The sequence below is a fragment of the Oryza glaberrima genome, chromosome 5 (genome assembly GCF_000147395.1).
Source record: "Oryza glaberrima chromosome 5, OglaRS2, whole genome shotgun sequence".
Taxonomy (NCBI): domain Eukaryota; kingdom Viridiplantae; phylum Streptophyta; class Magnoliopsida; order Poales; family Poaceae; genus Oryza; species Oryza glaberrima.
The window spans coordinates 8,090,483-8,160,875 of NC_068330.1; the positions used below are offsets into that span (position 1 = coordinate 8,090,483).

The 70,393-nt window shown below is 39.6% G+C and overlaps 3 protein-coding genes across 5 annotated transcripts; 1 reads left to right on the top strand and 2 right to left on the bottom strand.

The window, feature by feature from the left end:
• Positions 1-1,971: 1,971 nt before the first annotated feature.
• LOC127773000 (uncharacterized) lies at positions 1,972-6,444 on the bottom strand. Of its 3 annotated transcripts, none has more exons than XM_052299009.1 (3): positions 5,059-6,444; positions 4,112-4,193; positions 1,972-3,730 (listed from the first exon to the last, which is right to left on the bottom strand). In XM_052299009.1, the coding sequence occupies exons 1-2, from the start codon at positions 6,380-6,382 to the stop codon at positions 4,129-4,131; spliced, it is 1,389 nt and encodes a 462-aa protein (XP_052154969.1). In that variant the 5' UTR covers positions 6,383-6,444; the 3' UTR covers positions 1,972-3,730; positions 4,112-4,128. The 3 variants fall into 3 exon arrangements, with proteins under 3 accessions (XP_052154969.1, XP_052154968.1, XP_052154967.1); XM_052299008.1 differs by having other exon boundaries at positions 4,089-4,193; XM_052299007.1 differs by lacking the exon at positions 1,972-3,730 and having other exon boundaries at positions 3,737-4,193.
• A 402-nt stretch (positions 6,445-6,846) lies between these two features.
• On the bottom strand, positions 6,847-11,384 carry LOC127773638 (uncharacterized). The gene is made up of 3 exons (XM_052299774.1): positions 10,093-11,384; positions 8,790-8,876; positions 6,847-7,801 (listed from the first exon to the last, which is right to left on the bottom strand). Exons 1-2 carry the CDS (start codon positions 11,315-11,317, stop codon positions 8,791-8,793), a joined length of 1,311 nt encoding a protein of 436 aa, XP_052155734.1. The 5' UTR covers positions 11,318-11,384; the 3' UTR covers positions 6,847-7,801; position 8,790.
• Positions 11,385-14,111: 2,727 nt separating this feature from the next.
• Positions 14,112-18,322, top strand: LOC127773639 (uncharacterized). The gene is made up of 7 exons (XM_052299775.1): positions 14,112-14,339; positions 15,712-15,760; positions 15,850-16,158; positions 16,540-16,588; positions 16,901-16,995; positions 17,105-17,229; positions 17,875-18,322. The coding sequence occupies exons 1-7, from the start codon at positions 14,164-14,166 to the stop codon at positions 17,930-17,932; spliced, it is 861 nt and encodes a 286-aa protein (XP_052155735.1). The 5' UTR covers positions 14,112-14,163; the 3' UTR covers positions 17,933-18,322.
• Positions 18,323-70,393: the final 52,071 nt, after the last annotated feature.

Here is a 70,393-nt window from a genome sequence, read left to right on the forward strand (position 1 = left end):
AGAACGGCGAGCGCGGCGGCGGTTGTCAGATCCGCGTCCGACGCGTCGGCGTCGGCGTCTGCCACCGGCTTGGGCGGAAGAAGCGGCTCCGCGGCGGCCTCGCGGTAGTCAACGGGCTCGGGCAGCAGCAGCACCGCCTGCGGCGGGAGGTCGGCGGGGCGGCGCGCCGAGGCCGGGGCCACGAGGAGGAAGCAGACGGCGGCGGCGAGGGCGAGGGCGACGCCAGCGGGGGCCATGCTTTGCTCTTGTGATTAGTAGTAATACTAGTATTTGTGGATTTGCTCTTGTGATTAGTACTCTCAGGCCGGCGCTGCCGCTCCGCCGGCCGCCGTCCTCGCCACCCCGTGCGAGCGCGCTCCGAGAGATAAAAGAGAGAGATAGGAGATAGAGCTAACATGTGGGCCCTAGGGCTTTTTTGACATTTCACGCAATTTCTCTCTCCTCCCTAACCGGAAAGTATTATTTTAATCGGCACGGTGTCCACTGGCAAATTACCACGTTTATGGAGTGTTTTCCCCCAAAAGTGAGCTTGGGCAGTGTCCTAGGGCTAAAACCACACATAACAAGTGTCCTGTAGCAAAATTTGCCTAGATAGATTGGCTATTACATTGGCTCTAGATGATTTGGAGTTGGTATTTGGCTATACTATTAAACTTGCGCTAAAGAACTCCCGACAATAGCTCTTCTCACCAAGATTAAAGAGGAGGGGGAGGACTTGGGTGCGTGCTAGAGCAAAGCATCCAGCAGAGATTGTTTCTTAAGCTTGTATAGCCCTTTTTAGGTTTTACCCTCTAAAGACTTTTACTCATTCTCTATTCAAGGAAATTGGCACCGTCTTGTGTCTGTTCATTAAGAAAAAGCTGCTCTCATGCTCTGAAGAAAAGCAGAAACCAACATATGAGAGGTGGGATCATATATTAATGGTGTAGTATAAACTTATAGGTAATTATTATATGAATAAGCTATTAGATTGTAGTATATTATTATATGAATAAACTATTAGATTGTTGTATATGTTTATAGGTAACTATTATATGAATAAGTTATTAAATTGACTATTGATGTATTGAAGCCAACAGTTGGCTATACCGTTAAACTTGCTCTTAAAGATGAAGTAGAGAGAGATAAATGAAGATAGAGAAAGAAAGAGAGAGATCGTGAGATACCATGAGTCGGGTGCGCATCGTCTGCTCACCGTGCCGGGTGCCAATGAGAAGAGAGGAAGGGGAGTATCTAAAAAACTGTCACAAGTTTGTTGGATCAAAAACTTATCATTCAGCAGTTCAGCTTGTGGGTTTGCAAATCCTGATCGTCCATGCAAAGTAATGGTTGGGATTGGCCAATGGCACGGTGCTGTTGAAACAGAGAACGGCCGATGATGCGCACCGCCGCACCCCCAGTAGCCAACGGGAGGAAGCAAAAAAAACAAAGGAATGAGGAAGGAAAAAAGAAAAAGAACAATTGAAGAGAGGAAAAAGGAAAAGAGATAGGAAGAAAAAGAAAAGGATATGGATTTTTCTTTTCGGAAAAATTCCAAATTTGGAGGATTTTGGAAAAAAAAATTAGAAAATTTTATGGATTGGGAATATTTAGGATTTGAGAGAATTCACGGAATTGAGCTCCACTTCCAAAAGCCAAATAAAAATCAAATAACAAACAATAGAAAAAAAAAGAGTGGCATAATTAATTTATTTAGTAAATTTAACCCTTTTTTATTTATGAAATTTCTATTAAGCTATTTTAGGCGAATAAATATTAATGTGAATTTTCGAAATTAGGCAAATTCAAAAACGTGAAAAGCGAGACGTGGCATTAGTCCTCCACCATCCGATCTCTCTTTACGAACTCTTCTTGATTGGTCCTTTCCTTCCCCGACACTTATTTGTCAAAATCGTAATAGCTTCCTTTGGTTTCTACACCATCACCACCACCTCCATCCCTGCTGCCACTATTCCTAACACCGTTGTCACCACTATCACTTCTTCCCTACTACAAGCAAAGCCGGCCTCCAACAAAAAGAAAAGAAGAAAAAAGATTCCAGTTTCTCCCAAAAGAAGTACTCCCAAAAATAGGTAAACTACGAGACCAAAGCATTAGAACTTCTCTCGTGTTCCCCAAAATGAGACTTCTGCAAGAGCTACCATCCATCAGCTTCCTAATTCCTGTCAGTTGCTTTTCATGAAACCTGAATGACATAGAGAACGGTTTTGCTAGCTAGCTGTCGACAGTTTTGGAGGCCGAAAACTTTCGATTTTCTGGCCGTGCGATCCGCGCGAGATGATTTTCGGCCGTGCGATCCGCGCGAGATTTGGAAAAAAAAAGAAGTACCATCCATCAGCTTCCTAATTCCTGTCAGTTGCTTTTCATGAAACCTGAATGAAATAGAGAACGGTTTTGCTAGCTAGCTGTCGACAGTTTTGGAGGCCGAAAACTTTCGATTTTCTGGCCATGCGATCCGCGCGAGATGATTTTCGGCTGTGCGATCCGCGCGAGATTTGGAAAAAAAAAATGTACGCGTGTTGTGCTTACAGGGGCTCGAACCCAGGGTCTCCATCCTGGAAGCCGTGCGTGCTAGCCACTTGATCTGCTACATGTTTTTGTAAAGTTTAATGAGTTACATTTTAGTTATACTCCAGTTATACCCTAGTTACACTGTAGTTACATTTGTAACTACATTGTAATTACTATGTAACTGCACTGTAACTACATTATCATCTCTATATAATTTAGATATAATGTTACATATATTATTTTAATACTTATATACGAGTTACATTATAGTTATAGTTATAGTGCAATTATATTGCAATTATATTATAGTTAGATTTGAAAGTTTTCTCCTTAAAAAACTTTCGACAGTTCTCTAGATAGTCCCAGTAGAGAAAGCATTTGAATGATCATATGAAGAGAACGAGCAGCATATAAGCATAAACACAAGTAAACAAGAAGCTAAGTTAGTTCATCTAGTCCTTTTTACTTTTACTTATGAAAATCGAGAGATAGCAATATGTGTTTTGTTCTATCCTGATTCAGCAGATTACAGAACACAGATATATTTTATATTCATGTCTTGATTCGGCAGATGATTACACCATGATCTTGTTATGAAATGGCAAGCTTCATTTCAGGCTTGATACGTTGGTACTCCAATATTTTTAGGACTAAAGAATGACAATGGTTCATCATAATGACAAAGCTGGGCATCCTTTAAGATCTTACAAGACACCATGTTTTGTACGTAGAACTTCTAGTTTGCACTTAATTATGTCTGCTAGTTCATTATAGACGCAAGCCAACAGAAATACCGGCATACTCCCATATAACCTATCTGTATTTTGTTTAAAGCAATGTACATGGTATGGTTACTTTCTATCAATTTATTTCATCCCAACAAAAATATAAAAGCAGGGTCACTTGTCATAAACAGGAAAGCTTCATCTCAGACTTGATCGCCAGATGATATAATGTTTTTTTTTTCAACAGTTAACATGATGACAAGACTGGGTGTCATTCAGTTTCTTAAATATTATGTTTACTGACAAATTGAAGTTTGCACTCAGTGATGATTGCTGGCTCGGAGAATAATAATACGGAACAGAAGTAAGAATTTTCATTGGCATCAACCTAATACTTGGTAGGACACGACAGCGAAGGGTGACAAAGCAGGTCGAAGAAGATGAGGATAACTAGGAAGAAAACATATCTTCTTTTTCAGAGGAAGAAAGGTACCCTACATAAAAAAACTGTGTTTAGGCTTCCACTATTGAGTTAACCTCGGTTCTTTTGAAGTTGGAACTATAAACAGAATGCTTCAACAGAAGTGATCAGCCACAATTTGGCTACCAGCCTAACCAGTGACAACGTCTGGCACATATAGTAGAAACAGACTTACTAGTTTTAGCTAAACACATGAAAGGTTCTATTAGAAACAAAATGGCACACACGAGGTGGGTATTTACTGCATAAAATGTCTAAGAGGTGAGTGCACGATTATTTCAGTAGGATGGACACCTTCAGACTAGAAGGGATGACAAACTGGATATACGACTAATAGTGGATGAAACAAGAAGCAGTAGTGAAGAGAGTACCCAAAGATTGTTTAGATGAGAACCTGGTACATCATCTGTTCTAATCACTGCTCGAACGAACCAGGACGTCTGCCAAAGTCTTGTTTTCAGCACCTTCCTCCTTGCCTGAAGCGGTACATTTAATCATTTGTACAAGTAAAACATCACAATAGTAACACAGAACATACTAAAACAATATGGAATTCTCTGTATTTAAATATAAGGTTTGAGCTAGCAATAAAACTCTTCTTGTTGGGTAGGTAATGGAAAATTCAGCACAGCGAATCTATAATTGGCTTAATTACATGAATAAAGTTGTTATGAATAACTTTCAAATGGACAGTCTTATGTGTGATACAAACAATAGACATACCTGATATATGCAAATAAGTTAGCTTGCTAATTTTTGGTCCAGGGTTACACTCTTTAACTAATATAGTTCTTGACAAGTTGGAGAAGTAAAGAAGTAAGAGAAATACTTGAAAGAATGAGTTCATTTGCTAATTTTAGGTCCAGAGTTACACCCTATCTGATAAAATACTTGACTAGTTAGACAAATGAAGAAATCCTTAAATGGACATATCATCTGTATTAAACTATTAATTGTACTCTATGAACACAAAATTATAGAAAGATGGAAATAGAATGTGGATCATGTGGTGTAAATTCACAATTCACAAACATTAGATTATTATGAGTTCCAACAAATATATCCTCAAACATACATGGAAGGGTTTGAACGATTATACAACAGAACAGCAACAGAAATATATGTATATAAGTTGATAGTTGAACTACTAAATTCCACAGCATGTGAGGTCATTGTCCTATTCCATAACCAAGATAACGAGATTAACAGACTATAAGATGTCAGTTTGACGAAGAATACTGAAAATGCATGTAAAGCAATGCTATAATGTAAAAACTAGCAAATGACCAGCACAGAGAACAAATTGTAACTAGCAAATAAAGAGGACAAGTTGAACATCACCTGCAGAAGGGATCCGACTTGACCCAAGCCAAGGTGGGAGCACACACGGTAAGAAGGTGCCAATGAGAAATGTTCGCTCATGGAACTCACATTCCCCCAAATCAGAACACCCCACCACCTCCCTCCTGTCCATGTCGACGGCGAGGACATGATCTCCGACGACGACGCACACGACGCTGGCATTCACCGGGTCAATTGCACAGATCCAAGGGATTCTATCCTGCCATGGCCGTCCAGCTGCCGCGTTCTCCAGTGGCCGGCCAAGCGCCACCTGATGCTCAAGCGTCCAGCAGCCGTAGTCGTCGTCGAGGGCGAAGGAGCTGAGCACGAATGGCTTCTTCTGGGACACCTCGACGTAGCGCAGCCTCCCCTCGCTGACCCCAATGCGGCGGTACATCCCCTGAGCCAGCACTGACGCCATGAACTCCTCCCCCGTGGTTGGCTCTGGCAGCACGCTGCTCCGCGGCAGCTCGATGAAGCGGAGCTCTGGCCGGTCGCTGAACGGGTCGGCGGATATCACGCCCCAGCCCAGATCGACCCACCATATTCGTCCGGCGAAGGCTACCACCTCGTGGTGCGAGTGTACGTTCAGCTGCCGCGCGAGCGGGAGCGGCGACGGCAAGCTCTCCAGCTTGTCCCACTCGCCTGTTTGCGACAGGAACCGCCACATCGCGAAGCCCCGATCCTTCCCGTCGCGGCCGTTCCCCTCGCTGAGAGATGCGACGGCGTACTCGTCGGGCGGCCCGTGACCGTGCCCCTGCGCGGACCGGGTGAGGAGGCCCGGGAGGTGGCAGAACATGGTCTTCTTGGTGCCGTTGATGTCCGGGAGGCGGAACAGCTCGCCGCTGATGGGGTTGCAGACGAGGCGCGTGATGTCAGGGTTCGTGTTGACGCCGGCGAGCTCGCGTTCCTGGGTGTCGCCGCGTGAGTTGTGGAGGTTAAAGCTGAGGCCGGTCAACTTCTTGCCTTGCTGCTGAGCCTGAGCCTGCGCGCCGGCGCGGCGGTTGGCGACGACGCGGGCCGTGGCGCGGATATCGGTGAAGTCGAGGAGGAGGAGGCCGTCGCTGGTGGCTCCGGCGTCCCCGACGACGGTGCGGAGGATGTCGCTGTTGGGGTCGAGGCCGACGAGGTGCTCGGGGACGACGAGGTGGGAGACGGCCGGGGGCTGGGCGAGCTCGATCGACGCGCGCTCCGCCGTGGACGCGCGTATCCTGGTGTACTGTATCATCGCCCACGGAGGCTGCGATGCGGCCGAGGAGAGGCCGCGGCGGAGACGGCCGGAGGCGGCGGCGGCGGCGGCGGAGAGGTGGCGGGGCAGCAGCATCTCGGTGAAAAAGTGGGGGTTAATTTGATAATTTCTCTCGTCTCCTTCGAACAGAGAGAAGGTGAAAGGAATTTTTGCGTGAGGAATTACGGAGTTGATGAGTAGTACTAGTAGTTGGGTGCAGCTGGCCTGGTCTACTGGGCTCGGTCCAGGGATTTGAACGACATTTTACGGCAAAGGGCTGTGTTTATTTGCGCCCAAAGTTTAGATTTTGGTTAAAATTGAAGATGATGTGACTGAAAAGTTGTGTATATGACAGGTTGATATGATAGAAAAGAACTGAAGTTTGGATCCAAACTTTGAATCTAAACACAGCTAAGGTTTGCTGCACCCCTCCCTATTGGTGCAGCAAAATAAATTTTTGGAAAAGTAAAACAATATGTATCACAAAATTTTAAAAAAGGGCAAATGCACAAAAAAATTTAAGCTACGCATCAGAGCATCGTTTTGTCATTTTTGAACTTTGCAGGTCGAGCTTTTTCTTTCTTTGGCAAAGCGTCTGTACAAACCGAAAACATTATCTGCTATTTTCAGGGATTAGCAATGACTAACATTCTCAGGGCTACTGAAATTCCGCAAGACCCTAAAATCTTAACACATTTGCACATACTTTCTCAGTCCCAAAGTAACGTAATCATTTTATTTTTCTATATTTCATAATACAAGGCACCTCTTTCTTACCACACCTCTTTCTTCCCAAAATTTGTTTTTCTTTAAATCATCTAGGTTCAACATCTCTAATCCTACCCATGTATTGTATTTATTGAAATGATTCAAACAAGAGTGGTAATAATTCTTTTAAGTCTTTGACTATACTAATGGTGGTTATGTCGAGAAAATAATTGGAATGGCACCTCTATTGTACTGCCACCTACTTACTCTGTTCCAAAATGAATCAAACTCAAGAGATGAATCTAGACACACATCCTAGAGTTTGAGATTTTTTGGGACGGAGGGAACAAACACCAATTTACGTACAGTATTCAGACAGTCACACTCACACATGCTGAATTTTGCATTAACAGACAAGTTGTGAATCAACATCTAAGACGTGCTCAAACACATGGCATTTTTGCCCGGATTCCACCTTCAAAACGGACTCAAAATCTTCTGCCAACGTCGTTAGCCGCAGCTCAAAGCCACAAACTCATTAGTGTCTAGGGAACGTCTGCCTAGCTGCTTTTAAGTACAATATTGATCAGTGAAACCCAAAATTCAGCGTTCAGCCAACGTTTAGCAAACAAAGAAAAAGAGGGGGGGGGGGGGGGGGGTGGAGTTTGTGATTGCAGCACCCAATGCCATTGTAGCGTTGCTTCATTAGAAAGAAAGACTTCCAAGTTCATCATAAATTCAGAACAGCTTTCACAAAACAACTTCAGAAACCAACAGAACAGATATCGCCTGTTAAATTCCATAGACCTGGAGAGAATGAATTAAGCATTAGCCCATCTCATTAATGATGCCAAGAGAGCGAGTGCTATGAGAAAGAACCTATTTTTCTTTGTTACAATATGGATGCATGCAAACAGAAATAATACTATAATCCCACATACCTTTTTCTCAATTTTATATAAAAATAGGCATAATGTTTATTTTCTATATACCATTTCTTTGTTCCATAACAGCAAATATGTACATCTGATTGGCAGATCTAAAATAAAACACGATAGCCCTAATTTTTAATATGCTCAACATTTAAATCCGAAGTGCTACTAAAAGACCACAGTATAGGAATCATGGACTATTTGAAATTGAAGTAGCCATCTGGTAAATTAGGCTGTCTTGATCTGAGGTAACACTTAACAAATAATGATGGGTAGCAAAAAGTAACTAATCAGGAATGCAGTTTCCTTAACACAGGAAAGAATGAAATAGATGATGGTTTAAACAATGATAGCTAAGTACCAAATATACATTATATATACCATTTCTATGGTGCAACAAAAACTAATGATTTCAGTCACTTGTGAAGAAACAGGAAGCTATGAAGTTAATAACTCATGATAACAAAAACAGTTATTTAGTTTTTTAATACGCAAGCTTTATTTAGGTTTCCATCTAGATAAGTTTTACTGGTACAACGCGAAGTTGATTCTCGGTTATAATGGGCAGATCGAACCAGACAAATCTATACAGTTGATGACAAGAGTAGGCCACGGTAACCATAATTATTTGTACACTATTTCACATTGAAATTTAAAGTACCAATAGCTTAAAACTGAAGTAGTATATCATATCATGTTCTACAGTACACACTACAGAAGGACTCAATTGACGCTACAAACATATATGGTCAGCAAAAGTAACTAGTCATAATTCTTGTTTCATTAACAAAGGAAAGGATGAAATAGATTATGGATTAAACAAGAATAGCAGAAGAAAGAACCATATGTATTTGCTTCTTCACCTCAACTCTTCATATCCCTGTCTACACGAACCAATGTGTCTGCCATGGTTTTGCTTCTGATGCTGGCCTTGGTGCTTGAAAGTGTTCCTACAGTGAGGGAGTTGAACCATTATAACACAAGAAATGGAAATAAACACTTCCCTACATTTGTTTACAATATGAAAGAGCATAACATCTCTACACTGAAAGACATTCGCTGTAAATGAGTTTGTCCCATCATAATTTAGCTACATTAGGTTGGCACAGACCACACAACATATGCATCAAGAAACAAAATGGAATTGCTAACTTGCTATACATGTTGACTGCAATTTAAGCAAATCTCAGCATTTAACATTGCACGTTTCCTTTTAATGACTTCGTAACCAATTTAACAGCAGAGGTGGCTCATGAAACAATAACATTCTCACAAGCCTCCAACCACATTGTTTAGTTTTGACGGGCGCATGCAAGACAGGGCTTTTCCCCCGATTCCTCCCAAATAGAGGAGATTCCAACAATCTGATTCCAATGAAAACCAGCAACCCAAACTCGTCTAGGGATCTCTGCTCAGCCAATTTTAAGTTCGGTATGCATCAGCAAAACCCAAATATAAATGCACATCCAATGTTTCCCCAAAATGACAGTTCGAGTTGCAGCACCAATTGGCAATTGCATCATAATACATCACCTCATAGAAAAGGGTAAAAAAGTCCTAATCCATCAGAACAGTTCTCACTGTTAAATTTCAGAAAACTGGAAAGCAAAAGTTATGATTTGGGAACATCTCATTGATCAGGCAAGGGAAGAGAGTGACAAGAGAAAGAATCAATATTTATTGGTTCATCATGAACACAAGCAAACAGAGATGATATTATAGTCCCATATAGCTGGTCTTGTGGTGAATATGAGACATCCATGTGGTAGATAAAATGGATCAAAATCACCCATGGTAGTATGAATAGGAGTGAGAAGATAGTATTGGAAAAAGTTGATTGGCCATACAAATCAATAGTTTCTTAATATACTACCGATATTGCAAAACATAGTATAAGGCACCAAACCACTCGCCATTGCATTGCCACAGATCACACGCGATGCAATCATCTAGAAACATAATAAGATGGCTAAGCACATTAACTATTGAAATTCAAGAGGAATTCAGGCAGCTGACAATTATCACTTCTGTTTTCTGAAAAATCAACATGCCTACCTAAATTCCCAGAGATTATTCATGAAAACAAACCAACCTACCATAACATATGCATACTCATGTCGCAGGTAAAACATGCATATCAAAATAAAGCATGAGAAAGAAGAGAACCTGCAGAAGGGATCTGGAATTCCTCAAGCCACGGTGGGAGAACACATGGTGTGAGGAAACCGGTGAAAGGCGAAAATGGGCCAGTGCTGCAACCTATCTGCGAACGTCCGAGCACCTCACCCCGCTCCATGTCCACGGCAACACAAGAGTCACCAATTGTGAGGTACATTGTGCTCGCATTGAGTGGGTCAATGACACCAATCCGTGGCGTGTCATCCTCCTCCGGGTCTGGGTGGCATCCATCCACCCCGAGCCGGCTGAGCGCTACCCGGTGCTCCAGCGTCCAGCTGCTGCCATTGTCATCAAGGGCAAAGGAGCTGAGCACGAATGGCTCCTTCTGGGACACCTCGGCGTAGCGCAGCCTCCCCTCGCTGACGCCGACGCGGCGGAACCTGCCTAGCTTCCGTATCCCCTCCACGGGCTCCGTCACACTGCCCCTCGGCAGCTGGACGAATTGCAGCTCCGGTCGGTCGCTGAACGGGTCGACGGAGACGACGCCCCAGCTCACGTCGACCCACCACAGCCGGCCGGCGAAGGCCACCACCTCGTGGGAGACGTCCATCTGCCTGGCGAGTGGGAGCGGGGACGGCAAACCCACCAGCTTGTCCCATTCCCCTTTCTGCGAGAGAAACCGCCGCATGGCGATGCGCCGGTTGTCTTCCCCGTCCACGCTGAGCCACGCGACGGCGTACCTGTCCGGCGGCCCGTCGGGGCGGTCAGATTGGGTGAGGATTCCGGTGAACTGGCACCACGAGGTGTCCTTGGTGCCGTCGATGTCCGGCATGCGGAACAGCTGGCCGGTGACAGGGTTGCAGACGAAGCGCGTGACGTCGAACCGCCTGTCGAAGCCGGTCATCTGGCGCGCCAGGCCGTTGGGGTGGACGCCGACGACGGGGCCCGTGGCGAGGCCGTCGGTGAAGTCGAGGAGGAGGAGGCCGTCGCCGCTCGCGCCGCGCACGCAGCCCCCGAGGAGGCGCATCTGGCTCCTGGGGTCGGTGAGGGGCCGGAGGTCGAGGAGGTGCGCGGGGACGTGGACGTGCGAGGCGCGCGGGGGCTCGGCGAGCTGGAACGACGCGCGCAGCGCCGCCAGGGAGCTCCTGGCCGCTTCCACGTGGAAGATCATCGCCCACCGCGGGCGCGAGGGCGGCGCGGCCGTGGAGAGGGTGCGGCCGGCGGCGGCGGCGGCGGAGAGGATCGAGCGGCGGAGGCGGAGCAGGTGGTGCATTTTGGCGGTGGCCGGCGACGAGGTGGAAGGGGGGAGAAGAGGAGGAGGGGGGTTTTGCTGCTTTTGTTTGCGGCGAGCGGAGAAGGCGAGAGGGGGGCGGTCGGTGCACGAGGGCTTGGTTCATGGACGGGGGCGGTGCCTAGATGTGGACCCAGGTGGGTTCACATGTTAGTGAAAGGACGTGGCTTACGACTGCGGGAGGCGGAGACCGGAGGGGAAAAGGCTCGCCACTTTTTGAACGCATTAACAGCCAGATGGCAGATCCCCACTGGTTGCTGTGTGTGCTTAATCCCGTCAGTCACTAATCTCCCGCCAAAACGCTCTGGTTCTTTTGGGCCCATACGGCCCGTATGGTTGGGGGAAGTTGGATTGAGAGTTTAGAGCGACGAGGCTATTAACTATTTTGTTTGGTTGGAAGATATGTAAATTTTGGTGGGATGGAGATAAGTTTTGCCTAAACAAATCTCACCCATCCGTTTTCATTAGAAATTAGGAAAGGATTCTTCTTAGTTGGGAGCAGCTGACTTTAGATGATAACTGTTCGAACAAACTGTGGTGGACTCTGTCCAAAAATGGGAAATTCACTGTGAAATCTTTCTATAGAGCTCTCAAAATGCAACAGGTCAATTGTCCACATAAAAAGTTTTAGAAATTCAAAATTCCTCTGAAAATTAAAATTTTCATTTGGCTTTTTACCAGAAACAAGATTCTTACCAAAGACAATCTTTTTAAAAGAGGTTGGAGAAAAGGTGATAACAAATGTGCTTTTTTGATAAGGAGGAGACAATCCAGCACCTGTTTTTTAAGTGTCCTTTGGCCAGAATGTTATGGAATGTCATTGCTGTAGCTTTGAATCTCAAACCTTGTCTAAACAGAATAAATCTTTTTTATTCTTGGCTCAATAATATAGAGAAATTCACAAAAAAACCTTGTTGTTACTGGGATAGCTGCTGTTATCTGGACTATTTGGAAGTCCAAAAACAAAGTTTGTTTTGAGAATAAATTTCCTCAAGATCCTACTGATTTAGTGTATATGGCTTGTAATTTGGTGGATTCCTAGACTTGTCTACAGAAACAAGAAGCAAGTCGAAGAAGTTTGCAGCTGGGAACCATGGTACTAAGGCAGATGGCAAGTGAAGTATTCAATTCAAGTCATGGCTGGGAGGAGGCATCAGAAGAATTGGACCAGGTTAGTCTCTCCCTGGCAGTTTGATCTTGTTTGATACTCCTTGGAATGTCTGTTTAATCCCTAGTACTCTGTATCTAGGATCGTCATCTTGGTTAGGCCTGTAATGGTTAGGCTGATGGTCTTCTGTTCCTGTCCCACTCAGTGGTCAGGTTTGTCGTTAGTTCTCTGTTTTTTTACTACTTCTCAAGACTTGTTGTAATGACTATCATTTCTACTAAGAGAAATGGGGGCGCCATCGCCCTAGTTCTAAAAAAAAAAAATCTAATATTAAACTAAACTCTCTATCAATTTCCACCACCTCTACCAAACAAGATATTGAGACTAAAAATCAAATTCCCATTTTAATCTCACTATCCATTCTCTCATCTAAACTCCCAGTCCCCTTCCCTCCAGTTGCCAGAGTATGAGAGAGGAAATGGGAGTTTAGAATATTGAGCATTTTAATCTCTGCTCCTTTCGTTTCACAATGTAAGTCATTCTAGCATTTCCCACATTCATATTGATGCTAATGAATATCATTAGCATCAATATGAATGTGGGAAATGCTAGAATGACTTACATTGTGAAACAGAGGAAGTAGTTTGGTTGGAGGGCTTGGGAATTTCGAAGGGATTGGGATTGGGAATTAATCCATCCAACTCCCCACCATCCTACCTTGTTAATTCACGAGACTTGGTGAGAATTAAACACGAGAAGTCTAAAACACCCCTCAACAATACCCCTGCAACCTCCACCGTCCGCTGGTGCGAGAAGGCACAAGATGCGCAAAACATTCCCATTCACCGGGTCGAGAAGGACTGAAACGTGCGAAAAATCCCCTGCCACTAGCACGAGGAGTAAAACGTGCACAAAATCCCTTGCCACTCGCACGAGAAGAAGTAAAACGCGCGCAAAATCCCCATCTCAATAGCACTTCTCTCGCCCTCTCCGTCCGTCGGGTGGCCATCATGAGAGGGAATAAATCCTGCGAAATATCACCATCTTAGCAGCACTTCTCCCATTCACCCGAGAAAACTACAACCTTTCTCACACAAGTTTGTTGTGTTCTCGAAAACTCCCCCCTCTCTCTCCTGTACAGATCCAGACCGTGCTGCTAGGTCCGCCGCTGTCATGCCTTGTCTTCGAGTCGGTCCAGGGGATGGAACATAGGCAACGGGATATGGGGGCGGCGATGGAGTAGAGACCGGATGAAGCCTAGCCCCCCTCCCCTCGAAGGAAGGAGAGAGAGGGGTGACCCACTGACATGTGTGTCCCACTTTTTAAAATCTTTTTTCCTGATTGACATGTAGGTCCCACATATTTTGTTTGAACTTTTATTTTTCTTTTAAATCTTGCTTCTATGCCATGTCAACGTCATGTGGAACAAAACCAAAACAACCGTCCAAACCAAATTGGGACCTTGTATGCACTGGTGATACGTTAAAGAATGTTATTCAAACTCGATGTTAAGACGAGAGATCTGAAGTAAACTTATTACCTTTAACGTTTCTAGTGGACCAGCCCATCTTCCTACGTAAACCCAACAGCCGGCCCACTCAGATTCCCATCGGCAGGGCACGTCTCCCCCTCCTCCGCACAAGTCTCGGATTCCTCCGCACGCAGCTTCCCCTCCCGAAGCTCCCCAAGTTTGAAATTTCGAACGGTCGGCGGCGGAAGGATGGAGAGTTCTACCACCTCCGGAGGCGGCGGCGGCGGCAGCCAGCCGCCGCGGGGGGTAGGGCTGCCGTTGGTGGAGGTGCAGGCGGCGGCGGCGTCGCTGCGGCGGTCGGAGGTATTCTACGTCGTGAAGGAGCTCCTCGGCTTCGTCCTCTACATGCACCACCAGATCCCCGCGTAATCCCCCCTCGATCCGCTCCCATCCTATCCCCCCGCCCTTCTCTCTTTCAATCTCTCTCCCTCTCCCAAATGCTGGGGAAGTGGTCGGTATAGGGATGGATTTGGTGGGTCTCTATGTGAGTTTTTAGCATCTAGGTTACAGTCTAAACAATTTGTTCGAGTTCGAATCTAATTTTCTAGAGCAATTGAGGTGGTACTGAACTTCGGATTTGGTCATCAGATTTTGATGGGTTTTGTTCTAGCAACCTTAGTGCTTGTGGATCTAATTGGGATACAAGTTGCATTGCATCAATCCATCAAATAGGCAATGGCCTGACTGAATGGCTGTTCTGCTGTAGCAGAGTTGAGAATTCCATTAATTCAAAATGGCTCTAGAAATATGCGTGGCGTTCTGGACCATACTGTTGGCAATGAATTGGGCAACTTCATCGATGATGATTTGAAGGTTCACTTTTGTAACAAATTGCTTGCATTTCCTTTGCTTCCTGGGAGATGTTTGGTATTGATATGTGGCCTTAGGTTGTGCATTCTCTGTTAGATGAATATGACTGTTGATTGTTATGTTATTATAAACTGTTAATTTGACGAGATACTTTAATTTACCTTATTGTAGCGTGTTATCTACTCCTGGTCCTGATTACATGTGTTGGTGCAGGTGTGGTGTTCTTGTGCTTTCGTTCTTATGTTTTATGCACATAATAAAATAGACAAAAAAAAATTCTGGAAGAAATCAAAGTGTGTGTATCCGTTCTTGTAGAAATTTCTGCTGTACGACTTTTTTTCCCCCGCAAATATGCCAAAAAACTTGCATATATTTGTATTAAGAAGAATAAATAGTAAGAGAACAAAGTAGCAACAAATATACATACACACACAGAGCTTCAAAAGAACAAATGGTCAGAGACTTTATGTATGACTGTTTAGTTTCTGTGTATGTTCTGGGCTCTGGTTCTTCATTTGCAATACCTGAGCACATACTCATGACCAACCTAGTTTGTCCAGTACAACAGAATAATGTTGATGCATTGGTGTGACGCTGTTATTCGATGATGTAAGGCTAATTTTCCGGGGCTTAAGTTAGGCACACAGCATTGTTGTGCATTGGTGCTTGACTTCTAGGATGCGTACATCACTGAAGATGAAACCTTTGAAGATGAAATCTCCTGCTATTGTGTTGTTTAAATTTGTTATAGCACACCTGCACTGCAATCAAAGAAAAAGAATATAAGTGAACAGCATTTAGCTTGGATTATGTAATTATCCATTTTGCAGATGGCCAGATTATATACTAAGTTCGGGCAGTTATACACTGCTGTATGTAAAATTATCACATGAATTTGAAGTCTAATTTGTTTTTCTACATTTTCAGGGTATTGCAGAATCTTGAAAATGAATTTGCAAGTTTAAAGGAGGAAATGGTAAGTTTTGTTCTCAGAAAGAATGTCACCATTAGCATCTACGCAGTATTTCTTTATCGAGCCTATTAATAATTTGTGACTATTTATAGACAGAGATGGCATTGCCACCAGGAGAAATGAAACCATCTGATCAGAGAAAGTACAATACACGGAAAAGGGAAGTAAGACGGAGGATCAAGAAGCAGGAGAAGTTAATGAATGGCCTCTCCAGCGTATTTTCTGCTCTTCAGAAAGCACTCGATGAAGTTCCTAGCATTGAAGGAGTTCTCCTGATCCTCGGTGGTAGCCTTGTCAGGCCTCTGTTTGTCTATGACATTACAATTTCTCATGGTAGATTTGATGCTGGAAGTGCCAATGAGCGTGGTGCAAGCAAATTAGCGCAGTCCGTTTCTCGAAAGGTGAGCTACTTTCTGGCTTAATGCTCCATGAATAACTATCACCCATTAGATCCTAGGGTGACTACATTTCTTTAGAATTTGGTAGTTTTTCTGAAGTACCATAGAGTTGAGATCTGAACGTTGATGGAATTCACAATGCTGTAACTTTTATTACCTACTTTGGACAACAATATGGCAATAGCATATCTGAAATGTTCTAGTGTTGTAGTTTTGCTCTGCTGTTTGGCATTTTGGCATATGACCAAACAGTGTAAGGAGAATCTTGCTATGTTTTTGCCCCATTGCTAGGCTTAATTCTATTTTTTTTACTTATCATTGTGCATGTTTCATCTTCATATGGTGGTCCTCTTTAAATAATAACATGCATATGTATATGTATAGGCCATTCGTGCTCTTATATCAAGTGGTGCAGGGAGTTTATCTTATACAGGTACTGGTTCTTCTGTTTTACTATATACTAGCTCTGTTCCAAAATATAAGAATTTTTAGTGGTGGACATGGGTATTAAGGAAGTAGGTGGAATTAAATGGGAGAAGGTTGTGATTGTTTGAGAAGTGAAAATATGTGAAGAAATTAAATGTGGGGAGATTGTGATTAGTTGATAAGAGAATGTAAGTAGAGAAGTTGTATTTTGGGACAAAATTTGAATGCTGAAATTGTTATATTTTGGGACAGTGGGAGTATTTGATTGGGAATGCCATCATCCTTTTACCTTAACGTTTTCCCTCCAATTGTTTTGAAGGCCCTACCAAGCTGTTTGTTCTAGTCAGATGTCCCTGTACATTGAACTTACCACTGGACTTCCTGCCGAAACGTGATTTTCGTTACAGCAAAAAGGTTTTTTTTTTTTTTTCTGAAGTTAGTTTATGTTTTTTGTCAGCTTCCTTTTGCAAAAAGATCTAATGTCTCCCTGATTAATACATGAGCCTTAATCTTTTCAACACAGGTTGTACCCCTCCAGATGTGTATAAAATGCAATATAGCAGGCATCCAAATAGATAATCAACAAACAACATCAATTGTTGATGCTTCAAGATGCACTTCAGAATCTACTATTTCTGAGGTTATCTGGTAAATAATTCTGGTCATCTGTTCGCAGTTACCCATTTATCACTATTTGCTTTCTGCTGCTATTTCCCCTCCTGTGTAATGGTAACCAATAGTTCAGTATTGTCTTAAGTACGGCAAACCTTCCCTAGTACTATGCAAGATAGAGTGCTCTTCCTGAGTCCATGCCACTTTATTTTCTTAAAATCAAGGCAGGAGCACTGCTGAATTCTACTAGAAGAGGTGAAATTATGATTACAAGAAGCCCATTAGTGTAATCTTATTAAACTGCATATGAATCTTTTGTGTTTTGAAGGATAAAAGAAATTTAATTTACCAACATTTGAATTATGTGCTTTTGTGTTTTGTTGGCATCAAGTATTGCAAAGAATTATTTTAAGGTTGATACGGTTAGGATTTTTTCTCAGAAATCTTACCCATTTTAGTTTGTTATGTGTACACTGGTTTCCTTCTATTTTTTCCCCTGAAAAACATGTATGTGTTTTGATGACCCCTGTTCTGTTTTTAGACCTTTGAACTTCCCCCTTTTTCAGTCTATTAGGCAGAGCCCCTGCCATTTTCGTTAAAAAAAGAAAAGAGTGATCTCCAGCGGATCTTTTCTTTTGAACTTAAGTAAATTCAGTTAACGAATATTCATTAATTTTCCAGGTTCCAGTGTAAGCATACGATAAGAGGCCTACCTTGCAAGGCGTCATTAGAAGAGTGATATGGCCCAAGCATGTTGAAGACGCCCAGAAAACAGTGGATGATGTAGCGATATAACTCCTGTTCTGACTTTGTAAATGCATACGGCATTCCGCGAAGGATCATCATTCTGTATGTTCGTTCCATTTGTACAGTGCTATGAAGTTCAGTTCGCTCCATTGCCTCACAAAGAAGAATGAAAAACAAGAGCACAATTAAAGTTTAGTGAACCTGAAGTATTGAATTGAATCTCCACACCATTTTACTTATGCTCAGTTTTATTGCGAGTTTGCAACACTACATATTTACTTTTGAAACTATGATTGTGTTTAGAACCAGGGGTGTAAAGTTTTGGCATGTTACATCGGATATACGAACATGCATTTGAAGTATTAAACGTAGACTAATAACAAAACAAATTACAGAATCCACCTGTGAACTGCTAGATGAATTTATTAAGACTAATTAATATGTTATTAGCAAATGTTTACTGTAGCATCACATTGTCAGATCATGGAGCAATTAGGCTTACAAGATTTGTCTCGCAATTTACACGCAATCTGTGTAATTAGTTATTTTTCTCGTTTATATTTAATACTCCATGCATGTGTTCAAATATTCGATGTGACAGGGTGAAGATTTTTACCAGGGGTCTAAATAGGGCCTATATGTTTATAAGTAGCAGCATCCTATAATTACATAATTGCCACGGACTATATCAGAAAATATTGATTTTAAAAGTCCCTATAGCCAAGAAAAATCATTCATCACAAGTGATTAAAAAGTTTGAAAAATCCATATAGGGATCTAGACTCTAGAGCACTATGCTAAGATTTGGTAGTAATATAAGATGTTCTAGAGTTAGACACGGTTATTAAGAAAGTGGGTAGAATAAAATAGGGAGAGGTATTTAAAAAACTAGAGTTGATTTTGTACTCAATTCATTTTTGCCCGTCTTCTCCAAAAAAAAACACGATGTACTTCATCCAGGCTTCGTCTGAGTCTGATCCGGTGCAGTTGGTTGGCTCCGAAGCGTGCACGTCCGTGCGAGAGTAGAGTAAGAGAGTAAACACGATCATTTCGTTCTTGCAAAACTCACCTAAAGGAAAATTAATCTCTTTTTTTAGAACTTTTTTATCTCTTCGCTTTCCTACTGGAGCTTGAGGGATCAAAGAGGAGAACAACTCAAGAAGCGGGTGTGCTCTAGTCTCTAGACAAGTCGCCTATGCTCTCTAATTCTCACGGTTTCGTTTGATCTGGTTGTAGATTATTATTGGCTTCTTGCTGCGTGGGGTTTCGTCGATCTTGTCGGCGCATCAGGGTTTCTTTGCTCTGCTTCGGCCATGTCTTTGTGGATGCGGGCAGCCTCCATCGGAGGATATGGCCATGGGATTGGTGGATGGTTTGGATGTTTACTCAATTAAATGAGTAAATTTTACAATGGGCCACATATTTTGACCAAGGTTTCATCATCGGCTAGGGTTAAATCAATGTTTTCACTTAACACCATACATCTTTACATAAGTTTTCAGTTTGGACTAGGGTGAGCAAAACAAGGGAATATGTGAGACAGCTTCATATGATTTACACAGGGATAATTATAAAATGCAAAACATTTCATGTTTTCTTCCTTCTTTTCTTTTCAGTGTGTGGTAGTTAACTAGTTCTATTTTCTATTTTATTTTTATTCATTGTGCCCCAATGTATATATCATTTTGTGCCACTTTTGAACATGTTCACGTCATTATTTTAGTGTGATCTGCTGAATAAAAAGTTGTTTTCCGATTTGCTAATTTCTTTCTAAAGATATTTGTCTTAATACTGTGGCACTAAAATTGATGATTTTAACTATCTTTTCTCTGACAACTACCTTTGATGTGTTCAACCCTACTCCAAAGTGCCAATTAATGCAAACATATATGGTGTTAAGGCCTGGTTTAGTTCCCAACTTTTTTTTCTAACTTCCAACTTTTCCATCACATCAAAACTTTCCTACACATACAAACTTTCAACTTTTCCATCACATTGTTCAAATTTCAATCAAACTTCTAATTTTCGCGTGAACTAAACATACCCTAAGTGAAAAGGTTGGTGTGGACCTTGCCCATTGTGAAACTTTGGTCAAAATACATGGTGCAATGTGAAATTTACTCCAATTAAATTGATGTGCGTCAATTTCAATTTTAGATTTGCTCCTCCTTTGATCATGTATGTTTGTTACTTCCCTGCAGCATTGCTTGATTGGGAAGCTGAATCACCTACAAGTCTTCCCTGGTCTATAGTATACAATTTTGGATAACCGACTGCCAACTTTTAGTTCATCTAATTTTAGTTTCCAAGATTTATCTTGTCAAAAAAATGAATCTCAGTCATGTAATATTTATCATAATTTTAGTTTTTCCCGTGACAATGCACAAGCATTTTGAGTTAATTCTAATGTCTAAAATTGGATTTCATAAATAAAGGTTGTTTACTTCTTACATGAAACTTTTTATTTAACAATTGAGATATAAATTATGTTTCATGTATGTGGGAATGTATTCTGCGTTTGTATTGATTTTGAACTTCAACTCTATCTTTTACATTATAGCAATATTAATTAACTGGACAATCAACTTAAAATTCTTAGGCTTCTCATCCGTTATCGAATCTTGAGAAATCATATCCCTCATCGTCAACATGTTTATGCACAAAGTTGAGCGAGTTTGTTATTTTGAGTTAGGATATATCATTTGAACATTTAACTCTTTTGGATTTTATTTAAACGGTGCCCCTCTTTTCAACCGAACCCAAATTTCCCCTTTTTTTTTTTTAAAAAAATACTCAGCACGTGATAGGAGGGTTGTGTTTTTACCCTTTTTTTTCCCCTATACGCGTCTCACCCAGTCGCCCGACCGGCCTCCTCTCCTGGCCACGGCGACGCCTCCTCCCCCGGCCACGCCGCGAATACCTTGGGTCTCTGCAATAGTCCAATCCCGATCTGCGGCAGCTACTCTGCTCGTGGAGGAGAGCCGCCGCCGGAAGCCGGAAGGCCGGGTAGCGCCATGGTGAGATCCCGAGAACCCTAATCCTCTCCGATGATTGGATTCGATGGATCTGGCGATCTAATTCGTGTTTTTTTTCCTTTTCTTTTGGTGGGGGGCGGTGGTTTAGTCGGCGCTATTCAACTTCAATTCGTTCCTGACCGTGGTGCTGCTGGTGATCTGCACCTGTACCTACATCAAGATCCAGTTCCCCGCCATCCTCAACGACCGCACCGGGTATTTTTTTCTTCGTTTCACTGTGAACTTCCTGATCTGCGCGATTTGTTCTTCTTTTTAGTCGTGGAGGCAAATAATCTAACCCGGAAAACTAAAACAGCGAGCTGTATGAGAAAAATCTGTCTTTACAGTGGAAATTGTGTCTTTCAGGCGCTGTATTAACATGAGACGGCTGTGTGCGCTGACAAAAATAAAGCTTATTATCGTGGATGAATTGCATATAGTTTGTTTGTGGACCGGATTCTCTACTAATGTGGTTTATAGTACCCTGCACGCAATTGAATTATTGTTCTTAGATGTTGTTCAGAATATATACAGATGTGTTTGTTAGTGCTAGTTATGCAGAAACTGAAAGTTTGCCTGTGCATGAATGGTTGTGGACAATAAAGTAACTTAGCTTTGGTGACTCCAACTTGATTTGGGCATGATTGATCTGTGCAAGAAACCAGTCAAATCAATCACCAACTTATATGCCATGAATCATGATAATACCATGTGCTAACTGTTGTTTGAAACAGTTAGTGACAACTGTACTTGTCACTGTGTTTACAATTTGTTCTTAACCCTTATTTGAAATGCCAAATGGCCAATGGATCTTGTTGCTTTAATAAAGCAGAACTGTGGAAGGATATCTGTTACCATGTAATGTAATAAGCTGATATATTCCTTTTTGTACTTGAATTTCTCCACAGATTCCGTGGTTTCTTTTGGAAAGCAGCCAGAATAGGTACGAGTCCTTTTCTTCTTCCAGCTCGAATAGCACCACCTATCTTGTTTCCATTTTGCTAATATCTCCTGCATGTTGAACGGTCATTTCATTTTTCACTCTGCACCATTGGGCACTAGATTTTTTGTTGGTATATATATTATCGAACATAGTTTCGTCTATCAACCTCAACTGTAAATGTTCACTCATTCAAATTGTCAGCACCTAAGTTCATTATTTGGTGTTTAGCTGAGCTCTTAATTTCAGCATAGGCTTATTATATTATCTATAGAATAATGGTATATAATACTTTTCTATTTAGATAATTTTAAAACAAAACAAGTAAACGAAAATAAATCTGAATCATCTCAAATTTCTATAGAAGAATGTTCATAAATACATTGTTTTCTTTTATTTTGTCAGATAGCTATTATTTAACTATCATGAAAGTCAGTAGTCTTAATTTCTCAAAGAAAAGCAGCCTCCTGTGATTATGTTTGAGATCTTCAATTGCCATTTTTTTTCAGCTGTGGAGTTCTCGTGAAAATTTGCTATCATGGTATGCTTAAACTATTTAGCAAAAAGGTCCTGGTTAGATATGCGTTGCTTTATTGTCATGGTCCTCATGGTCAATTCAATAATATCTCTGTTAGGCACATAATGGCCACTTTAATCTTAAAAAACATGGTGTCCTTAGAGATCTATATGGAATGAAGGATAGTGAAAGTTTACAAAACATTTAGTGATGATAATTGGAATTTGAAGTCTGACGGTGCAGCATTTCTTTCTTCATTCAAAGTCTAATGGACCTGCTCATGGATGATATTACATTAATACTAAAGATATGCTGACTATCAGCCTTGATGATCAGTAGTTATTCAACCAATGTTTTTATCACCTGCTCCTTTTGGAACTTTACTTGAAAGCAAATAGTTCCTATCAGATTTCTTACCACTTCCTGGTTATTTATCTTGAATGGTTCTTTTCCTATTTGTATTGAACTTGATTAACTTGGACAAATGAATTTTTATAATTCTATTAAGGCCAAAGTTACTCAGTGAGAATCAACTATAACTTATTAACTGCAGCTAAATATATATTGGTGGAAACATTTCTGTTTTGTAACTATAATTCCATTGTCACTAAGAAATTCAGGAACTGCTGCTAGTTCATATTGTGAATGTTTTTCCACATCTGGATCTCATTTATTGGGTTTTCAACTGTTTATATGTAAAATTGTAAACATGGTTGTCCAAACTGATAGTTATGTGCTGTGGGCTGTGGCGCAAGGCCCGGTAAAGCTTTGTGACAGACCTGGCTCTGAAGACCATGTGGTTATTGTAGACCTCAAGTTAATTAATTGAAAAGCCAGTTCTTTAGATATTTCATAATTTGGTACACAATCATGTCAATTACATTATTTTTGTACAGTGATAAAGTTTCTTCATCAGTTCATTGTTAAAAATCCACCCATCTTTCTATCATCCCACTATCTACTAAGAAAGAATTCTGGCCAAAGAGTTCTATTTACTATCTCTCGATCAACTTGTCAGCCTTGAAGCCTTGTCATTGCCACAGTTGGGCAAGATCTCTACTAGTATCATGACCATAGTGTGTGCATAAACCCTTTGTCTTTGCCTGCTTGCCCAACTACACAGCATTTTACCAGAGCCACGTTCATGAGGGATTATTTCATTTGATTGTCTGGTTATTAACATATATGTTGTATGTGCAAGTTTTTCAATTACTCAACAGTGAGATAATGTTGCCAAATAACATGGTATTATATATTTATTTAATGCATCATTTGTTTCCTAGGCATTTGGAATTCATCTTTTGTTGGTATTTCTTTATCAGGTGAACGCTTAAGCCCGTGGGTAGCTCTTGGGTGCTTTGCCATGGGGATATCCACTATTTTCTTCTGAGGCCTTCATGATTTTAATCCAGGCTGCAGAAGATTTGTAGGAAGAACAGTGTGATTATTATTGCATTGTTTTTTGTGTTTTTGGAGGAGCTTTTGTTTCAATTTTAGCTGGGATGTGGAGATACGAGTCTGGCAAGTGCCGGTTGTTACTCTCAGGGTGGTGCCCTTGTCAGGAAAGGAGTGATACTATGGTTGCACCATTTAATGGTTATGTTGTGTATTGAACTGTTTATGTGCACATGGCATGTTCAGAAAATGCTTAAATGCTCCTAACAGGATATTGCTATTTCTCAGATTCTGCTTAATGCTATATGGATGCGCAGGTTTGCTGCACTGTCAGCATAATTGAGCAGTTAAATGTACTAGATAAGATGTACTTCAAGCTGATCGTTTGTCTATATACCCTAGGCACAACCAATGTGCATGTGTGATTTTGTCAAGGATGCACCATTGAGCATGTGTGGTTTTTTGTCAATGCGCACAGCCCCGACCTTGGTTATAGGGCAAGGTCAGAGAAGATATGGTCATCCATGTTTCTTAGTGACAGGCTGGGTGGATGGAATGAGCTGCTCCAATTTTTCTTTAGGGTGGATGGATGAGAATGGATAGAATAAGAATAATATACTAGTATTAATTAATAATAACACAATTTATTAATTACTTCCTCCGTTTCATAATGTAAGTTATTCTAGCATTTCCTATATTCATATTGGTGTTAATGAATCTAGGCATATTGGTGTTAATGAATCTATATATGAATGTGGAAAATGCTAGAATGACTTGCATTGTGAAGGAGTAGGGTGAAATACATGGTCGGTCCTTAAACTTGTGGGGTAGTATCACTTAGGTACATAAACTTGAAAATTGTACGTTTAGGTCCGTAAGCTTGGTATAATGTACCACTTCTGGTCCAATCGTTATTTGATCATGTTTGACTGCCAACGTGGTATGCCATGTAGGCAGCACTTTTATTAACTTGCCCTGACCAGTGCATTTCAATCCAAATCTCCCAAAATATCCCTAAATCGGCTAGGGTTTTGACGGTGAGGTTAGTGGAAGGTGTTGATCAAGTGCCCGTAATGTAAGGATAAGGCCATTTTGGAGCGTGGAGCAATGGCAATTGCTAATCGAGACCTCATTTTCTATACATGCAAGGAGAAGAATAAGAGGGAAAAACGATTTGAGGATTTTTTTGGGGTGATTCTAGTGTCACTATATAGCTACCAGGAGATATATGCGACGTGTTGTGATGTAAAGGGGGTTGAGAGCAAAAGTGTTGTCTACGTGGCATGCCACATTGACAGTCAAACACAGTCAAAAGATGTTTGGACCGGGGGTGGTACATTAAACCAAGTTAACAGACCTAAACATATTTTCAAGTTTACGGACCTAAGTGACACCACCACACAAGTTTAGGGACCGACATGTATTTCACTCTATTAATTATCATTAATCTTACCGCAAGTAATACTAACTAATAACAAAACATACTAATTAAGTAATTTTCACTAATTAGTTACTCCCTCCTTTCCTTAGTATAGGGCGCAACTGTTTTTTTTAATTGTACCAGAATATAGGGTGTCCCTGCACATGCACTTGCACGCGAAGCGGCATTCATGCAAAAGGCTCTCAATGTGTGGAGTTAGCTCTTCTTTCTTGCGTTGCGAGAGCTGCATGCATGCAAAGGCCGACGCACATGGGCGGAGCGAAGCGTTGCATGCGTCACCCCTGAGAAAATCAGTTAAGCCTCCTTGGTATTGATGTTTGGAGTAGTTGCGCCCTATATTAAGGAACGGAGGGAGTATAAATGATCTTTGGTTAGCGTATGTGGATGGCCTTATCCGGCCAATTTGTTCGGGTTCAAGTGTTCAACATCCAACGTATTTGATAATATTCTCATGAAGACCTGTCTCATCCCTCGCTTGCCCGTATCAAATGGAAAGGTGGTAATCATCTCCCAGTCCTACCTACGATATCCACCCTCACAGTCTCATATGAAGCCTTCTTTAAACCAGTTCATTTTGTTAAACCATTTCATTTTGCCTCTTAAGTAGTTTTGGCAGTGATTTCATACTTAGTAGGAGGGGGAGGAATTAGGGGGCTGATGTCACGCCCGGAATTTCTATCCAAAATTCCAAACGCTTACATGTGTGTTAAACCCTCGTCCAGGAATCAACCGAGGCACACAATAACAAATTGATAATAGAGTACAAATAAATAACTATTTAATATTCGCAAATAATAAATTATTACAGAGGTAGATAGTTCCTCTCAAAGAATAACCTTCTACGCAGCGGAAAAATAAAACTATAACAAACTACGGAACAGCTATGGCGACTCCACTCCACAGGCATCTTAACCAGAACAAGCTCAATCCTTCAGATCATCACCTTCGCTGAAATACTCCTCTTCTGATGATTGAATATTGCAAGAATGAGCATATGACATACTCAACAAGCCACACAGCAAATATGCAAGTGCACAGGATAACAAAGGATGGCATAATATAGCTCATTTGCATGACAGCATTTAACAAATATTTAAGAGAATAGTAAAACAGTTGTATAATTAATCAATATTAAATAAACACCATACAACACACCCGTGTTGCATAGGCCCAATCTCATTTGAACAACCAACCCCAGTTGAACAAATTGAACCTCCAAACTAGGAATATACCATCCCAAACCAGGAGTTACATTAACTAACACCGTTACCATTTAATGTGTAATATGAGACTAATCACGAAAAACATTGCTCAACTCACCCATAACCGCGGGTACGGCTATTCGAATAGATTAAACTCTGATCAGAGGTGTACCACTGTACCCACAAGACACAATCTCACAACATGTTACCATGCGCCTTAGTACCACCACGGTACCTCGGAAAAGAACTGTGACAATACCCCTCGCACAACACTACTCACCACAGTGCACCGTTCCTGGATCATAATCTCCCCCTCAAAACCAGAGGCAATGGACTCCCCAGCGACCCCCACGGACTTCTCGCCGCTTCACAGTCTGGCACACTATAATGAATCATGCTATACAAAAGATAAAGCCGTTGCCCACGCTGGCTTGTGGTTGGCACGGTAAATGTTTCACAACAGTAGCTCGCGAACCGGTCCTTAAATGTCATGAGCACAACCATCAAAACCATATGCTCACAACCCACCTTAACCAGGTTTTAATTACCAATTAGTTAACATCACACAATTAACCATCGTGAGCTACCATTGAATATAACCATAATTAACAAGAATAATATAATATAATTTATATTTAACCCCTTTAGTTAGCTAATGTTTCTAAGCATGGCTAAGCAAACATACATATGGCATTTAGCTGAACCAATCCAATATATAAGGTTCATGCTAATCACATTATAACCCATAGGAAAATAAGATCATCTTCGGCCATTAATTAATTGGGAAAAGGTTCACCACCCGATGACATTCGAAAATAATGCATAAGTTGAAATAAAACATTAGCTTTAAACGGGTTCAACATGCTCAAAGGGTTGTTTGTGATCTGTGTGACTTGCCTTGGGCTTCCGCAAACGCTTCGGAACCTTCCTCAACGGAAACGCTCTCCTCCGGAACGTCGGAAACTAAAGCAATTAAACAAAAATCAACAAAACAGTACAAAAACAAGCATAAACAGTATATGTGGATATTTTTAACATGTAGATCTTGATTTTAGAAAAATTTAGCAACTTGAACCACCTGAAACGGATCTACGATTGTTTAGTTATGATTTTCCGAAGATTTAATCTATTAGAAAAACGGGAAAAAGAAAAAAACCGATGATGACATGATGACATCATCAAAGGTGGCCGGCTAGGATGGCAAACTCGCCGGAGATTGGATGATCGGCTGCGAATTTGGAGGACATGTACGCGTAGAGGACGACGAGACGAACCCAACGGTACTCACCCTCGAGTCAAACGACAAACGACGACGGCCGGCGACGAAGGGGCGGCGACGGCTTACACGGGGACGGCGGGCTACGGCGGCCGGCGGCTTCGGGGAAGGGGCGGCCGAGCTTCTCGTCGCTCCCACGCACCTAATGGCGGTGGCAGCAAGCGGCGGCGACGGCGGAGACGGCTGCGCGGCGGCGCCGGAGATGGCCGGCGGCGGCGGCGAGGCTAAGCAGCGGCGGCGCGGCGGCTAGGAGGCACGGGAGAGGACGGGAGTTGGGGCAAACGAAAGAGGAGGACTAGGGGGTCCTATTTATAGCCTTGGATTGAAGAGATCGGACTCCTCCCGCAAGAAATCGACTCGGGAAATCAAAAACTCGGTTTTAGAGATAAACTCGAAAACGAGTTCGATTCGGATAAAATACCCAATGATTTGCTCCGATTTTTGAGGGTAAAGATAGAGGAGAACGAGAGGATAAAAACCCCTCAAAAATCCGGACTAAAAGTGGAGAGATTGGGGCGGATTCGGAGGCGGAAGGCGGCTCGGTCGGCCGGCCCGGGCACGGCTGCAACCGGCCGGAGGTGGAAGACCACCCTGACAGGTGGGTCCCACCTGTCGGCGGTTGGGGAGGGAAGGGCGGCTCGGCGGCAGCTGGGCCGGCTTGGGCCGGCTTGCCCGCGAGAGAGAGGAAAGATGTTGGGCCAAAAACGGCCCAACCACTTAAGGAAGGGTTTTTTTGAACTTTTTAATTAAAATAATTTGTGAAATGTTGTTCCAATTATTAAAAATACTTCCCTTGCTCAAACAATTCTCAGAAAATTCTAGAAAATAAAGGAACAAGCAAAGTATTTAATAAAATTTTATCTAGCTCATTTTTATGTTGAAAATTTTCCTAGATAATTAGGGTTTAGCTTGTAGGCTTTTAATTTTAATTTCTAAAAATGATTTAAACAATGTATTTTTACATTAGACGATTTTTAGGGCGTGACAGCTGACATCCTCGCTACACAAACCATGTTGCCCGTAGTCGTTGTTGATGGCAACTAGAGCATCCATGAGTTGTAGGCCGTCATCATTGATAAGGTTGGAAGTTGTGTTGTAGTATATCTTAGCCTCGCTCCCATGCTCGCATTGAACGTGTTACATGCCCTTAGAGAAAAGGACCGACCTAGCCCTATCGCTACTCGTGATGGCTCAGGCTACTACATCCTCATCGTCATTCGCTAGTCCAACTCACGCTGCAAGTACATCCTCATCATCATTCGCCAGTCCAACTCACGCTGCAAGAAGAAGCCTGTAGCTACGACAACGAATATGATGCCAAGGGAGAGGACTATCTTTAAACACCTCTAGTCGACGGATTTGGTCTCTCTAGCCTAGTCATCTCCCCCTCCCCCTAACCATCATGAAAATGCCAGAGGTGGAGCTCGAGCTCTAACTTGACATGGAGGTCGTCGACGAGGAGCGAAGGAAGACTGCCATGGTGGAGGAGACGGGCTAGCATGCGACAGTACCAAAGACCATTTTCTACGATAGGAGGGTAGTCATCTTCGAGGAAGAGAGGTGGGTTGGCCACCAACCTCATTGCCTAGTGCCCACCTTTTCTTCGTTGACCGATGAGAGAGAGAGGGAAGAGAGGCTAAATCAATCAAAACCATTTGGATAGATAAAATAAATCGATTTTTTATAGGTGAGTGAGTCTTCATATCCGATTTAGGTTGAGGGAGGAAAATCGGAGTCAGGGCATCTGTTGACAGAAAACACGAGGCCTGGGGGATCTGCTTAACTCCAGTGCAGGCCCAAAGCTCGCCTTCGGGTGTGCTAGCGTGCCAGTTGATTTGATCCTGTAATCAACAAGAAATAGAAGCAAAGAAACCGCGGTTAAATCTATAAATGATAGCCGATCGGCTAGGCGCCGATGACATATCATTTATCTTTGAGCTGATGTCATATGTGAATCGATCGGCAGTTGTAAATAGACAATAAAGAACTAAATCTATTCGATCGGCTGTAGATATTTCCAATATATAGTTCTTATATCGATATATACTTAAATCAAGTGATTGGGATAGATCGGTCGCCATGCCAAGACAGTATAAATCACTTAGATCGAAATATATATTACTAACAGGACTATATATGTTTATAGCATAGCCGATCAGATAGATCTAGCATGTATCTACTCCGATACTACTCTATCAGGATATTAAAATAGGTATAATATATCAAACAAAGGCCTAATATACTTAGATACAGCAATATCTTGGCATAAAGGGTAGATTTAACATGTCAATGAAGCATATAGAGCAAATATAGTTAAATCGGATAAGATCGGCTGAAACTCCGATGCTACCCTAATCGGCAACCAGAAGGCAGGCTAGAGATTGATATTCTAAGCACGACTTAATAGATCAAACTCAACTGATGCAGCATTAAGTATGAAAAGAAGAACAATACCTAGACAATCAAGCCGCTGGAAGTTTCATAGAGTGGTAGATATCTTATATAATCTGAATCAACGTCAAAATCTAACCTAATCGGCTGCCCTCTTCGATAGATGTTAGCCGATTGTAGGTTAGATAGCGATATTGCCAGAGATTATGTAAGATATATGATAACTCAACGAATTACATAAACAAGATTAGAGTGTCATAAAGATAGAAGCACTAATCCCGAGAATACAAGCCGTCATAATAAGTTTTACCTCTTGTTGAAGATCGAAACCGATGCAGCTCAACCCGAAAGCAAGAACTCGTCGAAACAAAACTAAAGCAAAAGGGTGGTGATGCACCGAAATTGTATTGAACGTGTGTGTTAAAAGTTACATAGGGCTCGGGTCTATTTATACCCGAGAATTACAAGATATGACCATAACGGACACGACTACTATCTCTAACAAACTCTAAGATAACATAAGTCTTTGCGGTAGACTTTTGCCCAAGCGTATCTCTAAGGAGATTACATAAAACATCCTAATTAATAGATACAATTGCCTTCTCAGGACTCTATCCATGTGCGGCAATCACCTTGAAGCGCCTCAATTCAACCCGATATCATACATCAAGTTGCATTGTCGGAATCGGCTACATCGACTTACCTAGTCCGACTCAGACCCAGCCGATCCTAATCGTAGCCGATCTGGACTCCAGTCGATTCCTGCTCTGTTTTCGAACTCGATCTCCGCCTCCGACTTCGCTTCGATCTAATCTTCTTTCTTGATGCCGATGTTACCAAATTTGGTTGTTAACACATGCCCCCCAAGTCCGGAATATTTGGTAATGTTTCCGATTTGCTGTAAATCGACTCCGAGCAAGTTTCACACCGCCGTTTTCCGACCGTTACTGCCGTGCTTTAAATATTAACCATCACCCTCGAGAAATCTCACACCGTGACTTCCATTTTCACCGCTCAAGCGAAACTTTGTCCTCTCTCTCTCCGGCGACTCCTCCGATGCAAAAGCGAATTCTAGGCGACTTCATCTTCGGCGAGATTTCCGCCCGCAGCGATGTCGTCCTCCACCAACCCATCTGATGCGCCATTAGCTGAGTACGCTGAGGTAAGTCTTCGTCGGCTAGATCCCCTTTCTTAGCAGCAGATCGATTTTCTCTTATCTTATATCGCTCTCTTTTCCTCGGTTGTTTTGGATTTGTAGCATCTCTCCAACCTAGTCGCGATTCCCAGCCTTTCGCACAAAAACCACTATTTTCTTGGCTGGATTTTTCACATTTTGGTCCTTTTAAAAAACTTATTTCGCAAATAGACCCCTAAAAAAACTTATCCCAGAAATGGTCCTTTTTGGGGCGCCAGAGAGGCTGGCGCCGTCGTCCAACGGGACGGCGCCAGCCTCTCTGGCGCCGTCCTCCTGCCACCGTGGCACACGCGAACCGACGTGGCAGGAGGAGGGCGCCAACATGGCTGGCGCCGCCCCAAGGAGGAGGGCGCCAGCACAGATGGCGCCCCCCCTCCCCACCCCTCGCCTCCATTTCTGTTTTTATGTATGGAGTTGCACCGGTGTCATTTTTGTTTTATTTTTTCGGATGTTTTTTCATATTTAGGATCACGATACAACCAACCATAAAAAAATTTAAACTCGAACTACCACTTAGCTAAGTCTGAAAATAGCTAGCATACCACTTAGTCTACTTTGCACCTTCACTAAAATTAGACCATAACTCCTTTTGTAAAATTGGACCATAACTTCTTTAGTAAAACAACATGTTGCACATAATGCACTTTATCACTATATGAAATTACTTAATCTAATTCAAAATATAACCACATGAAATTATAGCCATAAGTTACAGTACAGAGAGATGCATTTTTTTTATTTTTATTTCATTTTTTGATATTTTTTTCTCACTTAGGAGAACATAGGAACCAACCATATAAAAAATAAACTCAAACGGACAAAATATGTGACTCGTAGAATTTTCCAAAACTCTACCGAAACGGACAAAATATGTTATTTATTAAAATAGGCGTAACTTTCTCATACGGACTCAGAATCAGGCAAATAATATATCCACGGACATCTACAGAAAAAGTTACATCCGATGACATATCATTTATCTTTGAGCTGATGTCATATGTGAATCGATCGGCAGTTGTAAATAGACAATAAAGAACTAAATCTATTCGATCGGCTGTAGATATTTCCAATATATAGTTCTTATATCGATATATACTTAAATCAAGTGATTGGGATAGATCGGTCGCCATGCCAAGACAGTATAAATCACTTAGATCGAAATATATATTACTAACAGGACTATATATGTTTATAGCATAGCCGATCAGATAGATCTAGCATGTATCTACTCCGATACTACTCTATCAGGATATTAAAATAGGTATAATATATCAAACAAAGGCCTAATATACTTAGATACAGCAATATCTTGGCATAAAGGGTAGATTTAACATGTCAATGAAGCATATAGAGCAAATATAGTTAAATCGGATAAGATCGGCTGAAACTCCGATGCTACCCTAATCGGCAACCAGAAGGCAGGCTAGAGATTGATATTCTAAGCACGACTTAATAGATCAAACTCAACTGATGCAGCATTAAGTATGAAAAGAAGAACAATACCTAGACAATCAAGCCGCTGGAAGTTTCATAGAGTGGTAGATATCTTATATAATCTGAATCAACGTCAAAATCTAACCTAATCGGCTGCCCTCTTCGATAGATGTTAGCCGATTGTAGGTTAGATAGCGATATTGCCAGAGATTATGTAAGATATATGATAACTCAACGAATTACATAAACAAGATTAGAGTGTCATAAAGATAGAAGCACTAATCCCGAGAATACAAGCCGTCATAATAAGTTTTACCTCTTGTTGAAGATCGAAACCGATGCAGCTCAACCCGAAAGCAAGAACTCGTCGAAACAAAACTAAAGCAAAAGGGTGGTGATGCACCGAAATTGTATTGAACGTGTGTGTTAAAAGTTACATAGGGCTCGGGTCTATTTATACCCGAGAATTACAAGATATGACCATAACGGACACGACTACTATCTCTAACAAACTCTAAGATAACATAAGTCTTTGCGGTAGACTTTTGCCCAAGCGTATCTCTAAGGAGATTACATAAAACATCCTAATTAATAGATACAATTGCCTTCTCAGGACTCTATCCATGTGCGGCAATCACCTTGAAGCGCCTCAATTCAACCCGATATCATACATCAAGTTGCATTGTCGGAATCGGCTACATCGATACGTGACTCGTAGAATTTTCCAAAACTCTACCGAAACGGACAAAATATGTTATTTATTAAAATAGGCGTAACTTTCTCATACGGACTCAGAATCAGGCAAATAATATATCCACGGACATCTACAGAAAAAGTTACATCCGATGACATATCATTTATCTTTGAGCTGATGTCATATGTGAATCGATCGGCAGTTGTAAATAGACAATAAAGAACTAAATCTATTCGATCGGCTGTAGATATTTCCAATATATAGTTCTTATATCGATATATACTTAAATCAAGTGATTGGGATAGATCGGTCGCCATGCCAAGACAGTATAAATCACTTAGATCGAAATATATATTACTAACAGGACTATATATGTTTATAGCATAGCCGATCAGATAGATCTAGCATGTATCTACTCCGATACTACTCTATCAGGATATTAAAATAGGTATAATATATCAAACAAAGGCCTAATATACTTAGATACAGCAATATCTTGGCATAAAGGGTAGATTTAACATGTCAATGAAGCATATAGAGCAAATATAGTTAAATCGGATAAGATCGGCTGAAACTCCGATGCTACCCTAATCGGCAACCAGAAGGCAGGCTAGAGATTGATATTCTAAGCACGACTTAATAGATCAAACTCAACTGATGCAGCATTAAGTATGAAAAGAAGAACAATACCTAGACAATCAAGCCGCTGGAAGTTTCATAGAGTGGTAGATATCTTATATAATCTGAATCAACGTCAAAATCTAACCTAATCGGCTGCCCTCTTCGATAGATGTTAGCCGATTGTAGGTTAGATAGCGATATTGCCAGAGATTATGTAAGATATATGATAACTCAACGAATTACATAAACAAGATTAGAGTGTCATAAAGATAGAAGCACTAATCCCGAGAATACAAGCCGTCATAATAAGTTTTACCTCTTGTTGAAGATCGAAACCGATGCAGCTCAACCCGAAAGCAAGAACTCGTCGAAACAAAACTAAAGCAAAAGGGTGGTGATGCACCGAAATTGTATTGAACGTGTGTGTTAAAAGTTACATAGGGCTCGGGTCTATTTATACCCGAGAATTACAAGATATGACCATAACGGACACGACTACTATCTCTAACAAACTCTAAGATAACATAAGTCTTTGCGGTAGACTTTTGCCCAAGCGTATCTCTAAGGAGATTACATAAAACATCCTAATTAATAGATACAATTGCCTTCTCAGGACTCTATCCATGTGCGGCAATCACCTTGAAGCGCCTCAATTCAACCCGATATCATACATCAAGTTGCATTGTCGGAATCGGCTACATCGATACGTGACTCGTAGAATTTTCCAAAACTCTACCGAAACGGACAAAATATGTTATTTATTAAAATAGGCGTAACTTTCTCATACGGACTCAGAATCAGGCAAATAATATATCCACGGACATCTACAGAAAAAGTTACATCCGATGACATATCATTTATCTTTGAGCTGATGTCATATGTGAATCGATCGGCAGTTGTAAATAGACAATAAAGAACTAAATCTATTCGATCGGCTGTAGATATTTCCAATATATAGTTCTTATATCGATATATACTTAAATCAAGTGATTGGGATAGATCGGTCGCCATGCCAAGACAGTATAAATCACTTAGATCGAAATATATATTACTAACAGGACTATATATGTTTATAGCATAGCCGATCAGATAGATCTAGCATGTATCTACTCCGATACTACTCTATCAGGATATTAAAATAGGTATAATATATCAAACAAAGGCCTAATATACTTAGATACAGCAATATCTTGGCATAAAGGGTAGATTTAACATGTCAATGAAGCATATAGAGCAAATATAGTTAAATCGGATAAGATCGGCTGAAACTCCGATGCTACCCTAATCGGCAACCAGAAGGCAGGCTAGAGATTGATATTCTAAGCACGACTTAATAGATCAAACTCAACTGATGCAGCATTAAGTATGAAAAGAAGAACAATACCTAGACAATCAAGCCGCTGGAAGTTTCATAGAGTGGTAGATATCTTATATAATCTGAATCAACGTCAAAATCTAACCTAATCGGCTGCCCTCTTCGATAGATGTTAGCCGATTGTAGGTTAGATAGCGATATTGCCAGAGATTATGTAAGATATATGATAACTCAACGAATTACATAAACAAGATTAGAGTGTCATAAAGATAGAAGCACTAATCCCGAGAATACAAGCCGTCATAATAAGTTTTACCTCTTGTTGAAGATCGAAACCGATGCAGCTCAACCCGAAAGCAAGAACTCGTCGAAACAAAACTAAAGCAAAAGGGTGGTGATGCACCGAAATTGTATTGAACGTGTGTGTTAAAAGTTACATAGGGCTCGGGTCTATTTATACCCGAGAATTACAAGATATGACCATAACGGACACGACTACTATCTCTAACAAACTCTAAGATAACATAAGTCTTTGCGGTAGACTTTTGCCCAAGCGTATCTCTAAGGAGATTACATAAAACATCCTAATTAATAGATACAATTGCCTTCTCAGGACTCTATCCATGTGCGGCAATCACCTTGAAGCGCCTCAATTCAACCCGATATCATACATCAAGTTGCATTGTCGGAATCGGCTACATCGATACGTGACTCGTAGAATTTTCCAAAACTCTACCGAAACGGACAAAATATGTTATTTATTAAAATAGGCGTAACTTTCTCATACGGACTCAGAATCAGGCAAATAATATATCCACGGACATCTACAGAAAAAGTTACATCCGATGACATATCATTTATCTTTGAGCTGATGTCATATGTGAATCGATCGGCAGTTGTAAATAGACAATAAAGAACTAAATCTATTCGATCGGCTGTAGATATTTCCAATATATAGTTCTTATATCGATATATACTTAAATCAAGTGATTGGGATAGATCGGTCGCCATGCCAAGACAGTATAAATCACTTAGATCGAAATATATATTACTAACAGGACTATATATGTTTATAGCATAGCCGATCAGATAGATCTAGCATGTATCTACTCCGATACTACTCTATCAGGATATTAAAATAGGTATAATATATCAAACAAAGGCCTAATATACTTAGATACAGCAATATCTTGGCATAAAGGGTAGATTTAACATGTCAATGAAGCATATAGAGCAAATATAGTTAAATCGGATAAGATCGGCTGAAACTCCGATGCTACCCTAATCGGCAACCAGAAGGCAGGCTAGAGATTGATATTCTAAGCACGACTTAATAGATCAAACTCAACTGATGCAGCATTAAGTATGAAAAGAAGAACAATACCTAGACAATCAAGCCGCTGGAAGTTTCATAGAGTGGTAGATATCTTATATAATCTGAATCAACGTCAAAATCTAACCTAATCGGCTGCCCTCTTCGATAGATGTTAGCCGATTGTAGGTTAGATAGCGATATTGCCAGAGATTATGTAAGATATATGATAACTCAACGAATTACATAAACAAGATTAGAGTGTCATAAAGATAGAAGCACTAATCCCGAGAATACAAGCCGTCATAATAAGTTTTACCTCTTGTTGAAGATCGAAACCGATGCAGCTCAACCCGAAAGCAAGAACTCGTCGAAACAAAACTAAAGCAAAAGGGTGGTGATGCACCGAAATTGTATTGAACGTGTGTGTTAAAAGTTACATAGGGCTCGGGTCTATTTATACCCGAGAATTACAAGATATGACCATAACGGACACGACTACTATCTCTAACAAACTCTAAGATAACATAAGTCTTTGCGGTAGACTTTTGCCCAAGCGTATCTCTAAGGAGATTACATAAAACATCCTAATTAATAGATACAATTGCCTTCTCAGGACTCTATCCATGTGCGGCAATCACCTTGAAGCGCCTCAATTCAACCCGATATCATACATCAAGTTGCATTGTCGGAATCGGCTACATCGATACGTGACTCGTAGAATTTTCCAAAACTCTACCGAAACGGACAAAATATGTTATTTATTAAAATAGGCGTAACTTTCTCATACGGACTCAGAATCAGGCAAATAATATATCCACGGACATCTACAGAAAAAGTTACATCCGATGACATATCATTTATCTTTGAGCTGATGTCATATGTGAATCGATCGGCAGTTGTAAATAGACAATAAAGAACTAAATCTATTCGATCGGCTGTAGATATTTCCAATATATAGTTCTTATATCGATATATACTTAAATCAAGTGATTGGGATAGATCGGTCGCCATGCCAAGACAGTATAAATCACTTAGATCGAAATATATATTACTAACAGGACTATATATGTTTATAGCATAGCCGATCAGATAGATCTAGCATGTATCTACTCCGATACTACTCTATCAGGATATTAAAATAGGTATAATATATCAAACAAAGGCCTAATATACTTAGATACAGCAATATCTTGGCATAAAGGGTAGATTTAACATGTCAATGAAGCATATAGAGCAAATATAGTTAAATCGGATAAGATCGGCTGAAACTCCGATGCTACCCTAATCGGCAACCAGAAGGCAGGCTAGAGATTGATATTCTAAGCACGACTTAATAGATCAAACTCAACTGATGCAGCATTAAGTATGAAAAGAAGAACAATACCTAGACAATCAAGCCGCTGGAAGTTTCATAGAGTGGTAGATATCTTATATAATCTGAATCAACGTCAAAATCTAACCTAATCGGCTGCCCTCTTCGATAGATGTTAGCCGATTGTAGGTTAGATAGCGATATTGCCAGAGATTATGTAAGATATATGATAACTCAACGAATTACATAAACAAGATTAGAGTGTCATAAAGATAGAAGCACTAATCCCGAGAATACAAGCCGTCATAATAAGTTTTACCTCTTGTTGAAGATCGAAACCGATGCAGCTCAACCCGAAAGCAAGAACTCGTCGAAACAAAACTAAAGCAAAAGGGTGGTGATGCACCGAAATTGTATTGAACGTGTGTGTTAAAAGTTACATAGGGCTCGGGTCTATTTATACCCGAGAATTACAAGATATGACCATAACGGACACGACTACTATCTCTAACAAACTCTAAGATAACATAAGTCTTTGCGGTAGACTTTTGCCCAAGCGTATCTCTAAGGAGATTACATAAAACATCCTAATTAATAGATACAATTGCCTTCTCAGGACTCTATCCATGTGCGGCAATCACCTTGAAGCGCCTCAATTCAACCCGATATCATACATCAAGTTGCATTGTCGGAATCGGCTACATCGATACGTGACTCGTAGAATTTTCCAAAACTCTACCGAAACGGACAAAATATGTTATTTATTAAAATAGGCGTAACTTTCTCATACGGACTCAGAATCAGGCAAATAATATATCCACGGACATCTACAGAAAAAGTTACATCCGATGACATATCATTTATCTTTGAGCTGATGTCATATGTGAATCGATCGGCAGTTGTAAATAGACAATAAAGAACTAAATCTATTCGATCGGCTGTAGATATTTCCAATATATAGTTCTTATATCGATATATACTTAAATCAAGTGATTGGGATAGATCGGTCGCCATGCCAAGACAGTATAAATCACTTAGATCGAAATATATATTACTAACAGGACTATATATGTTTATAGCATAGCCGATCAGATAGATCTAGCATGTATCTACTCCGATACTACTCTATCAGGATATTAAAATAGGTATAATATATCAAACAAAGGCCTAATATACTTAGATACAGCAATATCTTGGCATAAAGGGTAGATTTAACATGTCAATGAAGCATATAGAGCAAATATAGTTAAATCGGATAAGATCGGCTGAAACTCCGATGCTACCCTAATCGGCAACCAGAAGGCAGGCTAGAGATTGATATTCTAAGCACGACTTAATAGATCAAACTCAACTGATGCAGCATTAAGTATGAAAAGAAGAACAATACCTAGACAATCAAGCCGCTGGAAGTTTCATAGAGTGGTAGATATCTTATATAATCTGAATCAACGTCAAAATCTAACCTAATCGGCTGCCCTCTTCGATAGATGTTAGCCGATTGTAGGTTAGATAGCGATATTGCCAGAGATTATGTAAGATATATGATAACTCAACGAATTACATAAACAAGATTAGAGTGTCATAAAGATAGAAGCACTAATCCCGAGAATACAAGCCGTCATAATAAGTTTTACCTCTTGTTGAAGATCGAAACCGATGCAGCTCAACCCGAAAGCAAGAACTCGTCGAAACAAAACTAAAGCAAAAGGGTGGTGATGCACCGAAATTGTATTGAACGTGTGTGTTAAAAGTTACATAGGGCTCGGGTCTATTTATACCCGAGAATTACAAGATATGACCATAACGGACACGACTACTATCTCTAACAAACTCTAAGATAACATAAGTCTTTGCGGTAGACTTTTGCCCAAGCGTATCTCTAAGGAGATTACATAAAACATCCTAATTAATAGATACAATTGCCTTCTCAGGACTCTATCCATGTGCGGCAATCACCTTGAAGCGCCTCAATTCAACCCGATATCATACATCAAGTTGCATTGTCGGAATCGGCTACATCGATACGTGACTCGTAGAATTTTCCAAAACTCTACCGAAACGGACAAAATATGTTATTTATTAAAATAGGCGTAACTTTCTCATACGGACTCAGAATCAGGCAAATAATATATCCACGGACATCTACAGAAAAAGTTACATCCGATGACATATCATTTATCTTTGAGCTGATGTCATATGTGAATCGATCGGCAGTTGTAAATAGACAATAAAGAACTAAATCTATTCGATCGGCTGTAGATATTTCCAATATATAGTTCTTATATCGATATATACTTAAATCAAGTGATTGGGATAGATCGGTCGCCATGCCAAGACAGTATAAATCACTTAGATCGAAATATATATTACTAACAGGACTATATATGTTTATAGCATAGCCGATCAGATAGATCTAGCATGTATCTACTCCGATACTACTCTATCAGGATATTAAAATAGGTATAATATATCAAACAAAGGCCTAATATACTTAGATACAGCAATATCTTGGCATAAAGGGTAGATTTAACATGTCAATGAAGCATATAGAGCAAATATAGTTAAATCGGATAAGATCGGCTGAAACTCCGATGCTACCCTAATCGGCAACCAGAAGGCAGGCTAGAGATTGATATTCTAAGCACGACTTAATAGATCAAACTCAACTGATGCAGCATTAAGTATGAAAAGAAGAACAATACCTAGACAATCAAGCCGCTGGAAGTTTCATAGAGTGGTAGATATCTTATATAATCTGAATCAACGTCAAAATCTAACCTAATCGGCTGCCCTCTTCGATAGATGTTAGCCGATTGTAGGTTAGATAGCGATATTGCCAGAGATTATGTAAGATATATGATAACTCAACGAATTACATAAACAAGATTAGAGTGTCATAAAGATAGAAGCACTAATCCCGAGAATACAAGCCGTCATAATAAGTTTTACCTCTTGTTGAAGATCGAAACCGATGCAGCTCAACCCGAAAGCAAGAACTCGTCGAAACAAAACTAAAGCAAAAGGGTGGTGATGCACCGAAATTGTATTGAACGTGTGTGTTAAAAGTTACATAGGGCTCGGGTCTATTTATACCCGAGAATTACAAGATATGACCATAACGGACACGACTACTATCTCTAACAAACTCTAAGATAACATAAGTCTTTGCGGTAGACTTTTGCCCAAGCGTATCTCTAAGGAGATTACATAAAACATCCTAATTAATAGATACAATTGCCTTCTCAGGACTCTATCCATGTGCGGCAATCACCTTGAAGCGCCTCAATTCAACCCGATATCATACATCAAGTTGCATTGTCGGAATCGGCTACATCGATACGTGACTCGTAGAATTTTCCAAAACTCTACCGAAACGGACAAAATATGTTATTTATTAAAATAGGCGTAACTTTCTCATACGGACTCAGAATCAGGCAAATAATATATCCACGGACATCTACAGAAAAAGTTACATCCGATGACATATCATTTATCTTTGAGCTGATGTCATATGTGAATCGATCGGCAGTTGTAAATAGACAATAAAGAACTAAATCTATTCGATCGGCTGTAGATATTTCCAATATATAGTTCTTATATCGATATATACTTAAATCAAGTGATTGGGATAGATCGGTCGCCATGCCAAGACAGTATAAATCACTTAGATCGAAATATATATTACTAACAGGACTATATATGTTTATAGCATAGCCGATCAGATAGATCTAGCATGTATCTACTCCGATACTACTCTATCAGGATATTAAAATAGGTATAATATATCAAACAAAGGCCTAATATACTTAGATACAGCAATATCTTGGCATAAAGGGTAGATTTAACATGTCAATGAAGCATATAGAGCAAATATAGTTAAATCGGATAAGATCGGCTGAAACTCCGATGCTACCCTAATCGGCAACCAGAAGGCAGGCTAGAGATTGATATTCTAAGCACGACTTAATAGATCAAACTCAACTGATGCAGCATTAAGTATGAAAAGAAGAACAATACCTAGACAATCAAGCCGCTGGAAGTTTCATAGAGTGGTAGATATCTTATATAATCTGAATCAACGTCAAAATCTAACCTAATCGGCTGCCCTCTTCGATAGATGTTAGCCGATTGTAGGTTAGATAGCGATATTGCCAGAGATTATGTAAGATATATGATAACTCAACGAATTACATAAACAAGATTAGAGTGTCATAAAGATAGAAGCACTAATCCCGAGAATACAAGCCGTCATAATAAGTTTTACCTCTTGTTGAAGATCGAAACCGATGCAGCTCAACCCGAAAGCAAGAACTCGTCGAAACAAAACTAAAGCAAAAGGGTGGTGATGCACCGAAATTGTATTGAACGTGTGTGTTAAAAGTTACATAGGGCTCGGGTCTATTTATACCCGAGAATTACAAGATATGACCATAACGGACACGACTACTATCTCTAACAAACTCTAAGATAACATAAGTCTTTGCGGTAGACTTTTGCCCAAGCGTATCTCTAAGGAGATTACATAAAACATCCTAATTAATAGATACAATTGCCTTCTCAGGACTCTATCCATGTGCGGCAATCACCTTGAAGCGCCTCAATTCAACCCGATATCATACATCAAGTTGCATTGTCGGAATCGGCTACATCGATACGTGACTCGTAGAATTTTCCAAAACTCTACCGAAACGGACAAAATATGTTATTTATTAAAATAGGCGTAACTTTCTCATACGGACTCAGAATCAGGCAAATAATATATCCACGGACATCTACAGAAAAAGTTACATCCGATGACATATCATTTATCTTTGAGCTGATGTCATATGTGAATCGATCGGCAGTTGTAAATAGACAATAAAGAACTAAATCTATTCGATCGGCTGTAGATATTTCCAATATATAGTTCTTATATCGATATATACTTAAATCAAGTGATTGGGATAGATCGGTCGCCATGCCAAGACAGTATAAATCACTTAGATCGAAATATATATTACTAACAGGACTATATATGTTTATAGCATAGCCGATCAGATAGATCTAGCATGTATCTACTCCGATACTACTCTATCAGGATATTAAAATAGGTATAATATATCAAACAAAGGCCTAATATACTTAGATACAGCAATATCTTGGCATAAAGGGTAGATTTAACATGTCAATGAAGCATATAGAGCAAATATAGTTAAATCGGATAAGATCGGCTGAAACTCCGATGCTACCCTAATCGGCAACCAGAAGGCAGGCTAGAGATTGATATTCTAAGCACGACTTAATAGATCAAACTCAACTGATGCAGCATTAAGTATGAAAAGAAGAACAATACCTAGACAATCAAGCCGCTGGAAGTTTCATAGAGTGGTAGATATCTTATATAATCTGAATCAACGTCAAAATCTAACCTAATCGGCTGCCCTCTTCGATAGATGCTAGCCGATTGTAGGTTAGATAGCGATATTGCCAGAGATTATGTAAGATATATGATAACTCAACGAATTACATAAACAAGATTAGAGTGTCATAAAGATAGAAGCACTAATCCCGAGAATACAAGCCGTCATAATAAGTTTTACCTCTTGTTGAAGATCGAAACCGATGCAGCTCAACCCGAAAGCAAGAACTCGTCGAAACAAAACTAAAGCAAAAGGGTGGTGATGCACCGAAATTGTATTGAACGTGTGTGTTAAAAGTTACATAGGGCTCGGGTCTATTTATACCCGAGAATTACAAGATATGACCATAACGGACACGACTACTATCTCTAACAAACTCTAAGATAACATAAGTCTTTGCGGTAGACTTTTGCCCAAGCGTATCTCTAAGGAGATTACATAAAACATCCTAATTAATAGATACAATTGCCTTCTCAGGACTCTATCCATGTGCGGCAATCACCTTGAAGCGCCTCAATTCAACCCGATATCATACATCAAGTTGCATTGTCGGAATCGGCTACATCGATACGTGACTCGTAGAATTTTCCAAAACTCTACCGAAACGGACAAAATATGTTATTTATTAAAATAGGCGTAACTTTCTCATACGGACTCAGAATCAGGCAAATAATATATCCACGGACATCTACAGAAAAAGTTACATCCGATGACATATCATTTATCTTTGAGCTGATGTCATATGTGAATCGATCGGCAGTTGTAAATAGACAATAAAGAACTAAATCTATTCGATCGGCTGTAGATATTTCCAATATATAGTTCTTATATCGATATATACTTAAATCAAGTGATTGGGATAGATCGGTCGCCATGCCAAGACAGTATAAATCACTTAGATCGAAATATATATTACTAACAGGACTATATATGTTTATAGCATAGCCGATCAGATAGATCTAGCATGTATCTACTCCGATACTACTCTATCAGGATATTAAAATAGGTATAATATATCAAACAAAGGCCTAATATACTTAGATACAGCAATATCTTGGCATAAAGGGTAGATTTAACATGTCAATGAAGCATATAGAGCAAATATAGTTAAATCGGATAAGATCGGCTGAAACTCCGATGCTACCCTAATCGGCAACCAGAAGGCAGGCTAGAGATTGATATTCTAAGCACGACTTAATAGATCAAACTCAACTGATGCAGCATTAAGTATGAAAAGAAGAACAATACCTAGACAATCAAGCCGCTGGAAGTTTCATAGAGTGGTAGATATCTTATATAATCTGAATCAACGTCAAAATCTAACCTAATCGGCTGCCCTCTTCGATAGATGCTAGCCGATTGTAGGTTAGATAGCGATATTGCCAGAGATTATGTAAGATATATGATAACTCAACGAATTACATAAACAAGATTAGAGTGTCATAAAGATAGAAGCACTAATCCCGAGAATACAAGCCGTCATAATAAGTTTTACCTCTTGTTGAAGATCGAAACCGATGCAGCTCAACCCGAAAGCAAGAACTCGTCGAAACAAAACTAAAGCAAAAGGGTGGTGATGCACCGAAATTGTATTGAACGTGTGTGTTAAAAGTTACATAGGGCTCGGGTCTATTTATACCCGAGAATTACAAGATATGACCATAACGGACACGACTACTATCTCTAACAAACTCTAAGATAACATAAGTCTTTGCGGTAGACTTTTGCCCAAGCGTATCTCTAAGGAGATTACATAAAACATCCTAATTAATAGATACAATTGCCTTCTCAGGACTCTATCCATGTGCGGCAATCACCTTGAAGCGCCTCAATTCAACCCGATATCATACATCAAGTTGCATTGTCGGAATCGGCTACATCGATATGTGACTCGTAGAATTTTCCAAAACTCTACCGAAACGGACAAAATATGTTATTTATTAAAATAGGCGTAACTTTCTCATACGGACTCAGAATCAGGCAAATAATATATCCACGGACATCTACAGAAAAAGTTACATCCGATGACATATCATTTATCTTTGAGCTGATGTCATATGTGAATCGATCGGCAGTTGTAAATAGACAATAAAGAACTAAATCTATTCGATCGGCTGTAGATATTTCCAATATATAGTTCTTATATCGATATATACTTAAATCAAGTGATTGGGATAGATCGGTCGCCATGCCAAGACAGTATAAATCACTTAGATCGAAATATATATTACTAACAGGACTATATATGTTTATAGCATAGCCGATCAGATAGATCTAGCATGTATCTACTCCGATACTACTCTATCAGGATATTAAAATAGGTATAATATATCAAACAAAGGCCTAATATACTTAGATACAGCAATATCTTGGCATAAAGGGTAGATTTAACATGTCAATGAAGCATATAGAGCAAATATAGTTAAATCGGATAAGATCGGCTGAAACTCCGATGCTACCCTAATCGGCAACCAGAAGGCAGGCTAGAGATTGATATTCTAAGCACGACTTAATAGATCAAACTCAACTGATGCAGCATTAAGTATGAAAAGAAGAACAATACCTAGACAATCAAGCCGCTGGAAGTTTCATAGAGTGGTAGATATCTTATATAATCTGAATCAACGTCAAAATCTAACCTAATCGGCTGCCCTCTTCGATAGATGCTAGCCGATTGTAGGTTAGATAGCGATATTGCCAGAGATTATGTAAGATATATGATAACTCAACGAATTACATAAACAAGATTAGAGTGTCATAAAGATAGAAGCACTAATCCCGAGAATACAAGCCGTCATAATAAGTTTTACCTCTTGTTGAAGATCGAAACCGATGCAGCTCAACCCGAAAGCAAGAACTCGTCGAAACAAAACTAAAGCAAAAGGGTGGTGATGCACCGAAATTGTATTGAACGTGTGTGTTAAAAGTTACATAGGGCTCGGGTCTATTTATACCCGAGAATTACAAGATATGACCATAACGGACACGACTACTATCTCTAACAAACTCTAAGATAACATAAGTCTTTGCGGTAGACTTTTGCCCAAGCGTATCTCTAAGGAGATTACATAAAACATCCTAATTAATAGATACAATTGCCTTCTCAGGACTCTATCCATGTGCGGCAATCACCTTGAAGCGCCTCAATTCAACCCGATATCATACATCAAGTTGCATTGTCGGAATCGGCTACATCGATACTGTGACTCGTAGAATTTTCCAAAACTCTACCGAAACGGACAAAATATGTTATTTATTAAAATAGGCGTAACTTTCTCATACGGACTCAGAATCAGGCAAATAATATATCCACGGACATCTACAGAAAAAGTTACATCCGATGACATATCATTTATCTTTGAGCTGATGTCATATGTGAATCGATCGGCAGTTGTAAATAGACAATAAAGAACTAAATCTATTCGATCGGCTGTAGATATTTCCAATATATAGTTCTTATATCGATATATACTTAAATCAAGTGATTGGGATAGATCGGTCGCCATGCCAAGACAGTATAAATCACTTAGATCGAAATATATATTACTAACAGGACTATATATGTTTATAGCATAGCCGATCAGATAGATCTAGCATGTATCTACTCCGATACTACTCTATCAGGATATTAAAATAGGTATAATATATCAAACAAAGGCCTAATATACTTAGATACAGCAATATCTTGGCATAAAGGGTAGATTTAACATGTCAATGAAGCATATAGAGCAAATATAGTTAAATCGGATAAGATCGGCTGAAACTCCGATGCTACCCTAATCGGCAACCAGAAGGCAGGCTAGAGATTGATATTCTAAGCACGACTTAATAGATCAAACTCAACTGATGCAGCATTAAGTATGAAAAGAAGAACAATACCTAGACAATCAAGCCGCTGGAAGTTTCATAGAGTGGTAGATATCTTATATAATCTGAATCAACGTCAAAATCTAACCTAATCGGCTGCCCTCTTCGATAGATGCTAGCCGATTGTAGGTTAGATAGCGATATTGCCAGAGATTATGTAAGATATATGATAACTCAACGAATTACATAAACAAGATTAGAGTGTCATAAAGATAGAAGCACTAATCCCGAGAATACAAGCCGTCATAATAAGTTTTACCTCTTGTTGAAGATCGAAACCGATGCAGCTCAACCCGAAAGCAAGAACTCGTCGAAACAAAACTAAAGCAAAAGGGTGGTGATGCACCGAAATTGTATTGAACGTGTGTGTTAAAAGTTACATAGGGCTCGGGTCTATTTATACCCGAGAATTACAAGATATGACCATAACGGACACGACTACTATCTCTAACAAACTCTAAGATAACATAAGTCTTTGCGGTAGACTTTTGCCCAAGCGTATCTCTAAGGAGATTACATAAAACATCCTAATTAATAGATACAATTGCCTTCTCAGGACTCTATCCATGTGCGGCAATCACCTTGAAGCGCCTCAATTCAACCCGATATCATACATCAAGTTGCATTGTCGGAATCGGCTACATCGATACGTGACTCGTAGAATTTTCCAAAACTCTACCGAAACGGACAAAATATGTTATTTATTAAAATAGGCGTAACTTTCTCATACGGACTCAGAATCAGGCAAATAATATATCCACGGACATCTACAGAAAAAGTTACATCCGATGACATATCATTTATCTTTGAGCTGATGTCATATGTGAATCGATCGGCAGTTGTAAATAGACAATAAAGAACTAAATCTATTCGATCGGCTGTAGATATTTCCAATATATAGTTCTTATATCGATATATACTTAAATCAAGTGATTGGGATAGATCGGTCGCCATGCCAAGACAGTATAAATCACTTAGATCGAAATATATATTACTAACAGGACTATATATGTTTATAGCATAGCCGATCAGATAGATCTAGCATGTATCTACTCCGATACTACTCTATCAGGATATTAAAATAGGTATAATATATCAAACAAAGGCCTAATATACTTAGATACAGCAATATCTTGGCATAAAGGGTAGATTTAACATGTCAATGAAGCATATAGAGCAAATATAGTTAAATCGGATAAGATCGGCTGAAACTCCGATGCTACCCTAATCGGCAACCAGAAGGCAGGCTAGAGATTGATATTCTAAGCACGACTTAATAGATCAAACTCAACTGATGCAGCATTAAGTATGAAAAGAAGAACAATACCTAGACAATCAAGCCGCTGGAAGTTTCATAGAGTGGTAGATATCTTATATAATCTGAATCAACGTCAAAATCTAACCTAATCGGCTGCCCTCTTCGATAGATGCTAGCCGATTGTAGGTTAGATAGCGATATTGCCAGAGATTATGTAAGATATATGATAACTCAACGAATTACATAAACAAGATTAGAGTGTCATAAAGATAGAAGCACTAATCCCGAGAATACAAGCCGTCATAATAAGTTTTACCTCTTGTTGAAGATCGAAACCGATGCAGCTCAACCCGAAAGCAAGAACTCGTCGAAACAAAACTAAAGCAAAAGGGTGGTGATGCACCGAAATTGTATTGAACGTGTGTGTTAAAAGTTACATAGGGCTCGGGTCTATTTATACCCGAGAATTACAAGATATGACCATAACGGACACGACTACTATCTCTAACAAACTCTAAGATAACATAAGTCTTTGCGGTAGACTTTTGCCCAAGCGTATCTCTAAGGAGATTACATAAAACATCCTAATTAATAGATACAATTGCCTTCTCAGGACTCTATCCATGTGCGGCAATCACCTTGAAGCGCCTCAATTCAACCCGATATCATACATCAAGTTGCATTGTCGGAATCGGCTACATCGATACGTGACTCGTAGAATTTTCCAAAACTCTACCGAAACGGACAAAATATGTTATTTATTAAAATAGGCGTAACTTTCTCATACGGACTCAGAATCAGGCAAATAATATATCCACGGACATCTACAGAAAAAGTTACATCCGATGACATATCATTTATCTTTGAGCTGATGTCATATGTGAATCGATCGGCAGTTGTAAATAGACAATAAAGAACTAAATCTATTCGATCGGCTGTAGATATTTCCAATATATAGTTCTTATATCGATATATACTTAAATCAAGTGATTGGGATAGATCGGTCGCCATGCCAAGACAGTATAAATCACTTAGATCGAAATATATATTACTAACAGGACTATATATGTTTATAGCATAGCCGATCAGATAGATCTAGCATGTATCTACTCCGATACTACTCTATCAGGATATTAAAATAGGTATAATATATCAAACAAAGGCCTAATATACTTAGATACAGCAATATCTTGGCATAAAGGGTAGATTTAACATGTCAATGAAGCATATAGAGCAAATATAGTTAAATCGGATAAGATCGGCTGAAACTCCGATGCTACCCTAATCGGCAACCAGAAGGCAGGCTAGAGATTGATATTCTAAGCACGACTTAATAGATCAAACTCAACTGATGCAGCATTAAGTATGAAAAGAAGAACAATACCTAGACAATCAAGCCGCTGGAAGTTTCATAGAGTGGTAGATATCTTATATAATCTGAATCAACGTCAAAATCTAACCTAATCGGCTGCCCTCTTCGATAGATGCTAGCCGATTGTAGGTTAGATAGCGATATTGCCAGAGATTATGTAAGATATATGATAACTCAACGAATTACATAAACAAGATTAGAGTGTCATAAAGATAGAAGCACTAATCCCGAGAATACAAGCCGTCATAATAAGTTTTACCTCTTGTTGAAGATCGAAACCGATGCAGCTCAACCCGAAAGCAAGAACTCGTCGAAACAAAACTAAAGCAAAAGGGTGGTGATGCACCGAAATTGTATTGAACGTGTGTGTTAAAAGTTACATAGGGCTCGGGTCTATTTATACCCGAGAATTACAAGATATGACCATAACGGACACGACTACTATCTCTAACAAACTCTAAGATAACATAAGTCTTTGCGGTAGACTTTTGCCCAAGCGTATCTCTAAGGAGATTACATAAAACATCCTAATTAATAGATACAATTGCCTTCTCAGGACTCTATCCATGTGCGGCAATCACCTTGAAGCGCCTCAATTCAACCCGATATCATACATCAAGTTGCATTGTCGGAATCGGCTACATCGATACGTGACTCGTAGAATTTTCCAAAACTCTACCGAAACGGACAAAATATGTTATTTATTAAAATAGGCGTAACTTTCTCATACGGACTCAGAATCAGGCAAATAATATATCCACGGACATCTACAGAAAAAGTTACATCCGATGACATATCATTTATCTTTGAGCTGATGTCATATGTGAATCGATCGGCAGTTGTAAATAGACAATAAAGAACTAAATCTATTCGATCGGCTGTAGATATTTCCAATATATAGTTCTTATATCGATATATACTTAAATCAAGTGATTGGGATAGATCGGTCGCCATGCCAAGACAGTATAAATCACTTAGGTCGAAATATATATTACTAACAGGACTATATATGTTTATAGCATAGCCGATCAGATAGATCTAGCATGTATCTACTCCGATACTACTCTATCAGGATATTAAAATAGGTATAATATATCAAACAAAGGCCTAATATACTTAGATACAGCAATATCTTGGCATAAAGGGTAGATTTAACATGTCAATGAAGCATATAGAGCAAATATAGTTAAATCGGATAAGATCGGCTGAAACTCCGATGCTACCCTAATCGGCAACCAGAAGGCAGGCTAGAGATTGATATTCTAAGCACGACTTAATAGATCAAACTCAACTGATGCAGCATTAAGTATGAAAAGAAGAACAATACCTAGACAATCAAGCCGCTGGAAGTTTCATAGAGTGGTAGATATCTTATATAATCTGAATCAACGTCAAAATCTAACCTAATCGGCTGCCCTCTTCGATAGATGCTAGCCGATTGTAGGTTAGATAGCGATATTGCCAGAGATTATGTAAGATATATGATAACTCAACGAATTACATAAACAAGATTAGAGTGTCATAAAGATAGAAGCACTAATCCCGAGAATACAAGCCGTCATAATAAGTTTTACCTCTTGTTGAAGATCGAAACCGATGCAGCTCAACCCGAAAGCAAGAACTCGTCGAAACAAAACTAAAGCAAAAGGGTGGTGATGCACCGAAATTGTATTGAACGTGTGTGTTAAAAGTTACATAGGGCTCGGGTCTATTTATACCCGAGAATTACAAGATATGACCATAACGGACACGACTACTATCTCTAACAAACTCTAAGATAACATAAGTCTTTGCGGTAGACTTTTGCCCAAGCGTATCTCTAAGGAGATTACATAAAACATCCTAATTAATAGATACAATTGCCTTCTCAGGACTCTATCCATGTGCGGCAATCACCTTGAAGCGCCTCAATTCAACCCGATATCATACATCAAGTTGCATTGTCGGAATCGGCTACATCGATACGTGACTCGTAGAATTTTCCAAAACTCTACCGAAACGGACAAAATATGTTATTTATTAAAATAGGCGTAACTTTCTCATACGGACTCAGAATCAGGCAAATAATATATCCACGGACATCTACAGAAAAAGTTACATCCGATGACATATCATTTATCTTTGAGCTGATGTCATATGTGAATCGATCGGCAGTTGTAAATAGACAATAAAGAACTAAATCTATTCGATCGGCTGTAGATATTTCCAATATATAGTTCTTATATCGATATATACTTAAATCAAGTGATTGGGATAGATCGGTCGCCATGCCAAGACAGTATAAATCACTTAGATCGAAATATATATTACTAACAGGACTATATATGTTTATAGCATAGCCGATCAGATAGATCTAGCATGTATCTACTCCGATACTACTCTATCAGGATATTAAAATAGGTATAATATATCAAACAAAGGCCTAATATACTTAGATACAGCAATATCTTGGCATAAAGGGTAGATTTAACATGTCAATGAAGCATATAGAGCAAATATAGTTAAATCGGATAAGATCGGCTGAAACTCCGATGCTACCCTAATCGGCAACCAGAAGGCAGGCTAGAGATTGATATTCTAAGCACGACTTAATAGATCAAACTCAACTGATGCAGCATTAAGTATGAAAAGAAGAACAATACCTAGACAATCAAGCCGCTGGAAGTTTCATAGAGTGGTAGATATCTTATATAATCTGAATCAACGTCAAAATCTAACCTAATCGGCTGCCCTCTTCGATAGATGCTAGCCGATTGTAGGTTAGATAGCGATATTGCCAGAGATTATGTAAGATATATGATAACTCAACGAATTACATAAACAAGATTAGAGTGTCATAAAGATAGAAGCACTAATCCCGAGAATACAAGCCGTCATAATAAGTTTTACCTCTTGTTGAAGATCGAAACCGATGCAGCTCAACCCGAAAGCAAGAACTCGTCGAAACAAAACTAAAGCAAAAGGGTGGTGATGCACCGAAATTGTATTGAACGTGTGTGTTAAAAGTTACATAGGGCTCGGGTCTATTTATACCCGAGAATTACAAGATATGACCATAACGGACACGACTACTATCTCTAACAAACTCTAAGATAACATAAGTCTTTGCGGTAGACTTTTGCCCAAGCGTATCTCTAAGGAGATTACATAAAACATCCTAATTAATAGATACAATTGCCTTCTCAGGACTCTATCCATGTGCGGCAATCACCTTGAAGCGCCTCAATTCAACCCGATATCATACATCAAGTTGCATTGTCGGAATCGGCTACATCGATACGTGACTCGTAGAATTTTCCAAAACTCTACCGAAACGGACAAAATATGTTATTTATTAAAATAGGCGTAACTTTCTCATACGGACTCAGAATCAGGCAAATAATATATCCACGGACATCTACAGAAAAAGTTACATCCGATGACATATCATTTATCTTTGAGCTGATGTCATATGTGAATCGATCGGCAGTTGTAAATAGACAATAAAGAACTAAATCTATTCGATCGGCTGTAGATATTTCCAATATATAGTTCTTATATCGATATATACTTAAATCAAGTGATTGGGATAGATCGGTCGCCATGCCAAGACAGTATAAATCACTTAGGTCGAAATATATATTACTAACAGGACTATATATGTTTATAGCATAGCCGATCAGATAGATCTAGCATGTATCTACTCCGATACTACTCTATCAGGATATTAAAATAGGTATAATATATCAAACAAAGGCCTAATATACTTAGATACAGCAATATCTTGGCATAAAGGGTAGATTTAACATGTCAATGAAGCATATAGAGCAAATATAGTTAAATCGGATAAGATCGGCTGAAACTCCGATGCTACCCTAATCGGCAACCAGAAGGCAGGCTAGAGATTGATATTCTAAGCACGACTTAATAGATCAAACTCAACTGATGCAGCATTAAGTATGAAAAGAAGAACAATACCTAGACAATCAAGCCGCTGGAAGTTTCATAGAGTGGTAGATATCTTATATAATCTGAATCAACGTCAAAATCTAACCTAATCGGCTGCCCTCTTCGATAGATGTTAGCCGATTGTAGGTTAGATAGCGATATTGCCAGAGATTATGTAAGATATATGATAACTCAACGAATTACATAAACAAGATTAGAGTGTCATAAAGATAGAAGCACTAATCCCGAGAATACAAGCCGTCATAATAAGTTTTACCTCTTGTTGAAGATCGAAACCGATGCAGCTCAACCCGAAAGCAAGAACTCGTCGAAACAAAACTAAAGCAAAAGGGTGGTGATGCACCGAAATTGTATTGAACGTGTGTGTTAAAAGTTACATAGGGCTCGGGTCTATTTATACCCGAGAATTACAAGATATGACCATAACGGACACGACTACTATCTCTAACAAACTCTAAGATAACATAAGTCTTTGCGGTAGACTTTTGCCCAAGCGTATCTCTAAGGAGATTACATAAAACATCCTAATTAATAGATACAATTGCCTTCTCAGGACTCTATCCATGTGCGGCAATCACCTTGAAGCGCCTCAATTCAACCCGATATCATACATCAAGTTGCATTGTCGGAATCGGCTACATCGATACGTGACTCGTAGAATTTTCCAAAACTCTACCGAAACGGACAAAATATGTTATTTATTAAAATAGGCGTAACTTTCTCATACGGACTCAGAATCAGGCAAATAATATATCCACGGACATCTACAGAAAAAGTTACATCCGATGACATATCATTTATCTTTGAGCTGATGTCATATGTGAATCGATCGGCAGTTGTAAATAGACAATAAAGAACTAAATCTATTCGATCGGCTGTAGATATTTCCAATATATAGTTCTTATATCGATATATACTTAAATCAAGTGATTGGGATAGATCGGTCGCCATGCCAAGACAGTATAAATCACTTAGATCGAAATATATATTACTAACAGGACTATATATGTTTATAGCATAGCCGATCAGATAGATCTAGCATGTATCTACTCCGATACTACTCTATCAGGATATTAAAATAGGTATAATATATCAAACAAAGGCCTAATATACTTAGATACAGCAATATCTTGGCATAAAGGGTAGATTTAACATGTCAATGAAGCATATAGAGCAAATATAGTTAAATCGGATAAGATCGGCTGAAACTCCGATGCTACCCTAATCGGCAACCAGAAGGCAGGCTAGAGATTGATATTCTAAGCACGACTTAATAGATCAAACTCAACTGATGCAGCATTAAGTATGAAAAGAAGAACAATACCTAGACAATCAAGGCGCTGGAAGTTTCATAGAGTGGTAGATATCTTATATAATCTGAATCAACGTCAAAATCTAACCTAATCGGCTGCCCTCTTCGATAGATGTTAGCCGATTGTAGGTTAGATAGCGATATTGCCAGAGATTATGTAAGATATATGATAACTCAACGAATTACATAAACAAGATTAGAGTGTCATAAAGATAGAAGCACTAATCCCGAGAATACAAGCCGTCATAATAAGTTTTACCTCTTGTTGAAGATCGAAACCGATGCAGCTCAACCCGAAAGCAAGAACTCGTCGAAACAAAACTAAAGCAAAAGGGTGGTGATGCACCGAAATTGTATTGAACGTGTGTGTTAAAAGTTACATAGGGCTCGGGTCTATTTATACCCGAGAATTACAAGATATGACCATAACGGACACGACTACTATCTCTAACAAACTCTAAGATAACATAAGTCTTTGCGGTAGACTTTTGCCCAAGCGTATCTCTAAGGAGATTACATAAAACATCCTAATTAATAGATACAATTGCCTTCTCAGGACTCTATCCATGTGCGGCAATCACCTTGAAGCGCCTCAATTCAACCCGATATCATACATCAAGTTGCATTGTCGGAATCGGCTACATCGATACGTGACTCGTAGAATTTTCCAAAACTCTACCGAAACGGACAAAATATGTTATTTATTAAAATAGGCGTAACTTTCTCATACGGACTCAGAATCAGGCAAATAATATATCCACGGACATCTACAGAAAAAGTTACATCCGATGACATATCATTTATCTTTGAGCTGATGTCATATGTGAATCGATCGGCAGTTGTAAATAGACAATAAAGAACTAAATCTATTCGATCGGCTGTAGATATTTCCAATATATAGTTCTTATATCGATATATACTTAAATCAAGTGATTGGGATAGATCGGTCGCCATGCCAAGACAGTATAAATCACTTAGATCGAAATATATATTACTAACAGGACTATATATGTTTATAGCATAGCCGATCAGATAGATCTAGCATGTATCTACTCCGATACTACTCTATCAGGATATTAAAATAGGTATAATATATCAAACAAAGGCCTAATATACTTAGATACAGCAATATCTTGGCATAAAGGGTAGATTTAACATGTCAATGAAGCATATAGAGCAAATATAGTTAAATCGGATAAGATCGGCTGAAACTCCGATGCTACCCTAATCGGCAACCAGAAGGCAGGCTAGAGATTGATATTCTAAGCACGACTTAATAGATCAAACTCAACTGATGCAGCATTAAGTATGAAAAGAAGAACAATACCTAGACAATCAAGCCGCTGGAAGTTTCATAGAGTGGTAGATATCTTATATAATCTGAATCAACGTCAAAATCTAACCTAATCGGCTGCCCTCTTCGATAGATGTTAGCCGATTGTAGGTTAGATAGCGATATTGCCAGAGATTATGTAAGATATATGATAACTCAACGAATTACATAAACAAGATTAGAGTGTCATAAAGATAGAAGCACTAATCCCGAGAATACAAGCCGTCATAATAAGTTTTACCTCTTGTTGAAGATCGAAACCGATGCAGCTCAACCCGAAAGCAAGAACTCGTCGAAACAAAACTAAAGCAAAAGGGTGGTGATGCACCGAAATTGTATTGAACGTGTGTGTTAAAAGTTACATAGGGCTCGGGTCTATTTATACCCGAGAATTACAAGATATGACCATAACGGACACGACTACTATCTCTAACAAACTCTAAGATAACATAAGTCTTTGCGGTAGACTTTTGCCCAAGCGTATCTCTAAGGAGATTACATAAAACATCCTAATTAATAGATACAATTGCCTTCTCAGGACTCTATCCATGTGCGGCAATCACCTTGAAGCGCCTCAATTCAACCCGATATCATACATCAAGTTGCATTGTCGGAATCGGCTACATCGATACGTGACTCGTAGAATTTTCCAAAACTCTACCGAAACGGACAAAATATGTTATTTATTAAAATAGGCGTAACTTTCTCATACGGACTCAGAATCAGGCAAATAATATATCCACGGACATCTACAGAAAAAGTTACATCCGATGACATATCATTTATCTTTGAGCTGATGTCATATGTGAATCGATCGGCAGTTGTAAATAGACAATAAAGAACTAAATCTATTCGATCGGCTGTAGATATTTCCAATATATAGTTCTTATATCGATATATACTTAAATCAAGTGATTGGGATAGATCGGTCGCCATGCCAAGACAGTATAAATCACTTAGATCGAAATATATATTACTAACAGGACTATATATGTTTATAGCATAGCCGATCAGATAGATCTAGCATGTATCTACTCCGATACTACTCTATCAGGATATTAAAATAGGTATAATATATCAAACAAAGGCCTAATATACTTAGATACAGCAATATCTTGGCATAAAGGGTAGATTTAACATGTCAATGAAGCATATAGAGCAAATATAGTTAAATCGGATAAGATCGGCTGAAACTCCGATGCTACCCTAATCGGCAACCAGAAGGCAGGCTAGAGATTGATATTCTAAGCACGACTTAATAGATCAAACTCAAGTGATGCAGCATTAAGTATGAAAAGAAGAACAATACCTAGACAATCAAGCCGCTGGAAGTTTCATAGAGTGGTAGATATCTTATATAATCTGAATCAACGTCAAAATCTAACCTAATCGGCTGCCCTCTTCGATAGATGTTAGCCGATTGTAGGTTAGATAGCGATATTGCCAGAGATTATGTAAGATATATGATAACTCAACGAATTACATAAACAAGATTAGAGTGTCATAAAGATAGAAGCACTAATCCCGAGAATACAAGCCGTCATAATAAGTTTTACCTCTTGTTGAAGATCGAAACCGATGCAGCTCAACCCGAAAGCAAGAACTCGTCGAAACAAAACTAAAGCAAAAGGGTGGTGATGCACCGAAATTGTATTGAACGTGTGTGTTAAAAGTTACATAGGGCTCGGGTCTATTTATACCCGAGAATTACAAGATATGACCATAACGGACACGACTACTATCTCTAACAAACTCTAAGATAACATAAGTCTTTGCGGTAGACTTTTGCCCAAGCGTATCTCTAAGGAGATTACATAAAACATCCTAATTAATAGATACAATTGCCTTCTCAGGACTCTATCCATGTGCGGCAATCACCTTGAAGCGCCTCAATTCAACCCGATATCATACATCAAGTTGCATTGTCGGAATCGGCTACATCGATACGTGACTCGTAGAATTTTCCAAAACTCTACCGAAACGGACAAAATATGTTATTTATTAAAATAGGCGTAACTTTCTCATACGGACTCAGAATCAGGCAAATAATATATCCACGGACATCTACAGAAAAAGTTACATCCGATGACATATCATTTATCTTTGAGCTGATGTCATATGTGAATCGATCGGCAGTTGTAAATAGACAATAAAGAACTAAATCTATTCGATCGGCTGTAGATATTTCCAATATATAGTTCTTATATCGATATATACTTAAATCAAGTGATTGGGATAGATCGGTCGCCATGCCAAGACAGTATAAATCACTTAGGTCGAAATATATATTACTAACAGGACTATATATGTTTATAGCATAGCCGATCAGATAGATCTAGCATGTATCTACTCCGATACTACTCTATCAGGATATTAAAATAGGTATAATATATCAAACAAAGGCCTAATATACTTAGATACAGCAATATCTTGGCATAAAGGGTAGATTTAACATGTCAATGAAGCATATAGAGCAAATATAGTTAAATCGGATAAGATCGGCTGAAACTCCGATGCTACCCTAATCGGCAACCAGAAGGCAGGCTAGAGATTGATATTCTAAGCACGACTTAATAGATCAAACTCAACTGATGCAGCATTAAGTATGAAAAGAAGAACAATACCTAGACAATCAAGCCGCTGGAAGTTTCATAGAGTGGTAGATATCTTATATAATCTGAATCAACGTCAAAATCTAACCTAATCGGCTGCCCTCTTCGATAGATGTTAGCCGATTGTAGGTTAGATAGCGATATTGCCAGAGATTATGTAAGATATATGATAACTCAACGAATTACATAAACAAGATTAGAGTGTCATAAAGATAGAAGCACTAATCCCGAGAATACAAGCCGTCATAATAAGTTTTACCTCTTGTTGAAGATCGAAACCGATGCAGCTCAACCCGAAAGCAAGAACTCGTCGAAACAAAACTAAAGCAAAAGGATGGTGATGCACCGAAATTGTATTGAACGTGTGTGTTAAAAGTTACATAGGGCTCGGGTCTATTTATACCCGAGAATTACAAGATATGACCATAACGGACACGACTACTATCTCTAACAAACTCTAAGATAACATAAGTCTTTGCGGTAGACTTTTGCCCAAGCGTATCTCTAAGGAGATTACATAAAACATCCTAATTAATAGATACAATTGCCTTCTCAGGACTCTATCCATGTGCGGCAATCACCTTGAAGCGCCTCAATTCAACCCGATATCATACATCAAGTTGCATTGTCGGAATCGGCTACATCGATACGTGACTCGTAGAATTTTCCAAAACTCTACCGAAACGGACAAAATATGTTATTTATTAAAATAGGCGTAACTTTCTCATACGGACTCAGAATCAGGCAAATAATATATCCACGGACATCTACAGAAAAAGTTACATCCGATGACATATCATTTATCTTTGAGCTGATGTCATATGTGAATCGATCGGCAGTTGTAAATAGACAATAAAGAACTAAATCTATTCGATCGGCTGTAGATATTTCCAATATATAGTTCTTATATCGATATATACTTAAATCAAGTGATTGGGATAGATCGGTCGCCATGCCAAGACAGTATAAATCACTTAGATCGAAATATATATTACTAACAGGACTATATATGTTTATAGCATAGCCGATCAGATAGATCTAGCATGTATCTACTCCGATACTACTCTATCAGGATATTAAAATAGGTATAATATATCAAACAAAGGCCTAATATACTTAGATACAGCAATATCTTGGCATAAAGGGTAGATTTAACATGTCAATGAAGCATATAGAGCAAATATAGTTAAATCGGATAAGATCGGCTGAAACTCCGATGCTACCCTAATCGGCAACCAGAAGGCAGGCTAGAGATTGATATTCTAAGCACGACTTAATAGATCAAACTCAACTGATGCAGCATTAAGTATGAAAAGAAGAACAATACCTAGACAATCAAGCCGCTGGAAGTTTCATAGAGTGGTAGATATCTTATATAATCTGAATCAACGTCAAAATCTAACCTAATCGGCTGCCCTCTTCGATAGATGTTAGCCGATTGTAGGTTAGATAGCGATATTGCCAGAGATTATGTAAGATATATGATAACTCAACGAATTACATAAACAAGATTAGAGTGTCATAAAGATAGAAGCACTAATCCCGAGAATACAAGCCGTCATAATAAGTTTTACCTCTTGTTGAAGATCGAAACCGATGCAGCTCAACCCGAAAGCAAGAACTCGTCGAAACAAAACTAAAGCAAAAGGGTGGTGATGCACCGAAATTGTATTGAACGTGTGTGTTAAAAGTTACATAGGGCTCGGGTCTATTTATACCCGAGAATTACAAGATATGACCATAACGGACACGACTACTATCTCTAACAAACTCTAAGATAACATAAGTCTTTGCGGTAGACTTTTGCCCAAGCGTATCTCTAAGGAGATTACATAAAACATCCTAATTAATAGATACAATTGCCTTCTCAGGACTCTATCCATGTGCGGCAATCACCTTGAAGCGCCTCAATTCAACCCGATATCATACATCAAGTTGCATTGTCGGAATCGGCTACATCGATACGTGACTCGTAGAATTTTCCAAAACTCTACCGAAACGGACAAAATATGTTATTTATTAAAATAGGCGTAACTTTCTCATACGGACTCAGAATCAGGCAAATAATATATCCACGGACATCTACAGAAAAAGTTACATCCGATGACATATCATTTATCTTTGAGCTGATGTCATATGTGAATCGATCGGCAGTTGTAAATAGACAATAAAGAACTAAATCTATTCGATCGGCTGTAGATATTTCCAATATATAGTTCTTATATCGATATATACTTAAATCAAGTGATTGGGATAGATCGGTCGCCATGCCAAGACAGTATACATCACTTAGATCGAAATATATATTACTAACAGGACTATATATGTTTATAGCATAGCCGATCAGATAGATCTAGCATGTATCTACTCCGATACTACTCTATCAGGATATTAAAATAGGTATAATATATCAAACAAAGGCCTAATATACTTAGATACAGCAATATCTTGGCATAAAGGGTAGATTTAACATGTCAATGAAGCATATAGAGCAAATATAGTTAAATCGGATAAGATCGGCTGAAACTCCGATGCTACCCTAATCGGCAACCAGAAGGCAGGCTAGAGATTGATATTCTAAGCACGACTTAATAGATCAAACTCAACTGATGCAGCATTAAGTATGAAAAGAAGAACAATACCTAGACAATCAAGCCGCTGGAAGTTTCATAGAGTGGTAGATATCTTATATAATCTGAATCAACGTCAAAATCTAACCTAATCGGCTGCCCTCTTCGATAGATGTTAGCCGATTGTAGGTTAGATAGCGATATTGCCAGAGATTATGTAAGATATATGATAACTCAACGAATTACATAAACAAGATTAGAGTGTCATAAAGATAGAAGCACTAATCCCGAGAATACAAGCCGTCATAATAAGTTTTACCTCTTGTTGAAGATCGAAACCGATGCAGCTCAACCCGAAAGCAAGAACTCGTCGAAACAAAACTAAAGCAAAAGGGTGGTGATGCACCGAAATTGTATTGAACGTGTGTGTTAAAAGTTACATAGGGCTCGGGTCTATTTATACCCGAGAATTACAAGATATGACCATAACGGACACGACTACTATCTCTAACAAACTCTAAGATAACATAAGTCTTTGCGGTAGACTTTTGCCCAAGCGTATCTCTAAGGAGATTACATAAAACATCCTAATTAATAGATACAATTGCCTTCTCAGGACTCTATCCATGTGCGGCAATCACCTTGAAGCGCCTCAATTCAACCCGATATCATACATCAAGTTGCATTGTCGGAATCGGCTACATCGATACGTGACTCGTAGAATTTTCCAAAACTCTACCGAAACGGACAAAATATGTTATTTATTAAAATAGGCGTAACTTTCTCATACGGACTCAGAATCAGGCAAATAATATATCCACGGACATCTACAGAAAAAGTTACATCCGATGACATATCATTTATCTTTGAGCTGATGTCATATGTGAATCGATCGGCAGTTGTAAATAGACAATAAAGAACTAAATCTATTCGATCGGCTGTAGATATTTCCAATATATAGTTCTTATATCGATATATACTTAAATCAAGTGATTGGGATAGATCGGTCGCCATGCCAAGACAGTATAAATCACTTAGATCGAAATATATATTACTAACAGGACTATATATGTTTATAGCATAGCCGATCAGATAGATCTAGCATGTATCTACTCCGATACTACTCTATCAGGATATTAAAATAGGTATAATATATCAAACAAAGGCCTAATATACTTAGATACAGCAATATCTTGGCATAAAGGGTAGATTTAACATGTCAATGAAGCATATAGAGCAAATATAGTTAAATCGGATAAGATCGGCTGAAACTCCGATGCTACCCTAATCGGCAACCAGAAGGCAGGCTAGAGATTGATATTCTAAGCACGACTTAATAGATCAAACTCAACTGATGCAGCATTAAGTATGAAAAGAAGAACAATACCTAGACAATCAAGCCGCTGGAAGTTTCATAGAGTGGTAGATATCTTATATAATCTGAATCAACGTCAAAATCTAACCTAATCGGCTGCCCTCTTCGATAGATGTTAGCCGATTGTAGGTTAGATAGCGATATTGCCAGAGATTATGTAAGATATATGATAACTCAACGAATTACATAAACAAGATTAGAGTGTCATAAAGATAGAAGCACTAATCCCGAGAATACAAGCCGTCATAATAAGTTTTACCTCTTGTTGAAGATCGAAACCGATGCAGCTCAACCCGAAAGCAAGAACTCGTCGAAACAAAACTAAAGCAAAAGGGTGGTGATGCACCGAAATTGTATTGAACGTGTGTGTTAAAAGTTACATAGGGCTCGGGTCTATTTATACCCGAGAATTACAAGATATGACCATAACGGACACGACTACTATCTCTAACAAACTCTAAGATAACATAAGTCTTTGCGGTAGACTTTTGCCCAAGCGTATCTCTAAGGAGATTACATAAAACATCCTAATTAATAGATACAATTGCCTTCTCAGGACTCTATCCATGTGCGGCAATCACCTTGAAGCGCCTCAATTCAACCCGATATCATACATCAAGTTGCATTGTCGGAATCGGCTACATCGATATGTGACTCGTAGAATTTTCCAAAACTCTACCGAAACGGACAAAATATGTTATTTATTAAAATAGGCGTAACTTTCTCATACGGACTCAGAATCAGGCAAATAATATATCCACGGACATCTACAGAAAAAGTTACATCCGATGACATATCATTTATCTTTGAGCTGATGTCATATGTGAATCGATCGGCAGTTGTAAATAGACAATAAAGAACTAAATCTATTCGATCGGCTGTAGATATTTCCAATATATAGTTCTTATATCGATATATACTTTGCCGGGTTCGGCGATATTAAAACCTCCAAATTCCGCTTGCAAGATTGTGTTTTCGAGGAGAGAAGTTTTTCGGTAGATCTTTGGAAAATTCCACATGCCACATATTTTGTCCGTTTGAGTTTATTTTTTATATGGTCGGTTCTTGTGAGTTCCTAAGTGTGAAAAAAATATCAAAAAAATAAAATAAAAATAAAAAATTTGCACATCTCTCTCCTCTGCACTAGTTCGGAGAGAGAGGAGAGGATAGGAAAAATTCTACAGGTCACATATTATGCCCATTTGAGTTCAATTTTTCTATGGTTGGTTCTTGTGTGCTCCTAAGCGTGAAAAAAATATCGACAAATAAAAGAAAAATAAAAAATTTCGGGGGGGGGGCGCCAGCCACTCTGGCGCGCTCCCCCTAGCCACCTCAGCATCGCCCCGCCACGTCGGCAGGGGGACGGCGCCAGAGAGGCTGACGCCGTCCAGTTGGATGACGGCGCCAGCCACTCTGGCGCCCCAAAAAGGACCATTTCTGGGATAAGTTTTTTCAGGGGTCTATTTGCGAAATAAGTTTTTTAAAAGGACCAAAATGTGAAAAATTCAGATTTTCTTGGCCCAATCGGCAATCTCGACCCCACTGATTTCATCATCGGTGAAACCAACCGGATCCCCTTTAGACTAGCCAACCCTAACCTGGGTCACTGGAAGAATACCTTCAAGTCTTGGCCATCTCTCGAAAAACCTACTCCTGATAAGAGCTGGATCACCTGGTACCAACGCGTATCGGCTAGTAAGAAAGTTCACTGGGATGAGATTGGAATCGGCTAAGTGCTTGCTCTCACCATAGCCAATTCTGCTAAGGATGAACCTCTGATGTCTGCCGCCACCTACTTCTGGTCGAACACCATCAATGCTTTCTTATTCAACCAAGGGCTGATGACTCCAACTTTAATCGGCATCACCATGATTACTGGATTAGATGTAACTTCATCGGCTTACCCTATGAGTATGAACACCAAGAACCAATTTGACTTCAAGACCAAAAGCATAGGTGGCTGGTCTGGCTATGTGGCGGCATATATGGGCCAAGGATCTGTTACTCCTCGAGAGCATGTAGCTTTCTTGCTCATGTGGTTGGAAAAGTTCCTCTTCTGTGGATCCAGTTGTGGCCCTACAACCAACTGGCAGTTTGTAGCCGAAGCCTTAGAATCAAAGAAAGAATTTCCTTTGGGCCAAATCCTTCTCGGCTATCTGTACCAAATGTTGAACAATGCATCGGCTAAAATAGCCGTCGGCTCAATAGTTGGAGCAGGTGGACCATGGTGGCTGTTGCAAACTTGGTTAAACCTGATAGTCATGAAGGTTGTCAATCGGCCCTCTGTAATAGAAGCTGAATTCCCATTGCCAGAGCCGATTGTGGAAGATGACAGAGAAGAGCGCACCCATCGCAGATACATGTCATATGGAGAATATGCATCCACACCAACCGATGTTGGAGCGAAGCTATCGGCTGAGCTGCTCAAGGACTGGTTCTGCAGATTCTACGAAGGTTTTAAGAAAGATGCATGAATCTGGTTTCCTTATGAAGACTCAGCAGACCTTGAACTTCCATCAAACTTTAGATTTGAAGACATTAATCATGAAAAATTCCAAAAATCCAGAGAAGTTCTTATAGCTGCAATCAGCCCATTCATCCTTCCTGTCGGCATTCATCAAGGGAGAAACATCCAAGTCTCATACGAGTTTTATCACCCAATGAGCTCGGCCAGACAACTTGGATTGGGCCAACTCCCAATCGGCTTATTCTTTGCCGACAAGATTCAGTGCCGAGGACAAATCACATCCACTCTAATGATGGATCGACTACTTAACCTACCAGGACCCCCTCTGGGTAGCATTGATAATATTGAGTTGGCAGGATTTAGAAGCAAAAACTTTGACAGATGGTGGGGGTGAATGGAAGCTGCATCTATTTCATCAATCGGCTTCAATGTATATGACAGATCTATTCCCTGACGTCATACCCCAGGTAAACTTTGTCATTACTAAATTGCATAATCAATTAGTCGATTCATTACTTGACTAATCTTTTGCTCCTGTTTTGTAGACAACAGAGTCCTCCCCTCCTCATCAAAGTAACAATGGCAAGAACATCGAATATGCTTTAGGTCTAATTCCGAATGGATGTGGATTATCTCCCCCTGTTATCGGCTACCATGCCCCCAAGACTTCAACTCTCCTTCACGGCCTAACCAGGGAACCAGCTGATGCAGGCAAGAAAAGGAAAACCAGATCATCGGCTGTGAGTACCTTGGCCTTAGCTCCAAAGAAAAAGTCCAAATTCAAGAAAACTAAGCCGACTGATAAGCCTGCTGATGATCTACCCGCCTTGGATCCATCTATTGAACAAGCTTTAGATGAAGAGGAAATTGGTGAAGATGTTGACCAGGCTGTAGCCGAAATGAGTGACACAGAAAGAACAACATCGGCTTCACCCAAGCAAACGCCTCCAACTCCTTCTGCCCCCGTTCATTTTACAAGAGTAAGTATCTCTCTTTGACTTTTTCTAAAATTACTTCCCTCTTCGGCTAATTACTGATAGACTTTGTGGATGCAGAAAAAGAAAACTGCTGTGAAGAAAAAGCCAGCAGCAACGATTGCCAAGTCGGCTCCACCAGTAAAATGTCTTTAATTCTTTTACTTAATCAAACTCAACCAGCTCTATATAACACTTGTCTATTCTACAGCCTCCTCCTGCTTCTCCTCCTGTACAGCAACCGTCAAGTGACCAGACTCCATCGGCTGTGGGGAGTCATCACATCGAGGAGGAAGAACAACCAGCTGCTCCTACTATCCCAGTAAGTTTTCCTTTGTCTCAACAATCTGATCGGCTACATTTTACCCAGCTCTTACTCTTTCTGAAATTGTCTCTGCAGGTTCTAGCCGATCTCTTCTCTTTTGACATCAGAGATTACCTTGATGAAGCAGAAGAAGATACTTCAAGCAAAGCTCTAGCTCCCCTATATGATGACGTGAGAAGAACACTTGAAGATATCTCTCATTGGCTAGAAGCCTCCTCTTTAGATAACTTGGTAGTTGACTGTGGATCAATTAGGTGATGGCTGCATGAAGTTCAAGCTCTGATTCCCGAAGATTTGGCCGATGTCCTAACTCCAGCCGCTTATCTCGAGCAACATCAGTTCAAGCTAGAAAAAGCCAAGCTAAGACTAGCCGAACGCCGTGAGCGCAAAGAGATTGAGGCCACAATCCAAGCTAATCGGCAGCTTGTGCATGAAGAAAAAACCACACTTGATCAGCTATCTGAAGGTCCGATCAAATCCAATATTGATCGGCTCGAAGCTCGCAAGATTGAGCTCTTGGCACAACTTGAAGAATGCAATGCCGAGCTAGATATGGAACACAAAAAGCTAGCCGATCTCCCAAAATCAATTGAAGAACAAAAAGCAAGGCTCAAATCGGCTATCAAGAATGTTGCTGACCTAATGAAGTCCCTGAAAGTCATCTCTAGAACTGATGCTCAAGATGCCCAAGCTATTGAAGAAGTAGAACAAATTAGGCAAAGGGCTATTTTGGCTATCCAGCGATACTTGTCTCAATAACTTTTGTGTAATAGGACTTAGAAATTTTTGTAATCGGCTATAACGTTCTAGTACTTTATTATCTTGACAATCCTTTTCGCCGATTAATATGACTTCGAAATTCCCTAAAAAAATTTGCCTCAAAAAATTTGCATTGCATTTTGATATATATGTGCCCCCCTAATTTTACAATGTCAAAAGCATTGATAAAATTATAAAACAACTAAGGGTGATATAACAATATCGGCCATTGTACATCGGCAAACCACAACCGATTACACCATGGAAAACAACTAAGGGCGATATAGCCATATCGGCCATCTCAAGGCGATGTAAACACATCGGCTGTCATGTATCGGCAATGCTAGCCGATCATGCGTTAACCCAAACACTTGGGTAATATTTCTTTGAATATTTGCCATTGAGCGCTCGCCCATAGACTTCACCATCAAGCCCTTGCAATATATATGCTCCCTTAGACACAACCTTATAAATTTGGAACGGTCCTTCCCAATTCGGCGACCACTTGCCGAATTTACTATCACGAGTACCAATCGTCAAAATCAATTTCCATACAAGTTCTCCTTCCGAAAAATCTTTAGGTACCACTTTCTTATTATAATCCCGAGCAACATGTTTCTTATCCTTGGTAACCTTTGCAAGGGCTCGCAATCGTGACTGAACCAGATCCTCCCTCTCATCGGCCATAAGGTTGTAATACTCACATCAGTTGTTAAATCGTTTTGGAATTCCGTTCTTCGAGAGCCGATTCTAACCTCCCACGGCAAAACAGCCTCATGCCCATAAACAAGTTTGTAAGGAGGGACTTGGATCGACCCATGACAAGCCATCCTATAAGACCACAACGCTTCGGCCAACCGAGTATGCCATTGCCGAGGATAATCAGAAATTTTCCGCTTAATCAATTTGATCAAACTTTTATTAGACGCCTCGGCTTGCCCATTACCTTGTGCATAATAAGGTGAAGAATTCAACAATTTGATACCCATGCTATCGGCAAACTGAACAAACTCGTCAGACACGAAGATTGAACCCTGATCAGTTGTAATAGTTTGAGGAATACCAAATCGGTAGATTATATGTTCTTGAACGAACACTGATGCACATCATACCTCCAATCATCGGCTGTCATTGCTGCAATTTCAACTTTAACATCTTTGATCATCGGCTTATACCCCGATGCCCCATGGGCCAAATCATTAGCTTCAATATTTTGTTCTCGAGAGACATGCTTTAAAGTAACCAGCCGAAACTCCTTCATTAGTTCTTGGCACTTCTCATTATAAACCAACAATGTATCATTCTTGCATTCATACTCTCCTGCCAATTGACTGATTACTAGCAGAGAATCCCCCATGATTTCAATGGTATCGGCTTCAACTTCCTTGAGTAATTGCAACCCTTTGAGCACTGCTTCATACTCAGCTTGATTATTAGTCGCATACGGTTTAATAGTATAAGCAAACTCGAAACAAGCCCCCCTAGGGGAAATTATAACCAGACCGATACCACAACCATGAGTACACACCGATCCATCAAAGAGTAAAGTCCATGGCACTATTTAAACCGAGCCGATTGAATCATCACGATGTTCCACAATAAAATCGGCTATAGCTTGTCCCTTAATCACCTTCGGTGACTCATACCGATGATCAAACTCGGTTAAGGAAAATATCCACTTTCCAACCCTTCCTTTCAATATTGAAGCCGATAGCATGTACTTGACAATGTCGGATTTGCATATAACAGTACACTTGTTGGATAGTAGATAATGCCTCAACCTTGTACACGAAAAATACAGACATAAGCATAACTTCTCCACAGGGGAGTACCGAGTTTCAGCATTCAAGAGCCGACGACTGAGATAGAATACAACTCGTTCCTTCCCTTCCAACTCCTGAATCAAGACTAAGCCGATTGACTTCTCACCGGCCGATAAATATAACCTAAACGGTATTCCTTTCTGTGGAGGAATCAAAACAGGAGGAGAGCTAAGATATTCCTTAATATTATCCAAAGCATTTTGCTGCTCTGCCCCCCAAGTAAACTGCTGATCGGCTTTCAATCTCAACAATGGTGTAAAAGGTTCTAATCTTCCAGACAAATTAGAAATAAATCTTCTGACAAAATTTATCTTGCCGATCATCTCTTGTAATTCTGTCTTATTCTCCGGAGGCTGAATCTTCTTGATCACATTAACACTCCTTTGAGTTACCTCGATCCCCCTTTCATGAACAAGAAATCCCAAAAACTGGCCAGCCAATACACCAAAAGCACATTTTGTCGGGTTCATCTTCAGGCCATATTTTCTGGTTCTCTCGAAAACCTTCCTCAAATCGGCTATATGGTCCTCTATTTCTTTAGACTTAACAACCACATCATTGATGTAGACTTCAACCAACCAGTCGATTAAATCATGATATATGTAATTCATGGCTCTTTGATATGTAGCTCCAGCACTCTTCAAGCCGAAAGTCATGACAACCCATTCAAATAAGCCGATTGCACTAGGGCATCTAAAAGCTGTCTTATGTATATCTTCTTCAGTCATAAAGATTTGATTATATCCTGCGTTTCCATCTATAAAACTCAAAATTTTGTTCCCTGATGCAGCATCAACCAGCTGATCGGCTACTGGCATTGGGTATTCGTCCTTCGGTGTAGCTTTATTCAGATCTCGGAAATCAATGCACACCCTGACCTTGCCATTCTTCTTAATAACTGGAACTATACTAGAAACCCATTCAGCGTATCGGCAAGGACGAATAAAACCAGCATCATACAATTGTTTAATCTCAGCCTTAACCGGTTCAAGCATAT

What these genes read in the sequence shown, in the direction of transcription:
- LOC127773000 (XM_052299009.1), bottom strand. Translation starts at nt 6,382, where the DNA reads ATGCTGCTGCCCCGCCACCTCTCCGCCGCCGCCGCCGCCGCCTCCGGC. An exon ending in AAGTCGGATCCCTTCTGCAG is followed by an intron (nt 4,194 to 5,058) that starts GTGATGTTCAAC and finishes GTACCGCTTCAG; the next exon opens with GCAAGGAGGAAGGTGCTGAA.
- LOC127773638 (XM_052299774.1), bottom strand. Translation starts at nt 11,317, where the DNA reads ATGCACCACCTGCTCCGCCTCCGCCGCTCGATCCTCTCCGCCGCCGCC. An exon ending in ATTCCAGATCCCTTCTGCAG is followed by an intron (nt 8,877 to 10,092) that starts GTTCTCTTCTTT and finishes CCCTCACTGTAG; the next exon opens with GAACACTTTCAAGCACCAAG.
- LOC127773639 (XM_052299775.1), top strand. Translation starts at nt 14,164, where the DNA reads ATGGAGAGTTCTACCACCTCCGGAGGCGGCGGCGGCGGCAGCCAGCCG. An exon ending in AGGGAGTTTATCTTATACAG is followed by an intron (nt 16,589 to 16,900) that starts GTACTGGTTCTT and finishes ATTGTTTTGAAG; the next exon opens with GCCCTACCAAGCTGTTTGTT. An exon ending in ATTTTCGTTACAGCAAAAAG is followed by an intron (nt 16,996 to 17,104) that starts GTTTTTTTTTTT and finishes TTTTCAACACAG; the next exon opens with GTTGTACCCCTCCAGATGTG.